We start from the raw sequence: 60948 nt of genomic DNA on the forward strand, positions 1-60948 counted from the left end.
GTCTTTCTGTGCCATCCACGTGTGGCAAAAAGCCCCATCCATATGTGGATAAATTCTGTCCAGGGAGGTCATGGGCAAGGCCTGTTTTTGATGTCTTCAGCTGCCATTGCAGCTAATTTGTGAGAGATCAGTCAGAGAGGGTTGTGCTGATGAAGGACAAACCTTGGTGAAGGTTTTTATCGTGGCAGAGATACATGTGTGAACATGTGGTTTTATTTGTTTGGGATTTTTTTCATGGAGTAGCTGCTACAAGAAGCCCCTCAGAGCAGGAGCTGCTCAAGTGTAGAGGCAGAAAGGCTGGTGGTTTCTCGGGGGCACCCCCACAATTGCAATGGTGTGCACATTTCAGGAATTTTTAAAAAGATGAATGAGATGTGGCAAACTTCAGTGCAGACACACAGTGTTGATTGCCCAGCCTAGTATTTTTTCTCCCATAAATGATCTAGTTTTTGCATTATTGCTCAAGTATGCGGCACGATCATCTAATTACATAGTGAGATGCCAATTAGAAACAGTGCTACAGCAGGCCATTACAAGTCAATTTGATGTGCCTTTTTGCACTGTAAACATTAATTGTTGGCATTGTTTTTCTCACTCCCACCTCCACTGTCTGAGTGACAGCAGGATGACTCACCAGTTGAGATTTCTCTTGTGTAGATATAAAATATATGCTTCCCATATATATTTTATATTTCCGGTGTAAGTTCTTTACCACTCAAAAGACGGTCAAAATGCTGATTGGCAGTGCTTCTCCACTTGCATCTCAGGGATAAAAGCTCATTTCCTCCCCCTGTTTTAGTCACCCTCTTTAATGCCAGATAGGCTCAGGATGCTTGGATGGCAGCAGTGTAATGATACTGAATTTATTAGGTCACTGTGAGGTTTCCTTGCAGTCAGTATCACGCTGCATTAAGAAAATTCCTGTGACCTTAATAAGAAATCACTAAATTGTTTATTTGCTCTGGCTTTCCTTTCATTCCTCTGATTAGAAAATATTGTGCATAGAAACAAGTTCTTCATGTTCCTTTCCAGTCTTCTGCATTCTTGTTTAAAAAAAAACCAAAACAAACAAAACCCCCCCAAAACCCAAAAACCCCAAAACCCCAACAACAAGGAAAGAAAACAGGAAAACCTCCCAAAACATGAAAACTCAAACAAAACCGAAAAAACACCACCAACAACATAAATCCAAGGATGGTGTAATTCTGATTTATTTAAGAGAAAAGCGGCAAAGTAATTTCCGAGTTGTCTGTGCTGCTCTGTGTACATCGCGTGGGGGCAAACCCAGTTATCTAAAATATGTGGTGTTTCATAATTACCCTTTCTGCCACAGCACCAGCTCTGACCCCTGCAGGCTTAGCATGGTTTGGTTTATCTTCCCAAGTGTTTTCTCTTTGGAATAAAGCATGGCCAGTAGATTATTTGCTCTGAACTGACCACCAGAAGATGCTTTTGCCAAGTCTTGACACTGTGTTGCTCTTTTCAGTCCTATGGCTTTGCCCGAGTGCTCGCTGGATGTGGGAGGAGTTCTGAAAGGTGGCTAAAACTCAGGTGGAACCATTCCATTTAATCCTTTATGGAATAATATTACTCATGAAAATAATAAATGATACTCATATAAATATATTTACAATAGAAATATATATATATACACACTAATAAAAAAATTATTTATATGATTAATAATTTAAGGAAATATATTAATTATCCTTCTCCAAAAACCTTCTGTGAAAAAAATACTTCAATGATGAATTTAATTCTCAAAAAACACAGCCCGTAGGGCTGTCACTGTTAGGGACATGAGAGAACCACACTCACTCAGGTTCCGAGGTGAGCAGAGAAAAGGAAATTCATTATCATTTGGGATTTAAATAGGTTTTGGAGTTTGGCCAAGGATTGATAGATGAGAGGAACACCTTTCTGACCCTAGTGGTCAGTTCAGCAGTCCATCACAGACTGGTATGAAAACAATCTACTTGTTTATGTTACATTCGTGAGAGACTCCACTAGAAATATGTGAACAGTCATCAGAAGGCTAAAGAATCAGGGCGACATCTCACCCTTTCTGCATTAGGAAAAAAAGAAATAGGAAGGAAGAAAAATCTTTCTTTTTGAAGGACCATTGGAGTGAACACTCGCGTCGTCTGCATCTGAGTCACCACTCCATAGTTCATGCACTCCGCTTTTCATTTGGTCATGGTCTCCATCTTTCAACATCACAGGGTTATTACAATTCTGTGGGACCATAAGGTGCTCGATGGCACACAAAGCTTTGCCAATCCACTGTGTGCAGGGTGAAACCTGCATTCCCCCTTGTTTTTTGTTGGTTTTTTTTTTTTTTTTTTTTGCCTCAGTGGCACACAACACAGTAACACAGGGTCTTCAGCAAATGAAACAAAAATGAAACAAGGCAGCATTGCTGACTTCCTTCAAAATTTGATGGCCCAAGTGCTGTGCTATGTCGACCACAAATGAAAAAGCCGTGACTTAATTGGAAGGCTGAAAGCGAGCAATTAGCTCAGATTATGTACTTGCCGTCTACTGCGGCTGATGGGGCAGGAAGACCCAGTCCAAACTGTGCCAGGGATAGGACCATTCATCTCCATCGGCCAGTGATACCTGTAGGATACAAAAGTATCACAAGAAAGCAATCGTTCATAGTCACAATGAGGATCAGCCAATCTGAGGGAAGCAGGGTGGGCAACAGCGTACCAGCCTGCAACATGCCCATGCTGTCCACCACAGCGTTAACTTTTCAGAGGTCTTGTAACAACCTCCATTTCCCAGACTTCTTTTCGATGCAGAGAGCAGGAGTGTCCCAAGACTGGTAAAACGTTCCAGATGATCCTGGTCCAACAGCTCCTGTACCAAGTTCTGAAGGGCGACAATTGTGTCTTGAGAGACAGTTCATTCCAGAGGTCAAGGGGCAAGGGAAAGAAACGTGATGTCTATCTAAGGGACAGACAGGGTACAAATCGTTTCAGGGCAGTCTCTGGCCATAACAACAGTCCAGTGAACTTGAGCCAGCCCGGGAGCTTCAGAACAGCTGTCTTCTCACCACCGGCTCTCTGTCTTGTGAACAGAAAACTCAAAAAACGCAAATTGACCAATCGTGGTCACTCCAAGGAGGCGCTGACCTCCTGGTGGCCATGTCCCTGCCTGCGCTAAAAGCGCATCTCACAGGACCGGCCCCTGCCGCTGCCCCGGGTTCTGTGGAAGGCGGCAGGGCTGGGCTCACGGGCCCCGAAGAGCCCGTGCCTGTCGGCAGGGCAGGAGCGCCGGCCGCATGGCCCGGACGAGGGACCTCGGTACAGCCACGGGTCCAGCCGGGACATGTGGACCCAGCGTGGGACAGATGGAGCCCATCACATGACCCCTCGGATCCAGGGCAGGGGGGGAACGGGACGCCGGGAGGGGCGCGGTTTGCGGAGCCGCGACCCCGGCCCGCCCCGCCGCCCGAGACTCGCCCGTCTGTGGAGGAGCGGGCGGCGCTGGCGGGGGAAGGGCCGTGGGGGGGCAGGAGGCGGCATGGGGCCGCTCGGCCCGGGCCCCCCCGCAAGCCGTGTCACCCACAGCACCAGGCGGCACCGGCGCAGGGGAGGAGGGGCCCGGCCCTACGGCCAGCAACGCCCCGCCCGCGCCGCGGAGAACCATCGGGGGCACCGCCAGCCCCGCGGGGGGCGGGACGGACCGCCCGTCCCTCGGGTCCACCGCGACCTGCGCAGGCACAGCGGCTGGCACCGAGCCGGGCACGGCCGCCCGTGGCGGGGACTCCGCTTCAGCCTCGCTTGTCCTTCTCCTTGGCGCTGGGACGGGTGGACTCAGTCCCGCCCCCTCCCTCAGCGCCAGAAGAGCACCGGGAGGGGCAGAAACCCCCCCCTCTTCAGCCTCCTGGGCGCGGGGACGGGCGGGATCGGTGGGGCCGCCACGGCCGGCTCCCCGGATCCCTGCGAGACCCCGCCTGGCTAGCCGGGAGCTGCGTCCTCCCCCCAGTCCAACTCGGAACCTGTCTCAGCCTCGGAGAGGGATGCTTCTTCTTTCCCCCCAGCCTCGGCATCCGAGATGGAAACGTTTCCAGGGGAGACCCCGGCTCCCTCGGGAGCTTCCCACCTCATAAAACTACTTATGACATCAACGCATTGCTTCCAGAGCTCCAGTAACTCCACCAAGTCTGCATCGTCACGTGCAGACATGGCCTGGATGATGTGGACACCGAATCAGCCCCACTCTTCCCGTGAAAGGGCTCTCCAGTCTTCTGGGAAAAACCCATTGCATTTGCCATAATAATATAAACGCTTAAAATCATCACTAGAAACAGCAACCTTCTGCCGCTGCAGGGAGGCTTGCAAATGGTGCGAGATCTAAGCCTCAAACCTGAAGATAAAGAATACCATTTTTGCAAAAGCCTGTTACCAACCAGCTCTATTACCTTATAGCTGACTCCACACACTGCAATCGCCACAGTCGGAGGTCACCAGATGTCGCCGGTAGGGACATGATAGAACCACACTCACTCAGGTTCCGAGGTGAGCAGAGAAAAGGAAGTTCATTATCATTTGGGATTTAAATAGGTTTTGGAGTTTGGTCAAGGATTGGGAGATGAGAGGAACACCTTTCTGACCCCAGTGGTCAGTTCAGCAGTCCATCACAGACTGGTATGAAAACAATCTACTTGTTTATGTTACATTCAAGAGAGACTCCACTAGAAATATGTAAACAGTCATCAGAAGGCTAAAGAATCAGGGCGACACAGGGCCATAGCAGACTTTAGTCTAAAGGTAGCCCTGTGACAATTATGTTCAAAAATATGACATTTTCCATTGTTGAACACCACATCCCCTTGCCAAAATCAGGTTTTCTCCGATTCTGCTCTCAACTTGCACATCTAGATCAAGATTACGTGTCAGTTCTTAAAAATATTCAGGCACCTCAGTCACTTTTCTGATCAAAACCCACGAGCAGCTGTGGGCTGACCGTGGTGTTACTTTTACTCAGCCTTGCTATCTCTTTGTATGCTTGGATGATAAAAATAGACGTTGGTACTTGAGGGGATTCTGTGCTTATTTGTGTGTGTATGGCATCTGATTCTCGCGGTCTAAGGACTCTCTGCTACTACAGTATTATAAGGGGCTTTTGTAAATTACTACTTCATTTTGATGGATTGACATAGGCTTGGCCTGTTTCAGACGCAGTTTTCCATTGTTGCCAAACTGATTTTTGCCTTTTTTCTTTTATGTATTCTCTGTACTCTTGACATATGTATTTGTAGTGTATTCGTAGTCCCAGTACTTTTCCTTACCTTTTCTCCCCAGGCAGAAAGACAAAACACATTCCAGAGCACCAAGACTCAGGTATTACAGGGCCACTTCCTATCTTGGTCTCCCTAGGAACCCAGGTCAAACCCAGCTCTTTGAGACACGTTTTCATCAAGAACATTTAGTCCCTAAAAAGGGGAGGTGGGATTCAGAAAAGGGTTGAACGGGGGGGAAACTGCCTCACCAGTTATGTCTCTAATTGGTGATTTTTGTCAATTATGCTAATTTGCTCAACTTAGAAAATTGTATTCACCCTGGGGGTGGGGGGTGTGCGTGTTTTTGGACGTTCTCCATATCTGCCCCTGGAGGCCTCCAATAAACACCAGCCTTTATATTACCTCCTCTACCAATCTTATCTTGAAAGTGTGTGTTGTTTCATTTATAGGTTCTTTAAGGCATCACCATGGGTAGAAGAAGCTGCGACGCACCCTTAACCATGAAGCTCTGCACCTGTTCATTGCCATCTGATTTCCAAAGGCTTTCCAGCCCTAATGGGCTAAGTGGGATTATTCATTGTCACTGGTGTCTCCCTGTATAGCAGCATGTGTCCTGTTGCTGGAAGGGCCAGTGTGGCCCTTAGCGAATGTGGTACGAAGGGACATGTAGCAGCTTGAAATTAACTGATGGGAGAAGGACACTTAGAATGTAGTATGAGATCTCTAAGGTGTTGCACAAACACGGATTATTCTTTGCATTTACTGAAAAGAGAAAGAACAGCTGCTATTACCAAGCCAACATGGGCTAAAGAGCCACGATACAGTTATTGCTGGTTTTCTAGCTCTTCCAAATCATAGGATCCTAAAATGGTTTTCATGGGAAGGGACCTTAAAGATCATCCCTCTGCCATGGGCTTCTCACTAGACACAGTTGCTCAGGGCCCCATCCAGCCTGGCCTTCAACGCTTGCAGGGATGGGCATCCACAACCTCTGGATGGCTCATCTAATAGCTAGATCAGAAAATTGTGCTCCACACACTCCAGGAGTGCCCTTGGTTTCTTGCAGCCAGCTGTGTTCCTTTCCCAGCAGATGTTGGTGAGGCAGGTGTTAAACGATCTATTCAGTGCAGGTAAATGGGGATGCAGCTGCAGCACAAAATGCAGGCTGAGCTCTCTGGGAGCAGGAGCCCCAGCCCAGGGCAAGAGGCCGTGAGCTCCCCTTTGCATTCCAAAGGGCACAGGGACCTGTGGGGCAGCCAGGGGACCAGACACTCAGAGACACAGCAGGAGCTGATGAGCCCCAGGGCTTCATGACCTTAGACAGTGAGGGGATAAAAGCACAGGGGTTCCTTTATTCCAGGTCCCTCCTTGGAGGCACCAGCTTGAGGTGTTATTTTGTTATTTAGCTACTGCATCGTGATTAATCTGTTCTGAGGATCTGGACATCTGTGACTCTGCTACGGGAAACCCAGGGTTAAGGAAACCTGGTCTGACTGTGTGAGTGTGGAGGGTATAGTCGTGAAGGCCCACGTTGTGTTGGGTCCCACATGAGGTGATGTGAGAGTGACTCCAGAGTGGCTCTTGGGTGCTTGCACAGGGAAGTTTCCTTAAGATTGAATCCCTCCCTTCCTAGCCTCTTGCTTCTGAAAAGCCCATAGCCCATAGGCTCCAAATCGAAGTTTCCAGGGTTCCAACACCATAGCCCTCAGCTACAGTGGGGAAGTGGTCCCCTTGGAGGAGCATCCCAGCATGCTTCCATGATGACAATTTGACCATAGTTAGGTTTGGAAGGGACCTAAAAGCTCATCTGGTTCCAACTTCCCTGCCATAGGCAGGAACACCTTCTACCAGACCAGGTAGCTCAAAGCCCCATCCAGCCTGGCCTTCAACAGCTCCGGGGATGGGGTGGGCAACCTGTGCCTCACCACTCTTGTAGTCCAGCATTTCTTCCCAATATCCTATAAGAAACAGCATAAGGCTGTTACCCTTTTCCCTGCCTGCCCTTGGGAAGCCACCTTTTGGCCTACTTGTAGGCCCCCAGCAGGTACTGGGGAGGGGTTTTCGAGGTTCCAAAACGTCAACGGCCAAAAAGAACCGTTGGTCATGTGTCACGACCCCTGGCAGTCATGACCTCAACATTCTAGGGTTTGGGAGTTGGAGGGATGGACCAATCAGCAGGCTCTGCTCCAGGTAACATAGCAACGGGTGAAGAGCACCCGTGGCAGTTGGGAGCAGAGCAGCACAAGGGCGCTGCAGCGTGAGCTGTCCTGTCCTGCCTCTCTCTCGGCCTCCTTTGGGTACTGGTGTGCCACTCTGTGGAATCAACCCAGGACCTTCCTGAGCTAGAAGAAGAATGTCTGAAGCAATGGGTGGGATAGGTAATTTCACAGACCTTCCTACCTGTGAGCTCCCCAGGCTTGCGGAGCTTGCAGAGCTGGTGACCTCCGTCCGCCTCTCACGCAGCCAGTCGGCCACGCTGGCACTGGCCTTGGAGAGCAAAGGCTTTATCCCAAAGCTCCTAGAGCTTTTCCAGATCTGTGAGAGAGAGAAGAACACCGAAGCCTTGCACCTCCTGTTCCATACTGTCAGAGGAATTGTGTACCTAGACCAAGCCATCCTGTTTGAGGTGCTGTTTTCTGACAAGTGTATTCAGGGTGTTGCCGGATGCCTGGAGTACGATCCCTGTTTGCCTCAGCCAGCACAGCACAGGGAATCCTTAGCCAAAACAGCAAAGCTTCATGAGGTTATTCCTATCCAAGACCCTCACCTCAAGAAAAGAATCAGCCAGGCGTTCAGGGCACAGTACATTCTGGCCATCATCACGCCTAAGCCATCCGATTTTGAAGGTGGTCGTCTTTCTACCCTCAAGTCCTTCATCAGCTCCAGCAAAGAGAAGATTTTATGTGGGTTGCAAGTAAGTGGTTTTTTTTTTAATGCGGCTTAGATGGGAGCTGTAGAGATCCCGCTGGCTGTAGTTTGGAATTGGTTTACAGCTGGTGAACAGTGTTGAAGTTAATCACAGGCACTTTCATTTGCACAATGTTTTGAATGCTTTCCCTTCTTCCGGATCCCTTGGATTTTGTATTTTCAAACTGATAAATTTTGGTTGAGTATCTTAATACTTTTTATGGGCTGTAACAAGATCAAGTGCTTCTCTTTGGTTGCCAAGCAAACCTTTGGATCTGCTTTTAAGTATTTCAGGAACATGCAACTTCCAGGGACATTTATTACAATTTTTTCTATGTAAAGGGGTGCAAATATGGCAGAAAGCGCCAAACCCCTTCCTGGAGCTGCTGTAAACTGGAAATGATTCTGGTGGATGTGTACTCTAGCATTTGCCTTCTTTGTGACAAAAGCAATGGCAGTGTGGGAAGTTTGGCTTTGTGCAGGGTGGGGTCCTAAAAGGACCATGTTTTTCACTTTCCAGGATCACTGCCTAATTTGTGTTCTTTTTGTGTGCTCCACAGAAAGATGAGGCCTTTTTGCCTGAAGTTTTAGCACAACTAGCAAATGAAGCTACACCTGCTGAGCAACGATGTCAATTGGTAAGTCAACAGGCTTTAAATAAATGAGGGGCAAAAAGTAGAAAGAGAAACTGTTCTGAGAGTTCTGCAGTCTTAGAAGTATTTCTAGAGAATCAGCCAGTACACCCCCCTGGTAAAAATTGTAACTGCTTCATCCTTTCAGAGAGCTTTCTGACTCGAACACACAATAATTTATTTTTTTTTCCTGTGCACCAGATGAAGATTTTCAATGAATTCTGTGCCTTTTCTTTGTCACTACGTGAGAGAAGAAAGGAATTTCTTCAAACTTTGTTAAAGTTGCAAATTCTTCCAATTCTTGAAAAGTTAATGGTAAGTGAAAACTTAGAACTGCCTTTAACAAAACTAGAAAAGCCCACAGCCATTTGCCTTTTTTTTTTCGTTTTTTTTTTTAAAACTGCCGAGCATTTTTTTTGTAAGTCTGATTGGAGAGCTTTGCTCTGCTGAGAGTGGAGATTTCTGGTGATGTCCAGAATGCAGAAGCTTCCCACAGTTCTGCTCTGGAGAAGCCTGGCTTGACTGCTCTTGCTATTTTTTACTTTTCATGAGGGAGAAGTCTGAGGGCAGTGAAACCCTCGTGTCCAGGCAGTTAAAAGGTGAAAGAGACTTTTTGATGTGGAAGCTTGATTGCTGGATTTTTATCAGAGAAAATCACATCCCTTAAGGGAAGGTCTGAATTCTTGTTGCCTGTAAATGGGCACAGAAACTGTTGTACAACTTGATTTGTTCAGTTGGTCCTTTAGTACAAAATGAATAAATTGTGAATAGCAGGTACAGAATATCAAGAAAGTCTTAGATATTCAAGCAAGTTGGATGTTGTGAATGTTTCCGGCCTATGTTAGGGCTCTCAAATTCACAAAAAGTCTTGTGCCCTTTCTAAAGGAGGAAAGCAGTAGGGAAAGAAAAATATTTGCCTGGTTCCTTATTGTTTTTCTGTGACCATATTATCATGTTTCTCGTGAAAATTTTTGAAACAAAATGTTCTCCACTTTTGAACTGCCTCTTCCTTGCAGCTGAACATGTTTTGTTTTTTTCTTTTCTTTTTTTTGGTAAGGCAATGGACGATCTGCAAGTTAGATCTGCTGCTACAGATATATTGTCTTATCTTGTACAATTTAGTCCAGCCAAAGTCCAAGATTTTGTACTGCAAGAGGCCCGGCAGAGTGAGAATGTAAGTAACAAGTGGTTTGGAGATTTTGAATACACCACTTTTAGGGAAAACAGGAAAACAACCAGCAAAATAAAATCTCAGTTTCTGGGTTTTAATTTTTATTTTAAAATCATTGCAGAAAGTGGGGAACTCATATCATTCCTGTGAGTAATTATTTTTTGACTTCTTTCTCTGGTTTTTGTTTGTTTGTTTTGTATTTTTTGGATTTTTTTAGCATACCCATCTCATCACTAAGGTCATAGAGCAGATGATCTGTACTACCGACACTCAATTTGGAGGAAAGCATCAGTTAATGAAGATACTTTGTGCTCTGATCAACACAGACAAAATGATGGCCAGAATTAGTGTAAGTGAACGTGAATGGCAGAAGACATGACACTGTCTTGGCAAACTTAAAAGCCTGATACACTCTATTGCTGTTATTGCGGGCAAAGGAGACAAAATTATAGGGTTTTTTTTTTTAATTGAGTGGAGTGTGGTCTGATAGTGACTTTAAATAAGCAAAAGATAAGCTAATTTTGCTAATGGAAGGCATGTGTGTAGGGCACTGTGCCAATATTAAATGGTTAAATAATTAAGCATTAGTTAACCATTATTTCAATTGTTAAATTAATAGGTGTCAGTGCCATAGCCCTGTCTGACCATAGCTCTCTCCATCTGGATGATAAATCCTGAAAGATTTCAATACATTGTAACGTAGCAGAATACCTGTAAAATGGTTTACAGATATTTGTTCTGGGCAAAACTATTTTCAGAATTTCAGAATGGTTTAAAGACACTTTGTCAAGCACTTTGAGTCATTGATGGGCTTTTTTCAGTATATATTTGCGTCCATGCTGGGGATTCTTTTAATGATAGCTAGCTTGCTTGCACGTCTCACACATTTGCCCCAAAAGAAAGAAATTGATCCTGTGTGAAGACAGTGCTGCAGACCCAAAGAACTCAGCAGAATCCTTTGTAGGCTGTTTCTTCTGTTATTACTCTTTTTATATTTAAAAGATTAAATGTGAATGCCAGTGTTTAATGAAGTTATTGCTGTTTCAGCATTTGGAAGTATTTGAATTTCTGGATATCTTCTACGACCGTTACATTCAACTTCTTACTGCGCCGCTGCTGGCTGCCACATCAGAACCATACCAGGAAATAGGTAATGACAATTTTAACTTTTCTTTCCCCTTTGAAGGGCCTCACAGTCCTGGTAAACAGCAATAGACCTGTGATGCCTTCTGGGAACACGCTTACTGCTGTTCCTGCCGCAGTCTTCCTTTCCCGAAGCTGTGAATGCTGACATAGCTTGATGGTGTGCTTTGTAAAGACGCACTTCCCTCATGTATATTGAGAATAATGTCATAGTTTTATTAGTCTAATTTTAAAGAATATTGACTGCAAAGGCAAAAAAAAAAAAAGCTGTAGCTGTGTTTATTGTTTTGTTCTGACCCAATGTCCTGCTTCCCAAAGCAATCCAGTAAAACAAAAATCCACTACAAATATGCCAGGAACTGGAATAGCAACTGAGCTCAGTGTATGCTGACAGTACGTTATTGAATTTTTTGTATAACCCAAGGCATTAATTTTTCTTGTAGATAATTATCAAAAAGCAAAAATACTTGCCTCAGTTTTGGCGATGCTGTCTTATTGTGTGCAACGACACCAGTATCACATGAAGATGTACGTTACCAAGAAAGATCTGCTAAGACCAGCACTGGTCCTGATGAAGTCCAAACACAAATTTCTGGCCTTGAGTGAGTATTGGAACTGTTGAGATTGCCTTCTTCAGGCGTTGTGCGTCCTGTGTGGAAGGTGTACCAATGTACACCTGAACTCAGAATTCCTGTTCGTTTGCTGTGTTTTACTGGTTTCAATTAAGTAATTTTGAAAAAAAAGAGGTTTATCTTCTTTTTTCTTTTTTTTTTTTGTAAAAGAGCAGCTGTCTGTAAGCACAGAGCAATGCAGTTTCTGGTGGGAGGAGGATTGTTGTCTCTTTTGAAGTCTGCAGGGATCCTTTGAAATCTTCATGACAGGATCCTTTGTGATCAGGTTTCTCGCCTCATTTCCGTGGAAATTGTGTCCTTTCTTAATAATGTTCTAAATCTGGTACTCCCTGTGGAGAGTGAATGAAATTCTGTGACCCAGGATCTTTAAAGACTCAGGGCTGGTTCTGGGAGGGGAACAAGGGGGAAAAAAGCACAGGAGGGAGTTAATAGTTGAACTGCATGCATGCTGGCATGCATTGCTGCTGGACTGGAGGAAGAAATCCATGGTTCCTGATGACCTTCAAATACCAGGGAAAAGTCCCAGAAGGAAAGAAATGCCAACAAATGCTGCTTTTTGCACTTTGGGGGTGCATCTTCCTCTCAGGATAACATCAAGTTTTTCAATTTTTTCACAGCAAGGTGAGAGCCCCAGCATCTGGTTGTTGAATACTTGAATGTCTTTTCTTCACACAGGTGCTCTTCGCTTTATGAGGAAGATCATTGGCCTGAAGGATGACCTTTACAACCGTTACATCACCCTGGGGAACCTGTTTGAGCCAGTTTTAAACGCTGTGCTGTACAACAAGGATAAGCGCAACCTGCTGAAATCTGCCTCGATGGAAATGTTTGAATTCATCCAAAGGGTGAGTTCAGCAGCAGCCTCAGCACTGACATGTCCATGGCATTGCCAGAGGCCAAAGGCGGATCTCCAAGATAGCAAATGTCCTGTTTTAATGGAAGGTTCACAAATGGAGCTGGGACTTTGCTGAGTCTATTGTTCATTTCTAAGGGAAGTTGAATCTTTCTAGATCTCAGCTCTTTCCCTAAGAATAAATCTGATTGCTTCCCGTTTGTTCTTGACAAGAATATTTTGGCACTGGACAAGGAATCAGTTACTTTCCAAAAAGCTTTCTGACTTTCTGCCTGTGAACATTTGAGACTGAAACCTTGTTTTTGTTCTTATTCAGGAGAATATTCAGTTGCTTATTGCACATTTAGTTGAGAACTTCTCTGATGCACTGGAATCTGTCAAACCCACTCAGGCATTCCAGGGCCTGAAGACAAAACAGGACCCAGCGAAAGAGGAGGAAAGAAAGAAAGTGGACAGGTATGGCCCAGTTTCTGTCTCATGAGGCTGCCAGTGGCTGGCATTCTGCAGGCCTGCCTGGTTGGTTTTTAACTTTCCAGAGAGCAGCAGAAGCAGGTGGCTGGGATTGGGGTTGCATTTCATGCTTGCTGAAAACTTTTTGCAGTAAACCCCCACCTAGCTTTCTTTGAGTAGAGCTGATGTGGCCAGTAGATTAAATGTCCTGTTCAGAAAACTGCCAGCTTAGGAAGAGCAGAATCTTGCTCTGCTCTTCTGAGTTAGGATTGAGTCTGCCTCATTATCACCTGGGTATTTGTGAAGCTTACGGTGAGGGTGGAAGCAGGGATGGAGCTGGATTGCTTTCTCCAAGTCACTTCCTTCATTCTAATTCTTTGGAAGCCCATTGATGACCTGGCTGAGTCTGAAACATCAGGAAAAGCTTCAATCACTTGTCCTGTGTCTCTTGCAGTGTCCCCTCCGCATTGCCTGTTGAGACACGTGCCAAAGAACCAACAGTCTCCCCAGTGCGTGAAGATCTGAAGTTCAGTGCAGGTGAAGGGAAGGCAGCTGCAACATCTAAACCAAGCTGCAGTGACTCCTCGACAACCTACAGAAGGCTGACCACAGCGCTGGAATTCCCCAAGGTGGGAGAGAAGTTTCATGGAGGCTCCTGTCCTCACACAGGACCGCAGAGCAGCCTCGGAGCTTCTCTGGGTGTGATGTGGCACAGTCAGCAATAGCCTTGTACAGGGTATCTCGGGGATAAATACACACAAATCCCTGACTAATTCCACCAAGAGTGAAACCCTGACTGGTCTGGGGTAAGGTTTGATGAGGATAAGGTGGGACTGGAGTCAGTTGTTAATCTGGTGGGCACAATTTTGCCTCTTCCGCATCACTCAACTGTTGCTACTCCTTGGCTTTCTACCCTGCCCAGCTGGTGTGATACACAGATGGAATTTCCTTTTTTGGTATCTGTTCCCCATCAGGGGATTAAGAAGTGGTTTTAAGCAGACAAAATGCAGGGAATGATACCTTTTTTGTGCCTTTTACAGCTGAGCATTATTCAAATCTTAGCTTCTGAGCAGCTACAGAGAACTGGCAAGAATTTTATTGCTCACCTCTAAGACTTGGGGGCAAAACAGATGTGCGGGGTGCATTTTTTCAATGTGGGAATTTCATTTTTTTTTTAACCTTTTTCTAATTTGCAGAGAGGTCTGTTTGAAATATTTGGTTTTCACGATGATGAAGATGATGAGACACCACCAAAGAAAAGAGCTCGCCGGGATCCCTAAAGGAGACTGACATTTTATAGAAGAACTTTTAGGATGAGTTTTCCAGTGCTGCAGCTGTTTAATGTCAAAATACGGGACCAGCTGCAATCCATCACATAGATCTATCTTGTAATATACGTTATTATTCAATAAAAATGTAATATAATTTACTGGTTATATATGGATATGTTATAATACAAAATAATATAAAATAAAATAATATAATATATAACTAATAGAACATATTATATAGGTAATAGAATATATTATATAGGTAATAGAATATATAAGTAATTGTATATAATATGTGCTAATGTGTTATATTAATCAATATACTAGTAATATATAGTAAGATATGTTAGGTCTGTTTCTCCTGGAATAGTTTAATGTGAAGCCATTTCTATGTTTTGGAGATATAGTTAGTAGTTAGTTTACGGTACTAGCTAGTTTTAATTGTAACTCTTGTTTGGAAAATGGCTTTCCATATAGATATGTTAGATGGTTTGTTGCATCACAGAAGTTTCCTTTGTATTAAAGTTCCCAATGTACTTGTTTTACACTGTTTGTTGGTATGTGTAAGCTGTAAAATTCAGGAATTAAAATTTCCCTTTCATTTCTTCAGATGTGTTTTTTGTTAGTACTGTTTTAATAAAACGTTACACAAAAACTGACTGTGTGTTTGCTTCTTTTCCTGTGAGTTATTGCTGCACTCAGTGATGTCATGCCCTGTGCAAAGGGTAAGCCCACCCTTGGCTTCGCTTTCAATCTGTCAGGGCCAAGCCGGGACAGGGTTTTGAAACGATTTCTACTCTTTTGAAACTGAATTGTAGGGGACATCTCAAAATTTGCAACTAAAGCAAGTATTCCATATCTTACAATCCACTGTATTTCAGTGGTGCAGTTCCTGTGCTTGGGTCTGGTTCTGCAAGGTGTTTTAAGGACTGGATTTGAAATTTTATTTTTCAGTGCAGGGCATAAGGATGGTTTTCATGCATTTGTCAAAAGTGGAATCTCTCCAAATTAGACGTGGAAGTCAAGAGGAAAAACATCCTTTCCAGCGTAGCAAATGGCTTCAAACTTCTCAAGATGAGTCCTCTGCTCCTTCGGTTTCGCAAAACCAGGACTCGGTGCCCTCTGCAAAATTTGCCCTGAAGGCTGCCTTAACTCCTGAGTTAATTACATCAGAGATCATGAACTCAGAGTTAATTTACACGCCAAACGCATGCTACCATTGCTGTTCAGCTACAGAGATCCTACCATAACCTGGGTGTATTTACTTCCACTATGCCACTGTGGACACATCCAGTAAATTTATCACTTAACCCTCTCTTTTAGATGCTAAATTGATTCAGTTTCCCCTGTTTCACTCTGTAAATCTCTCTGGGGTCTGGAGACCCTTTCTTAACTTCCTTCTGAAACCTCCCCAAGGCTGCAGTGGCATGAACACTGGGCCTGTGGTTTACACACAGGTGATAATTCCCTGTTGCAATCCTGACAGTCACCTTCTTATACTAAAGGATTGATAATGGGAACAGGTTAATGAGGAGAAACAGTGAGAACTATTGTCATAATTGCTTTCTACATTATTGCAAAAATTTTTAGAAGGGGGAAAAGACAGGTTTTTATTTTCTTGATCTAAAATTCTGTTAAGATGAGTACTGCTGTGAAACTTTTGGCTTATTTGAGAAGCTTAATTATTCCTGAATGCCTTGATGGTAAGTTTTCAGTCAGCTCTGACTACTGATCAAATGGCTGAAAGCCAAGAGATATTTCCTCCCCAAGTTTCACTCAGGCAGACAACCAAGGGCATTATCCCAATCACACAATGATTATTTTGGAAGGGGAATTGTGGCAGTGCATGTCCTCCCACGCTCGGCTAGCCCCAACAGGCCCCACAGGATCTAGGTAAAAGTGGGATCTTGGCTGCCGACCTGCCCTGCCACGTTGCGAAGGTGGAGGAAGAAAGACGGGACTCTCGGAGGCTCAGCTGATACTTGGGTTTATTGGAGGGAAGGAGGGCGGCCTCACCCTAAGATCAATGCCTCAGAGAGAGACCCTGAATCTCAGGAGGGAGGGGGTTTTCTACAGTGGGTGGAAACTCAGGGTGGGAACACATACAACCAATGGGGCATAACTGGGGAGTGTCTGCTGGCACAGCAGGCATTAACACTAACCACTGAGCAGAAGGAAGGAGGGGAAAGCCTCCCATCCAGCCAGTCACCAGAGAGCTCCCTTCGAAGCTCCCGGACCTGGGGGACAGGCCCTGGGTGACTGGCAGGGTGGGAGGGTTTCCCGACAAATGATGGACAGGTAACCAAGGCGGGAAAGGTGAACCAAACAGGGGTTGGATCTGGGGGAGGCTGAGGGAGGAGCTTTCAACTGGAAACAGAGGGATGTAAAAGCAGAACAGCGCTGAACAGGGGTACAGAGAACAGCTGTCTTACATTAAAACTTGTTATAAAAATCATACCACCACAGAGAATGTACCATTTGAATCCATAAATAATGCACTTCACCATCTTAGCCTTGTGAATGGGGGCACTGGCGCTTGGTAGCTGCAGACTTCTGAGAAATTGCTTTGTGGAGATTTTTCAAGGATGCCATCATGGCGGCAGGTGTCTGGAGGCAGGTGCCTGCATTTCTGCATTTTTGTTAAAAAAAAAAAAAAGAAAAAAAAACCCCAACAACCCAAAAACCCAAAAACCCCAACAACAAGGAAAGAAAACATGGAAACCTCCCAAAACGTGAAAACTCAAACAAAACCAAAAAAAACCACCAACAACAACATAAATCCAAGGATGGTGTAATTCTGATTTATTTAAGAGAAAAGGGGCAAAGTAATTACCGAGTTGTCTGTGCTGCTCTGTGTACATCGCGTGGGGGCAAACCCAGTTATCTAAAATATGTGGTGTTTCATAATTACCCTTTCTGCCACAGGACCAGCTCTGACCCCTGCAGGCTTAGCATGGTTTGGTTTATCTTCCCAAGTGTTTTCTCTTTGGAATAAAGCATGGCCAGTAGATTATTTGCTCTGAACTGACCACCAGAAGATTCTTTTGCCAAGTCTTGACACTGTGTTGCTCTTTTCAGTCCTATGGCTTTGCCCGAGTGCTCGCTGGATGTGGGAGGAGTTCTGAAAGCTGGCTAAAACTCAGGTGTAACCTTTCCATTTAATCCTTTATGGAATAATATTACTCATGAAAATAATAAATGATACTCATATAAATATATTTACAATATAAATATATATATATATACACACTAATAAAAATAAATTATTTATATGATTAATAATTTAAGGAAATATATTAATTATCCTTCTCCAAAAAGCTTCTGTGAAAAAAATACTTCAATGATGAATTTAATTCTCAAAAAACACAGCCCGTAGGGCTGTCACTGTTAGGGACATGAGAGAACCACACTCACTCAGGTTCCGAGGTGAGCAGAGAAAAGGAAGTTCATTATCATTTGGGATTTAAATAGGTTTTGGAGTTTGGCCAAGGATTGATAGATGAGAGGAACACCTTTCTGACCCCAGTGGTCAGTTCAGCAGTCCATCACAGACTGGTATGAAAACAATCTACTTGTTTATGTTACATTCGTGACAGTCTCCACTAGAAATATGTAAACAGTCATCAGAAGGCTAAAGAATCAGGGCGACATCTCACCCTTTTTGCATTAGGAAAAAAAGAAATAGGAAGGAAGAAAAATCTTTCTTTTTGAAGGACCATTGGAGTGAACACTCGCGTCGTCTGCATCTGAGTCACCACTCCATAGTTCATGCACTTCGCTTTTCATTTGGTCATGGTCTCCATCTTTCAACATCACAGGGTTATTACAATTCTGTGGGACCATAAGGTGCTCGATGGCACACAAAGCTTTGCCAATCCACTGTGTGCAGGGTGAAACCTGCATTCCACGTTTTTTTTTTTTTTGTGGTTTTTTTTTTTTTTTTTTTTTTGCCTCAGTGGCACACAACACAGTAACACAGGGTCTTCAGCAAATGAAACAAAAATGAAACAAGGCAACATTGCTGACTTCCTTCAAAATTTGATGGCCCAAGTGCTGTGCTATGTCGACCACAAACGAAAAAGCTGTGACTTAATTGGAAGGCTGAAAGCGAGCAATTAGCTCAGATTATGTACTTGCCGTCTACTGCGGCTGATGGGGCAGGAAGACCCAGTCCAAACTGTGCCAGGGATAGAACCATTCATCTCCATCGGCCAGTGATACCTGTAGGATACAAAAGTATCACAAGAAAGCAATCGTTCATAGTCACAATGAGGATCAGCCAATCTGAGGGAAGCAGGGTGGGCAACAGCGTACCAGCCTGCAACATGCCCATGCTGTCCACCACAGCGTTAACTTTTCAGAGGTCTTGTAACAACCTCCATTTCCCAGACTTCTTTTCGATGCAGAGAGCAGGAGTGTCCCAAGACTGGTAAAACGTTCCAGATGATCCTGGTCCAACAGCTCCTGTACCAAGTTCTGAAGGGCGACGATTGTGTCTTGAGAGACAGTTCATTCCAGAGGTCAAGGGGCAAGGGAAAGAAACGTGATGTCTATCTAAGGGACAGACAGGGTACAAATCGTTTCAGGACAGTCTCTGGCCATAACAACAGTCCAGTGAACTTGAGCCAGCCCGGGAGCTTCAGAACAGCTGTCTTCTCACCACCGGCTCTCTGTCTTGTGAACAGAAAACTCAAAAAACACAAATTGACCAATCGTGGTCACTCCAAGGAGGCGCTGACCTCCTGGTGGCCATGTCCCTGCCTGCGCTAAAAGCGCATCTCACGGGACCGGCCCCTGCCGCTGCCCCGGGTTCTGTGGGAGGCGGCAGGGCCGGGCTCACGGGCCCCGAAGAGCCCGTGCCTGTCGGCAGGGCAGGAGCGCCGGCCGCATGGCCCGAACGAGGGACCTCGGTACAGCCACGGGTCCAGCCGGGACATGTGGACCCAGCGTGGGACAGATGGAGCCCATCACATGACCCCTCGGATCCAGGGCAGGGGGGGAACGGGACGCCGGGAGGGGCGCGGTTTGCGGAGCCGCGACCCCGGCCCGCCCCGCCGCCCGAGACTCGCCCGTCTGTGGAGGAGCGGGCGGCGCTGGCGGGGGAAGGGCCGTGGGGGGGCAGGAGGCGGCATGGGGCCGCTCGGCCCGGGGCCCCCCGCAAGCCGTGTCACCCACAGCACCAGGCGGCACCAGCGCAGGGGAGGAGGGGCCCGGCCCTACGGCCAGCAACGCCCCGCCCGCGCCGCGGAGAACCATCGGGGGCACCGCCAGCCCCGCGGGGGGCGGGACGGACCGCCCGTCCCTCGGGTCCACCGCGACCTGCGCAGGCACAGCGGCTGGCACCGAGCCGGGCACGGCCGCCCGTGGCGGGGACTCCGCTTCAGCCTCGCTTGTCCTTCTCCTTGGCGCTGGGACGGGTGGACTCAGTCCCGCCCTCTCCCTCAGCGCCAGAAGAGCACCGGGAGGGGCAGAAACCCCCCCCTCTTCAGCCTCCTGGGCGCGGGGACGGGCGGGATCGGTGGGGCCGCCACGGCCGGCTCCCCGGATCCCTGCGAGACCCCGCCTGGCTAGCCGGGAGCTGCGTCCTCCCCCCAGTCCAACTCGGAACCTGTCTCAGCCTCGGAGAGGGATGATGCTTCTTTCCCCCCAGCCTCGGCATCCGAGATGGAAACGTTTCCAGGGGAGACCCCGGCTCCCTCGGGAGCTTCCCACCTCATAAAACTGCTTATGACATCAACACATTGCTTCCAGAGCTCCAGTAACTCCACCAAGTCTGCATCGTCACGTGCAGACATGGCCTGGATGATGTGGACACCGAATCAGCCCCACTCTTCCCGTGAAAGGGCTCTCCAGTCTTCTGGGAAAAACCCATTGCATTTGCCATAATAATATAAACGCTTAAAATCATCACTAGAAACAGCAACCTTCTGCCGCTGCAGGAAGGCTCGCAAATGGTGCGAGATCCAAGCCTCAAACCTGAAGATAAAGAATACCATTTTTGCAAAAGCCTGTTACCAACCAGCTCTATTACCTAAAAGCTGACTCCACACACTGCAATCGCCACAGTCGGAGGTCACCAGATGTCGCCGGTAGGGACATGATAGAACCACACTCACTCAGGTTCCGAGGTAAGCAGAGAAAAGGAAGTTCATTATCATTTGGGATTTAAATAGGTTTTGGAGTTTGGTCAAGGATTGGGAGATGAGAGGAACACCTTTCTGACCCCAGTGGTCAGTTCAGCAGTCCATCACAGACTGGTATGAAAACCATCTACTTGTTTATGTTACATTCAAGAGAGACTCCACTAGAAATATGTAAACAGTCATCAGAAGGCTAAAGAATCAGGGCGACACAGGGCCATAGCAGACTTTAGTCTAAAGGTAGCCCTGTGACAATTATGTTCAAAAATATGACATTTTCCATTGTTGAACACCACATCCCCTTGCCAAAATCAGGTTTTCTCCGATTCTGCTCTCAACTTGCACATCTAGATCAAGATTACGTGTCAGTTCTTAAAAATATTCAGGCACCTCAGTCACTTTTCTGATCAAAACCCACGAGCAGCTGTGGGCTGACCGTGGTGTTACTTTTACTCAGCCTTGCTATCTCTTTGTATGCTTGGATGATAAAAATAGACGTTGGTACTTGAGGGGATTCTGTGCTTATTTGTGTGTGTATGGCATCTGATTCTCGCGCTCTAAGGACTCTCTGCTACTACAGTATTATAAGGGGCTTTTGTAAATTACTACTTCATTTTGATGGATTGACATAGGCTTGGCCTGTTTCAGACGCAGTTTTCCATTGTTGCCAAACTGATTTTTGCCTTTTTTCTTTTATGTATTCTCTGTACTCTTGACATATGTATTTGTAGTGTATTCGTAGTCCCAGTACTTTTCCTTACCTTTTCTCCCCAGGCAGAAAGACAAAACACATTCCAGAGCACCAAGACTCAGGTATTACAGGGCCACTTCCTATCTTGGTCTCCCTAGGAACCAAGGTCAAAACCAGCTCTTTGAGACACGTTTTCATCAAGAACATTTAGTCCCTAAAAAGGGGGAGGTGGGATTCAGAAAAGGGTTGAACGGGGGGGAAACTGCCTCACCAGTTATGTCTCTAATTGGTGATTTTTGTCAATTATGCTAATTTGCTCAACTTAGAAAATTGTATTCACCCTGGGGGTGGGGGGTGTGCGTGTTTTTGGACGTTCTCCATATCTGCCCCTGGAGGCCTCCAATAAACACCAGCCTTTATATTACCTCCTCTACCAATCTTATCTTGAAAGTGTGTGTTGTTTCATTTATAGGTTCTTTAAGGCATCACCATGGGTAGAAGAAGCTGCGACGCACCCTTAACCGTGAAGCTCTGCACCTGTTCATTGCCATCTGATTTCCAAAGGCTTTCCAGCCCTAATGGGCTAAGTGGGATTATTCATTGTCACTGGTGTCTCCCTGTATAGCAGCATGTGTCCTGTTGCTGGAAGGGCCAGTGTGGCCCTTAGCGAATGTGGTACGAAGGGACATGTAGCAGCTTGAAATTAACTGATGGGAGAAGGACACTTAGAATGTAGTATGAGATCTCTAAGGTGTTGCACAAACACGGATTATTCTTTGCATTTACTGAAAAGAGAAAGAACAGCTGCTATTACCAAGCCAACATGGGCTAAAGAGCCACGATACAGTTATTGCTGGTTTTCTAGCTCTTCCAAATCATAGGATCCTAAAATGGTTTTCATGGGAAGGGACCTTAAAGATCATCCCTCTGCCATGGGCTTCTCACTAGACACAGTTGCTCAGGGCCCCATCCAGCCTGGCCTTCAACGCTTGCAGGGATGGGCATCCACAACCTCTGGATGGCTCATCTAATAGCTAGATCAGAAAATTGTGCTCCACACACTCCAGGAGTGCCCTTGGTTTCTTGCAGCCAGCTGTGTTCCTTTCCCAGCAGATGTTGGTGAGGCAGGTGTTAAACGATCTATTCAGTGCAGGTAAATGGGGATGCAGCTGCAGCACAAAATGCAGGCTGAGCTCTCTGGGAGCAGGAGCCCCAGCCCAGGGCAAGAGGCCGTGAGCTCCCCTTTGCATTCCAAAGGGCACAGGGAGCTGTGGGGCAGCCAGGGGACCAGACACTCAGAGACACAGCAGGAGCTGATGAGCCCCAGGGCTTCATGACCTTAGACAGTGAGGGGATAAAAGCACAGGGGTTCCTTTATTCCAGGTCCCTCCTTGGAGGCACCAGCTTGAGGTGTTATTTTGTTATTTAGCTACTGCATCGTGATTAATCTGTTCTGAGGATCTGGACATCTGTGACTCTGGTACGGGAAACCCAGGGTTAAGGAAACCTGGTCTGACTGTGTGAGTGTGGAGGGTATAGTCGTGAAGGCCCACGTTGTGTTGGGTCCCACATGAGGTGATGTGAGAGTGACTCCAGAGTGGCTCTTGGGTGCTTGCACAGGGAAGTTTCCTTAAGATTGAATCCCTCCCTTCCTAGCCTCTTGCTTCTGAAAAGCCCATAGCCCATAGGCTTCAAATCGAAGTTTCCAGGGTTCCAACACCATAGCCCTCAGCTACAGTGGGGAAGTGGTCCCCTTGGAGGAGCATCCCAGCATGCTTCCATGATGGCAATTTGACCATAGTTAGGTTTGGAAGGGACCTAAAAGCTCATCTGGTTCCAACTTCTACTTCTACCAGACCAGGTAGTTCAAAGCCCCATCCAGCCTGGCCTTCAACAGCTCCGGGGATGGGGTGGGCAAGCTGTGCCTCACCACTCTTGTAGTCCAGCATTTCTTCCTAATATCCTATAAGAAACAGCTTAAGGCTGTTACCCTTTTCCCTGCCTGCCCTTGGGAAGCCACCTTTTGGCCTACTTGTAGGGCCCCAGCAGGTACTGGGGAGGGGTTTTAGAGGTTCCAAAACGTCAACGGCCAAAAAGAACCGTTGGTCATGTGTCACGACCCCTGGCAGTCATGACCTCAACATTCTAGGGTTTGGGAGTTGGAGGGATGGACCAATCAGCAGGCTCTGCTCCAGGTAACATAGCAACGGGTGAAGAGCACCCGTGGCAGTTGGGAGCAGAGCAGCACAAGGGTGCTGCAGCGTGAGCTGTCCTGTCCTGCCTCTCTCTCGGCCTCCTTTGGGTACTGGTGTGCCATTCTGTGGAAGCCACCCAGGACCTTCCTGAATTCAAAGAAGAATGTCTGAAGCAATGGGTGGGATAGGTAATTTCACAGACCTTCCTACCTGTGAGCTCCCCAGGCTTGCGGAGCTTGCAGAGCTGGTGACCTCCGTCCACACGTCATGCAGCCAGTCGGCCACGCTGGCACTGGCCTTGAAGAGTGAAGGCTATATCCCAAAGCTCCTAGAGCTTTTCCAAATCTGTGAGAGACAGAAGAACACCGAAGCCTTGCACCTCCTGTTCCATACTGTCAGAGGAATTGTGTACCTAGACCAAGCCATCCTGTTTGAGGTGCTGTTTTCTGACCAGTGTATTCAGGGTGTTGCCGGATGCCTGGAGTACGATCCCTGTTTGCCTCAGCCAGCACAGCACAGGGAATCCTTAGCCAAAACAGCAAAGCTTCATGAGGTTATTCCAATCAAAGACCCTCACCTCAAGGAAAGAATCAGCCAGGCGTTCAGGGCACAGTACATTCTGGCCATCATCACGCCTAAGCCATCCGATTTTGAAGGTGGTCGTCTTTCTACCCTCAAGTCCTTCATCAGCTCCAGCAAAGAGAAGATTTTATGTGGGTTGCAAGTAAGTGGTTTTTTTTTTAATGCAGCTTAGATGGGAGCTGTAGAGATCCCGCTGGCTGTAGTTTGGAATTGGTTTACAGCTGGTGAACAGTGTTGAAGTTAATCACAGGCACTTTCATTTGCACAATGTTTTGAATGCTTTCCCTTCTTCCTGATCCCTTGGATTTTGTATTTTCAAACTGATAAATTTTGGTTGAGTATCTTAATACTTTTTATGGGCTGTAACAAGATCAAGTGCTTCTCTTTGGTTGCCAAGCAAACCTTTGGATCTGCTTTTGTTTAAGTATTTCAGGAACATGCAACTTCCAGGGACATTTATTACAATGTTTTCTCTGTAAAGGGGTGCAAATATGGCAGAAAGCGCCAAACCCCTTCCTGGAGCTGCTGTAAACTGGAAATGATTCTGGTGGATGTGTACTCTAGCATTTGCCTTCTTTGTGACAAAAGCAATGGCAGTGTGGGAAGTTTGGCTTTGTGCAGGGTGGGGTCCTAAAAGGACCATGTTTTTCACTTTCCAGGATCACTGCCTAATTTGTGTTCTTTTTGTGTGCTCCACAGAAAGATGAGGCGTTTTTGCCTGCAGTTTTAGCACAACTAACAAATGAAGCTACACCTGCTGAGCAACGATGTCGATTGGTAAGTCAGCAGGCTTGGTGGCTCCTCAAAGGCTTTAAATAAATGAGAGGCAAAAAGTAGAAAGAGAAACTGTTCCGAGAGTTCTGCAGTCTTAGAAGTATTTCTAGAGAATCAGCCAGTACACCCCCCTGGTAAAAATTGTAACTGTTTCATCCTTTCAGAGAGCTTTCTGACTCGAACACACAATAATTTATTTTTTTTTCCTGTGCACCAGATGAAGATTTTCAATGAATTATGTGCCTTTTTTTTCTCATTACGTGAGAGAAGAAATGGAACAAAGGAATTTCTTCAAACTTTGTTAAAGTTGCAAATTCTTCCAATTCTTGAAAAGTTAATGGTAAGTGAAAACTTAGAACTGCCTTTAATAAAACTAGAAAAGTCCACAGCCATTTGCCTGTTTTTTTGTTGTTTTTTTTTTTTTTTTTTTTTAAATCTGCCGAGCATTTTTTTTTGTAAGTCTGATTGGAGAGCTTTGCTCTGCTGAGAGTGGAGATTTCTGGTGATGTCCAGAATGCAGAAGCTTCCCACAGTTCTGCTCTGGAGAAGCCTGGCTTGACTGCTCTTGCTATTTTTTACTTTTCATGAGGGAGAAGTCTGAGGGCAGTGAAACCCTCGTGTCCAGGCAGTCAAAAGGTGAAAGAGACTTTTTGATGTGGAAGCTTGATTGCTGGATTTTTATCAGAGAAAATCACATCCCTTAAGGGAAGGTCTGAATTCTTGTTGCCTGTAAATGGGCACAGAAACTGTTGTACAACTTGATTTGTTCAGTTGGTCCTTTAGTACAAAATGAATAAATTGTGAATAGCAGGTCCAGAATATCAAGAAAGTCTTAGATATTCAAGCAAGTTGGATGTTGTGAATGTTTCCAGCCTATGTTAGGGCTGTCAAATTCACAAAAAGTCTTGTGCCCTTTCTAAAGGAGGAAAACATTGGGAAAGAAAAATATTTGCCTGGTTCCTTGTTGTTTTTCTGTGACCATATTATCATGTTTCTCATGAAAATTTTTGAAACAAAATGTTCTCCACTTTTGAACTGCCTCTTCCTTGCAACTGAACATGTTTTGTTTTTTTTTTCTTTTTTTTGGTAAGGCAATGGACGATCTGCAAGTTAGATCTTTTGCTACAGATATATTGTCTTATCTAGTGCAATTTTGTCCAGCCAAAGTCCAAGATTTTGTACTGCAAGAGGCCCGGCAGAGTGAGAATGTAAGTAACAAGTGGTTTGGAGATTTTGAATACACCACTTTTAGGGAAAACAGGAAAACAACCAGCAAAATAAAATCTCAGTTTCTGAGTTTTAATTTTATTTTGGAATCATTGCAAAAAGTTGGGGAACTCGTTCCATTCTTGTGAGCAATTATTTTATGACTTCTTTCTTTGTGTTTTTTTTTTTGTTTGTTTGTTTTGTATTTTTTGGGATTTTTTAGCATACCCAACTCATCACGAAGGTCATAGAGCAGATGATCTGTACTACCGACCCTCAGTTTGGAGGAAATCATCAGTTAATGAAGATATTTTGTGCTCTGATCAACACAGACAAAATGATGGCCAGAATTAGTGTAAGTGAACATGAATGGCAGAAGACATGACACTGTCTTGGCAAACTTAAAAGCCTGATACTCTCTATTGCTGTTATTGCGGGCAAAGGAGACAAAATTATAGGTTTTTTTTTTTAATTGAGTGGGGTGTGGTCTGATAGTGACTTTAAATAAGCAAAAGATAAGCTAATTTTGCTAATGGAAGGCATGTGTGTAGGGCACTGTGCCAAAATTAAATGGTTAATTAATTGAGCATTAATTAACCATTATTTAAATTGTTAAATTAATAGGTGTCAGTGCCATAGCCCTGTCTGACCATAGCTCTCTCCATCTGGATGATAAATCCTGAAAGATTTCAATACATTGTAACGTAGCAGAATACCTGTAAAATGGTTTACAGATATTTGTTCTGGGCAAAACTATTTTCAGAATTTCAGAATGGTTTAAAGACACTTTGTCAAGCACTTTGAGTCATTGCTGGGCTTTTTTCAGTATATATTTGCGTCCATGCTGGGGATTCTTTTAATGATAGCCAGCTTGCTTGCATGTCTCACAAGTTTGCCCCAAAAGAAAGAAATTGATCCTGTATGAAGACAGTGCTGCAGACCCAAAGAACTCAGCAGAATCCTTTGTCGGCTGTTTCTTCTTTTATTATTCTTTTTATATTTAAAAGTTAAATGTGAATGCCAGTGTTTAATGAAGTTATTGCTGTTTCAGTGTTTGGACGTATTTGAATTTCTCGAAATCTTCTACGACCGTTACATTCAACTTCTTACTGCGCCGCTGCTGGCTGCCACATCAGAACCATACCAGGAAATAGGTAATGACAATTTTAATTTTTCTTTCCCCTTTGAAGGGCCTCACAGTCCTGGTAAACAGCAATAGACCTGTGATGCCTTCTGGGAACACGCTTACTGCTGTTCCTGCCTCAGTCTTCCTTTCCTGAAGCTGTGAATGCTGACATAGCTTGATGGTGTGCTTTGTAAAGACGCACTTCCCTCATGTATATTGAGAATAATGTCATAGTTTTACTAGTCTAATTTTAAAGAATATTGACAGCAAAGGTAAAGAAAAAAAAAAAAAGCTGTAGCTGTGTTTGCTGTTTTGTTCTGACCCAATGTTCTGCTTCCCAAAGCAATCCAGTAAAACAAAAATCCACTACAAATATGCCAGGAACTGGAATAGCAACTGAACTCAGTGTATGCTGACAGTACGTTATTGAATTTTTTGTATAACCCAAGGCATTAATTTTTCTTGTAGATAATTATCAAAAAGCAGAAACACTTGCCTCAATTTTGGCGATGCTGTCTTATTGTGTGCAACAGCACAAGCATCACATGAAGATTTACGTTTTGAAGAAAGATCTCCTAAGACCAGCACTGGTCCTGATGAAGTCCAAACACAAATTTCTGGCCTTGAGTGAGTATTGGAACTGTTGTGATTTCCTTCTTCAGGCTTTGTGTGTCCTGTGTGGAAGGTGTACCAATGTACACCTGAACTCAGAATTCCTGTTCGTTTGCTGTGTTTCACTGGTGTCAATTAAGTAATTTGGAAAAAAAGAGGTTTGACTTCTTTTTTCTTTTTTTTTTGTAAAAGAGCAGCTGTCTGTAAGCACAGAGCAATGCAGTTTCTGGTGGGAGGAGGATTGTTGTCTCTTTTGAAGTCTGCAGGGATCCTTTCAGATCTTCATGACAGGATCCTTTGTGATCAGGTTTCTCTCCTCATTTCAGTGGAAGTTGTGTCCTTTCTTAATAATGTTCTCAATCTGGTACTCCCTGTGGAGAGTGAATGAAATTCTGTGACCCAGGATCTTTAAAGACTCAGGGCTGGTTCTGGGAGGGGAACAAGGGGAAAAAAAACACAGGAGGGAGTTAATAGTTGAACTACATGCATGCTGGCATGCATTGCTGCTGGATTGGAGGAAGAAATCCATGGTTCCTGATGACCTTCAAATACCAGGGAAAAGTCCAAGAAGGAAAGAAATGCCAACAAATGCTGCTTTTTGCACTTTGGGGGTGCATCTTCCTCTCAGATGGAACACCAGATTTTTCAGTTTTTTCACAGCAAGGTGAGAGCCCCAGCATCTGGTTGTTGAATACTTGAATGTCTTTTCTTCACACAGGTGCTCTTCGCTTTATGAGGAAGATAATTGGCCTGAAGGATGACCTTTACAACCGTTACATCACCCTGGGGAACCTGTTTGAGCCAGTTGTAAACGCTGTGCTGGACAATAAGGATAAGTGCAACCTGCTGAAATCTGCCTCGATGGAAATGTTTGAATTCATCCAAAGGGTGAGTTCAGCAGCAGCCTCAGCACTGACATGTCCATGGCATTGCCAGAGGCCAAAGGCGGATCTCCAAGATAGCAAATGTCCTGTTTTAATGGAAGGTTCACAAATGGAGCTGGGACTTTGCTGAGTCTATTGTTCATTTCTAAGGGAAATTGAATCTTTCTAGATCTCAGCTCTTTCCCTAAGAATAAATCTGATTGCTTCCCGTTTGTTCTTGACAAGAACACTTTGGCTCTGGACAAGGAATCAGTTACTTTCCAAAAAGCTTTCTGACTTTCTGCCTGTGAACATTTGAGACTGAAACCTTGTTCTTGTTCTTATTCAGGAGAATATTCAGTTGCTTATTGCACATTTAGTTGAGAACTTCTCTGATGCACTGGAATCTGTCAAACCCACTCAGGCATTCCAGGGACTGAAGAGAAAACACGACCAAGCAAAAGAGGAGGAAAGAAAGAAAGTGGACAGGTATGGCCCAGTTTCTGTCTCATGAGGCTGCCAGTGGCTGGCATTCTGCAGGCCTGCCCGGTTGGTTTTTAACTTTCCAGAGAGCAGCAGAAGCAGGTGGCTGGGATTGGGGTTGAATTTCATTCTTGCTGAAAACTTTTTGCAGTAAACCCCCACCTAGCTTTCTTTGAGTAGAGCTGATGTGGCCAGTAGATTAAATGTCCTGTTCAGAAAACTGCCAGCTCTGGAAGAGCAGAATCTTGCTCTGCTCTTCTGAGTTAGGATTGAGTCTGCCTCATTATCACCTGGGTATTTGTGAAGCTTACGGTGAGGGTGGAAGCAGGGATGGAGCTGGATTGCTTTCTCCAAGTCACTTCCTTCATTCTAATTCTTTGGAAGCCCATTGATGACCTGGCTGAGTCTGAAACATCAGGAAAAGCTTCAATCACTTGTCCTGTGTCTCTTGCAGTGTCCCCTCCGCATTGCCTGTTGAGACACGTGCCAAAGAACCAACAGTCTCCCCAGTGCGTGAAGATCTGAAGTTCAGTGCAGGTGAAGGGAAGGCAGCTGCAACATCTAAACCAAGCTGCAGTGACTCCTCCACAACCTACAGAAGCCTGACCACAGCGCTGGAATTCCCCAAGGTGGGAGAGAAGTTTCATGGAGGCTCCTGTCCTCACACAGGACCGCAGAGCAGCCTCAGAGCTTCTCTGGGTGTGATGTGGCACAGTCAGCAATAGCCTTGTACAGGGTATCTCGGGGATAAATACACACAAATCCCTGACTAATTCCACCAAGAGTGAAACCCTGACTGGTCTGCGGTAAGGTTTGATGAGGATAAGGTGGGACTGGAGTCAGTTGTTAATCTGGTGGGCACAATTTTGCCTCTTCCGCATCACTCAACTGTTGCTACTCCTTGGCTTTCTACCCTGCCCAGCTGGTGTGATACACAGATGGAATTTCCTTTTTTGGTATCTGTTCCCCATCAGGGGATTAAGAAGTGGGTTTAAGCAGACAAAATGCAGGGAGTGATACCTCTTTTGTGCCTTTTACAGCTGAGCATTATTCAAATCTTAGCTTCTGAGCAGCTACAGAGAACTGGCAAGAATTTTATTGCTCACCTCTAAGACTTGGGGGCAAAACAGATGTGCGGGGTGCATTTTTTCAATGTGGGAATTTCATTTTTTTTTTAACCTTTTTCTAATTTGCAGAGAGGTCTGTTTGAAATATTTGGTTTTCACGATGATGAAGATGATGAGACACCACCAAAGAAAAGAGCTCGCCGGGATCCCTAAAGGAGACTGACATTTTATAGAAGAACTTTTATGATGAGTTTTCCAGTGCTGCAGCTGTTTAATGTCAAAATACGGGACCAGCTGCAATCCATCACATAGATCTGACTTGTAATATACGTTATTATTCAATAAAAATGTAATATAATTTACTGGTTATATATGGATATGTTATAATACAAAATAATATAAAATAAAATAATATATAAGTAATAGAGCATATTATATAGGTAATAGAATATATTATATAGGTAATAGAATAGTCAAGTAATAGAATATAATATGTTATAATGTGTTATATTAATCAATATACTAGTAATATATAGTAAGATATGTTAGGTCTGTTTCTCCTGGAATAGTTTAATGTGAAGCCATTTCTATGTTTTGGAGATAGAGTTAGTAGTTAGTTTACGGTACTTGCTAGTTTTAATTGTAACCCTTGTTTGAAAAATTTCTTTCCACATAGATATGTTAGACGGTGCGTTGCACCACAGAAGTTTCCTTTGTATTAAAGTTCCCAATGTACTTGTTTTACAGTGTTTGTTAGCATGTGTAAGCTGTAAAATTCAGGAATTAAAATTTCCCTGTCATTTCTTCAGATGTGTTTTTTGTTAGTACTGTTTTAATAAAACGTTACACGAAAACTGACTGTGTGTTTGCTTCTTTTCCTGTGAGTTATTGTCGCACTCAGTGATGTCATGCCCTGTGCAAAGGGTAAGCCCACCCTTGGCTTCGCTTTCAATCTGTCAGGGCCAAGCCGGGACAGGGTTTTGAAATGATTTCTACTCTTTTGAAACTGAATTGCAGGGGACATCTCAAAATTTGCAACTAAAGCAAGTATTCCATATCTTACAATCCACTGTATTTCAGTGGTGCAGTTCCTGTGCTTGGGTCTGGTTCTGCAAGGTGTTTTAAGGACTGGATTTGAAATTTTATTTTTCAATGCAGGGCAGAAGGATGGTTTTCATACATTTGTCAAAAGTGGAATCTCTCCAAATTAGACGTGGAAGTCAAGAGGAAAAACATCCTTTCCAGCGTAGCAAATGGCTTCAAACTTCTCAAGATGAGTCCTCTGCTCCCTCGGTTTCGCAAAACCAGGACTCGGTGCCCTCTGCAAAATTTGCCCTGAAAGCTGCCTTAACTCCTGAGTTAATTAACGCAGAGATCATGAACTCAGAGTAAATTAACACGCCAAACGCATGCTACTGTGGCTGTTCAGCTACAGAGATCCTACCATAACCTGGGTGTATTTACTTCCACTATGCCACTGTGGACACATCCAGTAAATTTATCACCTAACCCTCTCTTTTAGATGCTAAATTGATTCAGTTTCCCCTGTTTCACTCTGTAAATCTCTCTGGGGTCTGGAGACCCTTTCTTAACTTCCTTCTGAAACCTCCCCAAGGCTGCAGTGGCATGAACACTGGGCCTATTGTTTACACACAGGTGATAATTCCCTGTTGCAATCTTGACAGTCACCTACTTATACTAAAGGATTGATAATGGGAACAGGTTAATGAGGAGAAACAGTGGGAACTATTGTCATAATTGCTTTCTACATTATTGCAAAAATTTTTAGAAGGGGGAAAAGACAGGTTTTTATTTTCTTGATCTAAAATTCTTTTAAGATGAGTACTGCTGTGAAACTTTTGGCTTATTTGAGAAGCTTAATTATTCCTGAATGCCTTGATGGTAAGTTTTCAGTCAGCTCTGACTACTGATCAAATGGCTGAAAGCCAAGACATATTTCCTCCCCAAGTTTCACTCAGGCAGACAACCAAGGGCATTATCCCAATCACACAATGATTATTTTGGAAGGGGAATTGTGGCAGTGCATGTCCTCCCACGCTCGGCTAGCCCCAACAGGCCCCACAGGATCTAGGTAAAAGTGGGATCTTGGCTGCCGACCTGCCCTGCCACGTTGCGAAGGTGGAGGAAGAAAGACGGGACTCTCGGAGGCTCAGCTGATACTTGGGTTTATTGGAGGGAAGGAGGGAGGCCTCACCCTAAGATCAATGCCTCAGAGAGAGACCCTGAATCTCAGGAGGGAGGGGGTTTTCCACAGTGGGTGGAAACTCAGGGTGGGAACACATACAACCAATGGGGCATAACTGGGGAGTGTCTGCTGGCACAGCAGGCATTAACACTAACCACTGAGCAGAAGGAAGGAGGGGAAAGCCTCCCATCCAGCCAGTCACCAGAGAGCTCCCTTCGAAGCTCCCGGACCTGGGGGACAGGCCCTGGGTGACTGGCAGGGTGGGAGGGTTTCCCGACAAATGATGGACAGGTAACCAAGGCGGGAAAGGTGAACCAAACAGGGGTTGGATCTGGGGGAGGCTGAGGGAGGAGCTTTCAACTGGAAACAGAGGGATGTAAAAGCAGAACAGCGCTGAACAGGGGTACAGAGAACAGCTGTCTTACATTAAAACTTATTATAAAAATCGTACCACCACAGAGAATGTACCATTTGAATCCATAAATAATGCACTTCACCATCTTAGCCTTGTGAAGGGGGGCACTGGCGCTTGGTAACTGCAGACTTCTGAGAAATTGCTTTGTGGAGATTTTTCATGGATGCCATCATGGCGGCAGGTGTCTGGGGGCAGGTGTCTGGCTCCTTGAAGTCAGAGGGCAAATGGATTTTATTAATGTCTTCTGGATTGCTGCTTTTTTTAAAAAAAAACAAAACCATGAAACAAAAACAACAAACAAAGAAACAAACAAAAACCACCAAAAAAAAACCCCAAAACCACCTGTACTTTGGGGCAAAATGGGTTGAGAGTCAGAGCTGCTGCCAGCTCCTCTCTTGGCACACTCATCTCTGTCCTCCTGGTGCAAAGTAGCTCAGTGTAATGCTGGAGAGGCCAGTTATCCCTCTGGATAGTCACTCACACCATGTTCTCACAGACAGACCTGAGGTTTTCGTCTTGGATCGTCCACTTCTGGGCTTGATGACTTCCCCCAGGAATTGCTGGAGTAATGCATGGAGTGCCAACAGGGAAAATTTTAGTACTGTATTCACCTTAGTCAAATCGTTTAGTCTGGAGTCCATTGGTATTCAGTGAGAAGAGTGAAGTACCCAGCAAGGACTGATGAAAAGTTATTAAATAAAGCAGTGTCCTGTCATGTTTTAAAAGGCTTTGTCTTAATGCCCAGGACTATAAATCACATTGGCATATCCTGATTTCCTTTTTCTTTTTTTTACTTGTCATTTTCAATAACTGAAGTCACAAAACACTGATACCTCCACCAGTGATACTATGTAGGAAATAAATATTACAGCTGTTCTAAGTGTTAGAAACAGTGTACGGAGTTTGTAAATTTTCATCTGGCTTAGCTTTATATTGATAAATTAATCCTTGCTTTTGATGATATCCAGCTAGAAAGAAGAGAAAATATAGTTAGTGTAGATTAAGATGAAGCCCTTCTGTTTATAGACATGAAGAAAAAAATTCAAATATAAGACCCCATGAGAGACTTGATTTCCTGAAGGTCTCTCAACCCCACTGAAATTAGTGGGAACAGAGTCAAGACACTTTACTCTTCCATGTATTCCAAAGTTTCAAAGAAGGTTCAGGCATTCTTTGGAAAAATGGAGACAAATGCTGCTGATTTACCATTCTACACCTGTTCATTGGCCATGTGACAATAACTGTATATGGTATTCATAGGCTGAGTTACTACCCATCTCTAACTAAGATATTCATGGAGCATCTTTGAACAGTTTCAGGAGTCATCCATTATAGATTCAGCTCATGGTTTGCAGCCTGTGTTCACACTTGTTTTAATGCAGAGCAGCAAAACCTCTGCTTTGAATCTTAAGAGAGTAAATAAACCCAGATGCCACAAACACAGTGGGAGGAGAAGGATAGGATTCCATGCCATGTGGAAAAGCCTGACTCTTTGCTCTATTCCTGTCCTTTTCCATCCATTTTGTGTAGGATCCTCCTCATATGGCCAGGCATGAACCTAAGGAAACAATGAAGTCTTATAGGGCATGAAAGTGAGAAAAGTAAAAAAACACTAAGGGGAAAAACAACTGACAGCAGGGGACAACAAATGACAATAATTAACAGGATACAGAACAGCCTACCTCCATATTCACAATTAGAGGGAGAATACTGACCTCTGCAAACCTTTGGTTTGACACATTTTACCTTCTTGCCATTATCCTCTGCTCTGGTGGTGGTCAGAAGGAAAGTGTGCATGTATGCAAAAAAATCTTCTCCCTAAGAAAAGTCTTCTACTAACTTCCGGAGGTGGGAATTTGGTTATGCTTCAAAGTGAGAGAATTTCCATTTCTCTCTAAGCAAAATGCACTACTTCACTGATGATTTCCTCTTTCTTGAATATTGACAAAAGGGGTGTGTCTTTTAAGAGTGGATGAAATGAAGAGTAGAGGAGGCAAATGAAGACTGTGCTTTCCGGCATGGAAGGACTGGCTAGGAGGAGGGAGCACAGCTCCCCTTCACTGCAGGGAGACATTGCTGCTTCTCATTCCGGCATTGTCACTTGTTGAACCCATCCCAGGACTTTTCCTCTAATGAGAAAAATCTGAAAAGCCAAGTGCTGTATGCTGTGGAGCAAATGTTATTCCTGTGCAGCTCTCTGCCTTAGGCCACCTGTCATGAAATTCGACATCGTTCAGTTTCGATTGAAGTTTCCAATGGGTTTATCATTTGGGGGGATAAGAACTTGATTTGTGATGGATAATTATGACCAAAAATACAATTGCTGTCTGTCAGTCTGCAGAGGGGTGTAGAGCTCAAGCATGCTTTCTCCATTTGTACCTTTTTCTCTACTACTGATATTGCCCTCTACTCCTCCAAAGCCAGGATCCCTCTTCTGTCTGGCTTATTATGGAAAGTTTTGTGTACTTCATCCCTCTGACAGAAAACAAACAAGTTTGTGGAAAGAAACTTGTAAAATACACTGTCTGTATCCATTGTCCAGTGACAGAAATTTTTTCTCAGATTAAAGTAGCTCACAGCAGGACATTCTCATCCTAAATAAACTAATGTCATAAACAAAACATGCAAACATAATACACTCTGCAAAAGAAGTGGATTTTCTAGCCAGCTGTCTATTTAAAGGCCCAAGAGGTGTGGGAAACCTCTACACACATCTGGCTGATTTTGGGATGTGAGTTTTGCTGGAAGAGGGGAAATAAGCACTGGGACTGATTGCACATGAACAGTGCAGTTCTATAGGCTCCACGGCTGAGTTGCGTCATGCCAGAACGTGACTCCTCAAAGTTTTTGTCAGAATTTTATTTCATGAGAACAGCTTCTAATTTTTTTTCCAAATCGAATATTTACGTGGTTTTATTTTTTTCCTTAAATTTTGAAAGAATGCAATAAAAAGAGTAACTTATCTGAGCACTTTGATGATGTCACCATTCACAGTGTCAGCATTTTGCCCTGAGATGAATGTCAAAACTGGTGTTCCACCTTCTGATTTAAGCTAAAAGAAAAAAGCAGTTGAAATTATTTAAATTTAATTAATTTAATTTAAAACAGTTCACACAGGAAAACTCCTGCAGGTTTTCAAGTTTAGTAGAACATCAGGACGAGTTAAGTGCTTCTCTTTGTTTTAAGTGGCTAATGAAATGTGGGTGCAAATGCAGATCCAGGGAACCCTACTCTTCTAAGAAAGTCTTTCTGTGCCATCCACGTGTGGCAAAAAGCCCCATCCATATGTGGATAAATTCTGTCCAGGGAGGTCATGGGCAAGGCCTGTTTTTGATGTCTTCAGCTGCCATTGCAGCTAATTTGTGAGAGATCAGTCAGAGAGGGTTGTGCTGATGAAGGACAAACCTTGGTGAAGGTTTTTATTGTGGCAGAGATACATGTGTGCACATGTGGTTTTATTTGTTTGGGATTTTTTTCATGGAGTAGCTGCTACAAGAAGCCCCTCAGAGCAGGAGCTGCTCAAGTGTAGAGGCAGAAAGGCTGGTGGTTTCTGGGGGGCACCAACATAATTGCAATGGTGTGCACATTTCAGGAATTTTTAAAAAGATGAATGAGATGTGGCAAACTTCAGTGCAGACACACAGTGTTGATTGCCCAGCCTAGTATTTTTTCTCCCACAAATGATCTAGTTTTTGCATTATTGCTCAAGTATGCGGCACGATCATCTAATTACATAGTGAGATGCCAATTAGAAACAGTGCTACAGCAGGACATTACAAGTCAATTTGATGTGCCTTTTTGCACTGTAAACATTAATTGTTGGCATTGTTTTTCTCACTCCCACCTCCACTGTCTGAGTGACAGCAGGACGACTCACCAGTCTGAGATTCCTCTTGTGTAGATATAAAATATATGCTTCCAATATATGTTTTATAACTTCCAGTGTAAGTTCTTTACCACTCAAAAGACGGTCAAAATGGAGATTGGCAGTGCTTCTCCACTTGCATCTCAGGGATAAAAGCTCATTTCCTCCCCCTGTTTTAGTCACCCTCCTTAATGCCCGATAGGCTCAGGATGCTTGGATGGCAGCAGTGTAATGATACTGAATTTATTAGGTCACTGTGAGGTTTCCTGGCAGTCAGTATCACGCTGCATTAAGAAAATTCCTGTGACCTTAATAAGAATTCACTAAATTGTTTATTTGCTCTGGCTTTCCTTTCATTCCTCTGATTAGAACATATTGTGCATAGAAACAAGTTCTTCATGTTCCTTCCCAGTCTTCTGCATTCTTGTTTAAAAAACAAACAAACAAAACCCCCCAAAAACCCCAAAACCCCAACAACAAGGAAAGAAAACAGGAAAACCTCCCAAAACATGAAAACTCAAACAAAACCGAAAAAACACCACCAACAACATAAATCCAAGGATGGTGTAATTCTGATTTATTTAAGAGAAAAGGGGCAAAGTAATTTCCGAGTTGTCTGTGCTGCTCTGTGTACATCGCGTGGGGGCAAACCCAGTTATCTAAAATATGTGGTGTTTCATAATTACCCTTTCTGCCACAGCACCAGCTCTGACCCCTGCAGGCTTAGCATGGTTTGGTTGATCTTCCCAAGTGTTTTCTCTTTGGAATAAAGCATGGCCAGTAGATTATTTGCTCTGAACCGACCACCAGAAGATGCTTTTGCCAAGTCTTGACACTGTGTTGCTCTTTTCAGTCCTATGGCTTTGCGCGAGTGCTCGCTGGATGTGGGAGGAGTTCTGAAAGCTGGCTAAAACTCAGGTGGAACCATTCCATTTAATCCTTTATGGAATAATATTACTCATGAAAATAATAAATGATACTCATATAAATATATTTACAATATATACAAATATATATATACACACTGATATAAATAAATTATTGATATGATTAATAATTTAAGGAAATATATTAATTATCCTTCTTCAAAAAGCTTCTGTGAAAAACAATACTTCAATGATGAACTTAATTCTCAAAAAACACAGCCTGTAGGGCTGTCACCTTTAGGGACATGAGAGAACCACACTCACTCAGGTTCCGAGGTGAGCAGAGAAAAGGAAGTTCATTATCATTTGGGATTTAAATAGGTTTTGGAGTTTGATCAAGGATTGATAGATGAGAGGAACACCTTTCTGACCCCAGTGGTCAGTTCAGCAGTCCATCACAGACTGGTATGAAAACAATCTACTTGTTTATGTTACATTCGTGAGACTCTCCACTAGAAATATGTGAACAGTCATCAGAAGGCTAAAGAATCAGGGCGACATCTCACCCTTTTTGCATTAGGAAAAAAAGAAATAGGAAGGAAGAAAAATCTTTCTTTTTGAAGGACCATTGGAGTGAACACTCGCGTCGTCTGCATCTGAGTCACCACTTCATAGTTCATGCACTTCGCTTTTCATTTGGTCATGGTCTCCATCTTTCAACATCACACGGTTATTACAATTCTGTGGGACCATAAGGTGCTCGATGGCACACAAAGCTTTGCCAATCCACTGTGTGCAGGGTGAAACCTGCATTCCCCGTTGTTTTTTTTTTTGTTTTTTTTTTTTTTTTCCTCAGTGGCACACAACACAGTAACACAGGGTCTTCAGCAAATGAAACAAAAATGAAACAAGGCAGCATTGCTGACTTCCTTCAAAATTTGATGGCCCAAGTGCTGTGCTATGTCGACCACAAACGAAAAAGCCGTGACTAAATTGGAAGGCTGAAAGCGAGCAATTAGCTCAGATTATGTACTTGCCGTCTACTGCGGCTGATGGGGCAGGAAGACCCAGTCCAAACTGTGCCAGGGATAGGACCATTCATCTCCATCGGCCAGTGATACCTGTAGGATACAAAAGTATCACAAGAAAGCAATCGTTCATAGTCACAATGAGGATCAGCCAATCTGAGGGAAGCAGGGTGGGCAACAGCGTACCAGCCTGCAACATGCCCATGCTGTCCACCACAGCATTAACTTTTCAGAGGTCTTGTAACAACCTCCATTTCCCAGACTTCTTTTCGATGCAGAGAGCAGGAGTGTCCCAAGACTGGTAAAACGTTCCAGATGATCCTGGTCCAACAGCTCCTGTACCAAGTTCTGAAGGGCGACGATTGTGTCTTGAGAGACAGTTCATTCCAGAGGTCAAGGGGCAAGGGAAAGAAACGTGATGTCTATCTAAGGGACAGACAGGGTACAAATCGTTTCAGGGCAGTCTCTGGCCATAACAACAGTCCAGTGAACTTGAGCCAGCCCGGGAGCTTCAGAACAGCTGTCTTCTCACCACCGGCTCTCTGTCTTGTGAACAGAAAACTCAAAAAACACAAATTGACCAATCGTGGTCACTCCAAGGAGGCGCTGACCTCCTGGTGGCCATGTCCCTGCCTGCGCTAAAAGCGCATCTCACGGGACCGGCCCCTGCCGCTGCCCCGGGTTCTGTGGGAGGCGGCAGGGCCGGGCTCACGGGCCCCGAAGAGCCCGTGCCTGTCGGCAGGGCAGGAGCGCCGGCCGCATGGCCCGGACGAGGGACCTCGGTACAGCCACGGGTCCAGCCGGGACATGTGAACCCAGCGTGGGACAGATGGAGCCCATCACATGACCCCTCGGATCCAGGGCAGGGGGGGAACGGGACGCCGGGAGGGGCGCGGTTTGCGGAGCCGCGACCCCGGCCCGCCCCGCCGCCCGAGACTCGCCCGTCTGTGGAGGAGCGGGCGGCGCTGGCGGGGGAAGGGCCGTGGGGGGGCAGGAGGCGGCATGGGGCCGCTCGGCCCGGGCCCCCCCGCAAGCCGTGTCACCCACAGCACCAGGCGGCACCGGCGCAGGGGAGGAGGGGCCCGGCCCTACGGCCAGCAACGCCCCGCCCGCGCCGCGGAGAACCATCGGGGGCACCGCCAGCCCCGCGGGGGGCGGGACGGACCGCCCGTCCCTCGGGTCCACCGCGACCTGCGCAGGCACAGCGGCTGGCACCGAGCCAGGCACGGCTGCCCGTGGCGGGGACTCCGCTTCAGCCTCGCTTGTCCTTCTCCTTGGCGCTGGGACGGGTGGACTCAGTCCCGCCCCCTCTCTCAGCACCAGAAGAGCACCGGGAGGGGCAGAAACCCCCCCGCTCTTCAGCCTCCTGGGCACGGAGACGGGCGGGATCGGTGGGGCCGCCACGGCCGGCTCCCCGGATCCCTGCGAGACCCCGCCTGGCTAGCCGGGAGCTGCGTCCTCCCCCCAGTCCAACTCGGAACCTGTCTCAGCCTCGGAGAGGGATGCTTCTTCTTTCCCCCCAGCCTCGGCATCCGAGATGGAAACGTTTCCAGGGGAGACCCCGGCTCCCTCGGGAGCTTCCCACCTCATAAAACTGCTTATGACATCAACACATTGCTTCCAGAGCTCCAGTAACTCCACCAAGTCTGCATCGTCACGTGCAGACATGGCCTGGATGATGTGGACACCGAATCAGCCCCACTCTTCCCGTGAAAGGGCTCTCCAGTCTTCTGGGAAAAACCCATTGCATTTGCCATAATAATATAAACGCTTAAAATCATCACTAGAAACAGCAACCTTCTGCCGCTGCAGGAAGGCTCGCAAATGGTGCGAGATCCAAGCCTCAAACCTGGAGATAAAGAATACCATTTTTGCAAAAGCCTGTTACCAACCAGCTCTATTACCTTATAGCTGACTCCACACACTGCAATCGCCACAGTCGGAGGTCACCAGATGTCGCCGGTAGGGACATGATAGAACCACACTCACTCAGGTTCCGAGGTGAGCAGAGAAAAGGAAGTTCATTATCATTTGGGATTTAAATAGGTTTTGGAGTTTGGTCAAGGATTGGGAGATGAGAGGAACACCTTTCTGACCCCAGTGGTCAGTTCAGCAGTCCATCACAGACTGGTATGAAAACAATCTACTTGTTTATGTTACATTCAAGAGAGACTCCACTAGAAATACGTAAACAGTCATCAGAAGGCTAAAGAATCAGGGCGACACAGGGCCATAGCAGACTTTAGTCTAAAGGTAGCCCTGTGACAATTATGTTCAAAAATATGACATTTTCCATTGTTGAACACCACATCCCCTTGCCAAAATCAGGTTTTCTCCGATTCTGCTCTCAACTTGCACATCTAGATCAAGATTACGTGTCAGTTCTTAAAAATATTCAGGCACCTCAGTCACTTTTCTGATCAAAACCCACGAGCAGCTGTGGGCTGACTGTGGTGTTACTTTTACTCAGCCTTGCTATCTCTTTGTATGCTTGGATGATAAAAATAGACGTTGGTACTTGAGGGGATTCTGTGCTTATTTGTGTGTGTATGACATCTGATTCTCGCGCTCTAAGGACTCTCTGCTACTATAGTATTATAAGGGGCTTTTGTAAATTACTACTTCATTTTGATGGATTGACATAGGCTTGGCCTGTTTCAGACGCAGTTTTCCATTGTTGCCAAACTGATTTTTGCCTTTTTTCTTTTATGTATTCTCTGTACTCTTGACATATGTATTTGTAGTGTATTCGTAGTCCCAGTACTTTTCCTTACCTTTTCTCCCCAGGCAGAAAGACAAAACACATTCCAGAGCTCCAAGACTCAGGTATTACAGGGCCACTTCCTATCTTGGTCTCCCTAGGAACCAAGGTCAAAACCAGCTCTTTGAGACACGTTTTCATCAAGAACATTTAGTCCCTAAAAAGGGGAGGTGGGATTCAGAAAAGGGTTGAACGGGGGGGAAACCGCCTCACCAGTTATGTCTCTAATTGGTGATTTTTGTCAATTATGCTAATTTGCTCAACTTAGAAAATTGTATTCACCCTGGGGGTGGGGGGTGTGCGTGTTTTTGGACGTTCTCCATATCTGCCCCTGGAGGCCTCCAATAAACACCAGCCTTTATATCACCTCCTCTACCAATCTTATCTTGAAAGTGTGTGTTGTTTCATTTATAGGTTCTTTAAGGCATCACCATGGGTAGAAGAAGCTGCGACGCACCCTTAACCGTGAAGCTCTGCACCTGTTCATTGCCATCTGATTTCCAAAGGCTTTCCAGCCATAATGGGCTAAGTGGGATTATTCATTGTCACTGGTGTCTCCCTGTATAGCAGCATGTGTCCTATTGCTGGAATGGCCAGTGTGGCCCTTAGCGAATGTGGTATGAAGGGACATGTAGCAGCTTGAAATTAGCTGATGGGAGAAGGACACTTAGAATGTAGTATGAGATCTCTAAGGTGTTGCACAAACACGGATTATTCTTTGCATTTACTGAAAAGAGAAAGAACAGCTGCTATTACCAAGCCAACATGGGCTAAAGAGCCACGATACAGTTATTGCTGGTTTTCTAGCTCTTCCAAATCATAGGATCCTAAAATGGTTTTCATGGGAAGGGACCTTAAAGATCATCCCTCTGCCATGGGCTTCTCACTAGACACAGTTGCTCAGGGCCCCATCCAGGCTGGCCTTCAACGCTTGCAGGGATGGGCATCCACAACCTCTGGATGGCTCATCTAATAGCTAGATCAGAAAATTGTGCTCCACACACTCCAGGAGTGCCCTTGGTTTCTTGAAGCCAGCTGTGTTCCTTTCCCAGCAGATGTTGGTGAGGCAGGTGTTAAACGATCTATTCAGTGCAGGTAAATGGGGATGCAGCTGCAGCACAAAATGCAGGCTGAGCTCTCTGGGAGCAGGAGCCCCAGCCCAGGGCAAGAGGCCATGAGCTCCCCTTTGCATTCCAAAGGGCACAGGGAGCTGTGGGGCAGCCAGGGGACCAGACACTCAGAGACACAGCAGGAGCTGATGAGCCCCAGGGCTTCATGACCTTAGACAGTGAGGGGATAAAAGCACAGGGGTTCCTTTATTCCAGGTCCCTCCTTGGAGGCACCAGCTTGAGGTGTTATTGTGTTATTTAGCTACTGCATCGTGATTTATCTGTTCTGAGGATCTGGACATCTGTGACTCTGCTATGGGAAACCCAGGGTTAAGGAAACCTGGTCTGACAGTGTGAGTGTGGAGGGTATAGTCGTGAAGGCCCACGTTGTGTTGGGTCCCACATGAGGTGATGTGAGAGTGACTCCAGAGTGGCTCTTGGGTGCTTGCACAGGGAAGTTTCCTTAAGATTGAATCCCTCCCTTCCTAGCCTCTTGCTTCTGAAAAGCCCATAGCCCATAGGCTTCAAATCGAAGTTTCCAGGGTTCCAACACCATAGCCCTCAGCTACAGTGGGGAAGTGGTCCCCTTGGAGGAGCATCCCAGCATGCTTCCATGATGACAATTTGACCATAGTTAGGTTTGGAAGGGACCTAAAAGCTCAGCTGGTTCCAACTTCTACCAGACCAGGTAGCTCAAAGCCCCATCCAGCCTGGCCTTCAACAGCTCCGGGGATGGGGTGGGCAAGCTGGGCCTCACCACTCTTGTAGTCCAGCATTTCTTCCTAATATCCTATAAGAAACAGCTTAAGGCTGTTACCCTTTTCCCTGCCTGCCCTTGGGAAGCCACCTTTTGGCCTACTTGTAGGCCCCCAGCAGGTACTGGGGAGGGGTTTTAGAGGTTCCAAAACGTCAACGGCCAAAAAGAACCGTTGGTCATGTGTCACGACCCCTGGCAGTCATGACCTCCCTCGGGTTTGGGAGTTGGAGGGATGGACCAATCAGCAGGCTCTGCTCCAGGTAACAGCAACGGGTGAAGAGCACCCGTGGCAGTTGGGAGCAGAGCAGCACAAGGGCGCTGCAGCGTGAGCTGTCCTGTCCTGCCTCTCTCTCGGCCTCCTTTGGGTACTGGTGTGCCACTCTGTGGAATCAACCCAGGACCTTCCTGAATTCAAAGAAGAATGTCTGAAGCAATGGGTGGGATAGGTAATTTCACAGACCTTCCTACCTGTGAGCTTTCCTGGCTTGCGGAGCTTGCAGAGCTGGTGACCTCCATCCGCCTCTCACGCAGCCAGTCGGCCACGCTGGCACTGGCCTTGGAGAGCAAAGGCTATATCCCAAAGCTCCTAGAGCTTTTCCAGATCTGTGAGAGAGAGAAGAACACCGAAGCCTTGCACCTCCTGTTCCATACTGTCAGAGGAATTGTGTACCTAGACCAAGCCATCCTGTTTGAGGTGCTGTTTTCTGACCAGTGTATTCAGGGTGTTGCCGGATGCCTGGAGTACGATCCCTGTTTGCCTCAGCCAGCACAGCACAGGGAATCCTTAGCCAAAACAGCAAAGCTTCATGAGGTTATTCCAATCAAAGACCCTCACCTCAAGGAAAGAATCAGCCAGGCGTTCAGGGCACAGTACATTCTGGCCATCATCACGCCTAAGCCATCCGATTTTGAAGGTGGTCGTCTTTCTACCCTCAAGTCCTTCATCAGCTCCAGCAAAGAGAAGATTTTATGTGGGTTGCAAGTAAGTGGTTTTTTTTTTTTTTAATGCAGCTTAGATGGGAGCTGTAGAGATCCCGCTGGCTGTAGTTTGGAATTGGTTTACAGCTGGTGAACAGTGTTGAAGTTAATCACAGGCACTTTCATTTGCACAATGTTTTGAATGCTTTCCCTTCTTCCTGATCCCTTGGATTTTGTATTTTCAAACTGATAAATTTTGGTTGAGTATCTTAATACTTTTTATGGGCTGTAACAAGATCAAGTGCTTCTCTTTGGTTGCCAAGCAAACCTTTGGATCTGCTTTTGTTTAAGTATTTCAGGAACATGCAACTTCCAGGGACATTTATTACAATGTTTTCTCTGTAAAGGGGTGCAAATATGGCAGAAAGCGCCAAACCCTTTCCTGGAGCTGCTGTAAACTGGAAATGATTCTGGTGGATGTGTACTCTAGCATTTGCCTTCTTTGTGACAAAAGCAATGGCAGTGTGGGAAGTTTGGCTTTGTGCAGGGTGGGGTCCTAAAAGGACCATGTTTTTCACTTTCCAGGATCACTGCCTAATTTGTGTTCTTTTTGTGTGCTCCACAGAAAGATGAGGCGTTTTTGCCTGAAGTTTTAGCACAACTAACAAATGAAGCTACACCTGCTGAGCAACAATGTCAATTGGTAAGTCAGCAGGCTTGGTGGCTTCTCAAAGGCTTTAAATAAATGACAGGCAAAAAGTAGAAAGAGAAACTGTTCTGAGAGTTCTGCAGTCTTAGAAGTATTTCTAGAGAATCAGCCAGTACACCTCCCCGGTAAAAATTGTAACTGTTTCATCCTTTCAGGGAGCTTTCTGACTTGAATACACAATAATTTATTTTTTTTTTCCTGCGCACCAGATGAAGATTTTCAATGAATTCTGTGCCTTTTCTTTGTCATTTCGTGAGAGAAGAAAGGAATTCCTTCAAACTTTGTTAAAGTTGCAAATTCTTCCAATTCTTGAAAAGTTAATGGTAAGTGAAAACTTAGAACTGCCTTTAACAAAACTAGAAAAGCCCACAGCCATTTGCGGGTTTTTTTTATTCCTTTTATTTTTTTTTTTAAATCTGCCGAGCATTTCTTTTGTAAGTCTGATTGGAGCGCTTTGCTCTGCTGAGAGTGGAGATTTCTGGTGATGTCCAGAATGCAGAAGCTTCCGACAGTTCTGCTCTGGAGAAGCCTGGCTTGACTGCTCTTGCTATTTTTTACTTTTCATGAGGGAGAAGTCTGAGGGCAGTGAAACCCTCGTGTCCAGGCAGTCAAAAGGTGAAAGGGACTTTTTGATGTGGAAGCTTGATTGCTGGATTTTTATCAGAGAAAATCACATCCCTTAAGGGAAGGTCTGAATTCTTGTTGCCTGTAAATGGGCACAGAAACTGTTGTACAACTTGATTTGTTCAGTTGGTCCTTTAGTACAAAATGAATAAATTGTGAATAGCAGGTACAGAATATCAAGAAAGTCTTAGATATTCAAGCAAGTTGGATGTTGTGAATGTTTCCAGCCTATGTTAGGGCTGTCAAATTCACAAAAAGTCTTGTGCCCTTTCTAAAGGAGGAAAACAGTAGGGAAAGAAAAATATTTGCCTGGTTCCTTGTTGTTTTTCTGTGACCATATTATCATGTTTCTCATGAAAATTTTTGAAACAAAATGTTCTCCACTTTTGAACTGCCTCTTCCTTGCAGCTGCACGTGATAATAAATACCAAATGTGATTCTCTCTAACAAGTGAACCTCTTTTGGTTTTTTTTTCTTATTTTTGGTAAGGCAATGGACAATCTGCAAGTTAGATCTGCTGCTACAGATATATTGTCTTATCTAGTACAATTTAGTCCAGCCACAGCCCAAGATTTTGTACTGCAAGAGGCCCGGCAGAGTGAGAATGTAAGTAACAAGTGGTTTGGAGATTTTGAATACACCACTTTTAGGGAAAACAGGAAAACAACCAGCAAAATAAAATCTCAGTTTCTGGGTTTTAATTTTTATTTTAAAATTACTGCAGAAAGTTGGGGAACTCATATCATTCCTGTGAGTAATTATTTTTTGACTTCTCTCTCTGATTTTTGTTTGTTTTGTATTTTTTGGTTTTTTTTAGGATACCCATCTCATCACTAAGGTCATAGAGCAGATGATCTGTACCACCGACCCTCAATTTGGAGGAAAACATCAGTTAATGAAGATACTTTGTGCTCTGATCAACACAGACAAAATGATGGCCAGAATTAGTGTAAGTGAACATGAATGGCAGAAGACATGACACTGTCTTGGCAAACTTAAAAGCCTGATACACTCTATTGCTGTTATTGCGGGCAAAGGAGACAAAATTATAGGGTTTTTTTTTTAATTGAGTGAAGTGTGGTCTGATAGTGACTTTAAATAAGCAAAAGATAAGCTAATTTTGCTAATGGAAGGCATGTGTGTAGGGCACTGGGCCAATATTAAATGGTTAAATAATTAAGCATTAGTTAACCATTATTTCAATTGTTAAATTCATAGGTGTCAGTGCCATAGCCCTGTCTGACCATAGCTCTCTCCATCTGGAGGATTAATCCTGAAAGATTTCAATACATTGTAACGTAGCAGAATACCTGTAAAATGGTTTACAGATATTTGTTCTGGGCAAAACTATTTTCAGAATTTCAGAATGCTTTAAAGACACTTTGTCAAGCACTTTGAGTCATTGATGGGCTTTTTTCAGTATATATTTGCGTCCATGCTGGGGATTCTTTTAATGATAGCTAGCTTGCTTGCATGTCTCACACGTTTGCCCCAAAAGAAAGAAATTGATCCTATGTGAAGACAGTGCTGCAGACCCAAAGAACTCAGCAGAATCCTTTGTAGGCTGTTTCTTCTGTTATTACTCTTTTTATATTTAAAAGATTAAATGTGAATGCCAGTGTTTAATGAAGTTATTGCTGTTTCAGCATTTGGAAGTATTTGAATTTCTGGATATCTTCTACGACCGTTACATTCAACTTCTTACTGCGCCGCTGCTGGCTGCCACATCAGAACCATACCAGGAAATAGGTAATGACAATTTTAATTTTTCTTTCCCCTTTGAAGGGCCTCACAGTCCTGGTAAACAGCAATAGACCTGTGATGCCTTCTGGGAACATGCTTACTGCTGCTCCTGCCTCAGTCTTCCTTTCCTGAAGCTGTGAATGCTGACATAGCTTGATGGTGTGCTTTGTAAAGACGCACTTCCCTCATGTATATTGAGAATAACGTCATAGTTTTATTAGTCTAATTTTAAAGAATATTGACTGCAAAGGCAAAAAAAAAAGCTGTAGCTGTGTTTATTGTTTTGTTCTGACCCAATGTGCTGCTTCCCAAAGCAATCCAGTAAAACAAAAATCCACTACAAATATGCCAGGAACTGGAAAAACAACTGAGCTCAGTGTATGCTGACAGGACGTTATTGAATTTTTTGTATAACCCAAGGCATTAATTTTTCTTGTAGATAATTATCAAAAAGCAAAAATACTTGCCTCAGTTTTGGCGATGCTCTCTTATTGTGTGCAACGACACCAGTATCACATGAAGATGTACATTACCAAGAAAGATCTGCTAAGACCAGCACTGGTCCTGATGAAGTCCAAACACAAATTTCTGGCCTTGAGTGAGTATTGGAACTGTTGAGATTGCCTTCTTCAGGCTTTGTGTGTCCTGTGTGGAAGGTGTACCAATGTACACCTGAACTCAGAATTCCTGTTCGTTTGCTGTGTTTCACTGGTGTCAATTAAGTAATTTGGGAAAAAAGAGGTTTGTCTTCTTTTTTTTTTTTTTTGTAAAAGAGCAGCTGTCTGTAAGCACAGACCAATGCAGTTTCTGGTGGGAGGAGGATTGTTGTCTCTTTTGAAGTCTGCAGGGATCCTTTCAGATCTTCATGACAGGATCCTTTGTGATCAGGTTTCTCTCCTCATTTCAGTGGAAGTTGTGTCCTTTCTTAATAATGTTCTCAATCTGGTACTCCCTGTGGAGAGTGAATGAAATTCTGTGACCCAGGATCTTTAAAGACTCAGGGCTGGTTCTGGGAGGGGAACAAGGGGAAAAAAAGCACAGGAAGGCGTTAATAGTTGAACTGCATGCATGCTGGCATGCATTGCTGCTGGACTGGAGGAAGAAATCCATGGTTCCTGATGACCTTCAAATACCAGAGAAAAGTCCAAGAAGGAAAGAAATGCCAACAAATGCTGCTTTTTGCACTTTGGGGGTGCATCTTCCTCTCAGGATAACACCAAGTTTTTCAGTTTTTTTCACAGCAAGGTGAGAGCCCCAGCATCTGGTTGTTGAATACTTGAATGTCTTTTCTTCACACAGGTGCTCTTCGCTTTATGAGGAAGATAATTGGCCTGAAGGATGACCTTTACAACCGTTACATCACCCTGGGGAACCTGTTTGAGCCAGTTTTAAACGCTGTGCTGTACAACAAGGATAAGCGCAACCTGCTGAAATCTACCTCGATGGAAATGTTTAAATTCATCCAAAGGGTGAGTTCAGCAGCAGCCTCAGCACTGACATGTCCATGGCATTGCCAGAGGCCAAAGGCGGATCTCCAAGATAGCAAATGTCCTGTTTTAATGGAAGGTTCACAAATGGAGCTGGGACTTTGCTGAGTCTATTGTTCATTTCTAAGGGAAGTTGAATCTTTCTAGATCTCAGCTCTTTCCCTAAGAATAAATCTGATTGCTTCCCGTTTGTTCTTGACAAGAATATTTTGGCTCTGGACAAGGAATCAGTTACTTTCCAAAAAGCTTTCTGACTTTCTGCCTGTGAACATTTGAGACTGAAACCTTGTTTTTGTTCTTATTCAGGAGAATATTCAGTTGCTTATTGCACATTTAGTTGAGAACTTCTCTGATGCACTGGAATCTGTCAAACCCACTCAGGCATTCCAGGGCCTGAAGACAAAACAGGACCCAGCGAAAGAGGAGGAAAGAAAGAAAGTGGACAGGTATGGCCCAGTTTCTGTCTCATGAGGCTGCCAGTGGCTGGCATTCTGCAGGCCTGCCTGGTTGGTTTTTAACTTTCCAGAGAGCAGCAGAAGCAGGTGGCTGGGATTGGGGTTGGATTTCATTCTTGCTGAAAACTTTTTGCAGTAAACCCCCACCTAGCTTTCTTTGAGTAGAGCTGATGTGGCCAGTAGATTAAATGTCCTGTTCAGAAAACTGCCAGCTCTGGAAGAGCAGAATCTTGCTCTGCTCTTCTGAGTTAGGATTGAGTCTGCCTCATTATCACCTGGGTATTTGTGAAGCTTACGGTGAGGGTGGAAGCAGGGATGGAGCTGGATTGCTTTCTCCAAGTCACTTCCTTCATTCTAATTCTTTGGAAGCCCATTGATGACCTGGCTGAGTCTGAAACATCAGGAAAAGCTTCAATCACTTGTCCTGTGTCTCTTGCAGTGTCCCCTCCGCATTGCCTGTTGAGACACGTGCCAAAGAACCAAGAGTCTCCCCAGTGCGTGAAGATCTGAAGTTCAGTGCAGGTGAAGGGAAGGCAGCTGCAACATCTAAACCAAGCTGCAGTGACTCCTCCACAACCTACAGAAGCCTGACCACAGCGCTGGAATTCCCCAAGGTGGGAGAGAAGTTTCATGGAGGCTCCTGTCCTCACACAGGACCGCAGAGCAGCCTCGGAGCTTCTCTGGGTGTGATGTGGCACAGTCAGCAATAGCCTTGTACAGGGTATCTCGGGGATAAATACACACAAATCCCTGACTAATTCCACCAAGAGTGAAACCCTGACTGGTCTGGGGTAAGGTTTGATGAGGATAAGGTGGGACTGGAGTCAGTTGTTAATCTGGTGGGCACAATTTTGCCTCTTCCGCATGACTCAACTGTTGCTACTCCTTGGCTTTCTACCCTGCCCAGCTGGTGTGATACACAGATGGAATTTCCTTTTTTGGTATCTGTTCCCCATCAGGGGATTAAGAAGTGGTTTTAAGCAGACAAAATGCAGGGAGTGATACCTCTTTTGTGCCTTTTACAGCTGAGCATTATTCAAATCTTAGCTTCTGAGCAGCTACAGAGAACTGGCAAGAATTTTATTGCTCACCTCTAAGACTTGGGGGCAAAACAGATGTGCGGGGTGCATTTTTTCAATGTGGGAATTTCATTTTTCATTTTAACCATTTTCTAATTTGCAGAGAGGTCTGTTTGAAATATTTGGTTTTCACGATGACGAAGATGATGAGACACCACCAAAGAAAAGAGCTCGCCGGGATCCCTAAAGGTGACTGACATTTTATAGAAGAACTTTTAGGATGAGTTTTCCAGTGCTGCAGCTGTTTAATGTCAAAATACGGGACCAGCTGCAATCCATCACATAGACCTGTCTTGTAATATAGGTTATTATTCAATAAAAATATAATATAATTTACTGGTTATATATGGATATGTTGTAATACAAAATAATATAAAATAATATAAGTAATAGAGCATATTATATAGGTAATAGAATATATTATATAGGTAATAGAATATTCAAGTAAAAGAATATAATATGTGCTAATGTGTTATATTATTCAATATACTAGTAATATATAGTAACATAAAATAGGTCTGTTTCTCCTGGAATAGTTTAATGCGAAGCCATTTCTATGTTTTGGAGATATAGTTAGTAGTTAGTTTACGGTACTAGCTAGTTTTAATTATAACTCTTGTTTGAAAAATTTCTTTCCATACAGGAATGTAAGACAGTTTGTTGCATCACAGAAGTTTCCTTTGTATTAAAGTTCGAATGTACTTGTTTTACACTGTTTGTTGGTATGTTTAAACTGTAAAATTCAGGAATTAAAATTTCCCTTTCATTTCTTCAGATGTGTTTTTTGTTAGTACTGTTTTAATAAAACGTTACACGAAAACTGACTGTGTGTTTGCTTCTTTTCCTGTGAGTTATTGCTGCACTCAGTGATGTCATGCCCTGTGCAAAGGGTAAGCCCACCCTTGGCTTCCCTTTCAATCTGTCAGGGCCAAGCCAGGACAGGGTTTTGAAACGATTTCTGCTCTTTTGAAACTGAATTGCAGGGGACATCTCAAAATCTGCAACTAAAGCAAGTATTCCATATCTTACAATCCACTGTATTTCAGTGATGCAGTTCCTGTGCTTGGGTCTGGTTCTGCAAGGTGTTTTAAGGACTGGATTTGAAAATTTATTTTTCAATGCAGGGCAGAAGGATGGTTTTCATACACTTGTCAAAAGTGGAATCTCTCCAAATTAGCCGTGGAAGTCAAGAGGCAAAACATCCTTTCCAGTGTGTCAAATGGCTTCAAACTTCTCAAGATGAGTCCTCTGCTCCCTTGGTTTCGCAAAACCAGGACTCGGTGCCCTCTGCAAAATTTGCCCTGAAAGCTGCCTTAACTCCTGAGTTAATTAACGCAGAGATCATGAACTCAGAGTTAATTAACACGCCAAACGCATGCTACTGTGACTGTTCAGCTACAGAGATCCTACCATAACCTGGGTGTATTTGCTTCCACTATGCCACTGTGGACACATCCAGTAAATTTATCACTTAACTCTCTCTTTTAGATGCTAAATTGATTCAGTTTCCCCTGTTTCACTCTGTAAATCTCTCTGGGGTCTGGAGACCCTTTCTTAACTTCCTTCTGAAACCTCCCCAAGGCTGCAGTGGCATGAACACTGGGCCTATGGTTTACACACAGGTGATAATTCCCTGTTGCAATCTTGACAGTCACCTACTTATACAAAAGGATTGATAATGGGAACAGGTTAATGAGGAGAAACAGTGGGAACTATTGTCATAATTGCTTTCTACATTATTGCAAAAATTTTTAGAAGGGGGAAAAGACAGGTTTTTATTTTCTTGATCTAAAATTCTGTTAAGATGAGTACTGCTGTGAAACTTTTTTGCTTATTTGAGAAGCTTAATTATTCCTGAATGCCTTGATGGTAAGTTTTCAGTCAGCTCTGACTACTGATCAAATGGCTGAAAGCCAAGACATATTTTCTCCCCAAGTTTCACTCAGGCAGACAACCAAGGGCATTATCCCAATCACACAATGATTATTTTGGAAGGGGAATTGTGGCAGTGCATGTCCTCCCACGCTCGGCTAGCCCCAACAGGCCCCACAGGATCTAGGTAAAAGTGGGATCTTGGCTGCCGACCTGCCCTGCCACGTTGCGAAGGTGGAGGAAGAAAGACGGGACTCTCGGAGGCTCAGCTGATACTTGGGTTTATTGGAGGGAAGGAGGGAGGCCTCACCCTAAGATCAATGCCTCAGAGAGAGACCCTGAATCTCAGGAGGGAGGGGGTTTTCTACAGTGGGTGGAAACTCAGGGTGGGAACACATACAACCAATGGGGCATAACTGGGGAGTGTCTGCTGGCACAGCAGGCATTAACACTAACCACTGAGCAGAAGGAAGGAGGGGAAAGCCTCCCATCCAGCCAGTCACCAGAGAGCTCCCTTCGAAGCTCCCGGACCTGGGGGACAGGCCCTGCGTGACTGGCAGGGTGGGAGGGTTTCCCGACAAATGATGGACAGGTAACCAAGGCGGGAAAGGTGAACCAAACAGGGGTTGGATCTGGGGGAGGCTGAGGGAGGAGCTTTCAACTGGAAACAGAGGGATGTAAAAGCAGAACAGCACTGAACAGGGGTACAGAGAACAGCTGTCTTACATTAAAACTTGTTATAAAAATCATACCACCACAGAGAATGTACCATTTGAATCCATAAATAATGCACTTCACCATCTTAGCCTTGTGAAGGGGGGGCACTGGCGCTTGGTAGCTGCAGACTTCTGAGAAATTGCTTTGTGGAGATTTTTCATGGATGCCATCATGGCGGCAGGTGTCTGGGGGCAGGTGTCTGGCTCCTTGAAGTCAGAGGGCAAATGGATTTTATTAATGTCTTCTGGATTGCTGCTTTTTAAGAAAAAACCCAAAACAATGAAACAAAAACAACAAACAAACAAACAAACAAACAGAAACCACCAAAAAAAACCCTCAAAACCACCTGTACTTTGGGACAAAATGGGTTGAGAATCAGAGCTGCTGCCAGCTCCTCTCTTGGCACACTCATCTCTGTCCTCCTGGTGCAAAGTAGCTCAGTGTAATGCTGGAGAGGCCAGTTATCCCTCTGGATAGTCACTCACACCATGTTCTCACAGACAGACCTGAGGTTTTCGTCTTGGATCGTCCACTTCTGGGCTTGATGACTTCCCCCAGGAATTGCTGGAGTAATGCATGGAGTGCCAACAGCGAAAATTTTAGTACTGTATTCACCTTAGTCAAATCGTTTAGTCTGGAGTCCATTGGTATTCAGTGAGAAGAGTGAAGTACCCAGCAAGGACTGATGAAAAGTTATTAAATAAAGCAGTGTCCTGTCATGTTTTAAAAAGCTTTGTCTTAATGCCCAGGAATATAAATCACATTGGCATATCCTGATTTCTTTTTTCTTATTTTTACTTGTCATTTTCAATAACTGAAGTCACAAAACACTGATACCTCCACCAGTGATACTATGTAGGAAATAAATATTACACCTGTTCTAAGTGCTAAAAACAGTGTACATAGTTTATAGATTTTCATCTGGCTTAGCTTTATATTGATAAATTAATCCTTGCTTTTGATGATATCCAGCTAGAAAGAAGAGAAAATATAGTTAGTGTAGATTAAGATGAAGCCCTTCTGTTTATAGACATGAAGAAAAAAATTCAAATATAAGACCCCATGAGAGACTTGATTTCCTGAAGGTCTCTCAACCCCACTGAAATTAGTGGGAACAGAGTCAAGACACTTTACTCTTCCATGTATTCCAAAGTTTCAAAGAAGGTTCAGGCATTCTTTGGAAAAATGGAGACAAATGCTGCTGATTTACCATTCTACACCTGTTCATTGGCCATGTGACAATAACTGTATATGGTATTCATGGGCTGAGTTACTACCCATCTCTAACTAAGATATTCATGGAGCATCTCTGAACAGTTTCAGGAGTCATCCATTATAGATTCAGCTCATGGTTTTCAGCCTGTGTTCACACTTGTTTTGATGCAGAGCAGCAAAACCTCTGCTTTGAATCTTAAGAGAGTAAATAAACGCAGATGCCACAAACACAATGGGAGGAGAAGGATAGGATTCCATGCCATGTGGAAAAGCCTGACTCTTTGCTCTTCTCCTGTCCTTTTCCATCCATTTCATGTAGGATTCTCCTCATATGGCCAGGCATGAACCTAAGGAAACAATGAAGTCTTATAGGGCATGAAAGTGAGAAAAGTAAAAAAAACACTAAGGGGAAAAACAACTGACAGCAGGGGACAACAAATAACAATAATTAACAGGATACAGAACAGCCTGCCTCCATATTCACAATTAGAGGGAGAATATTGACCTCTGCAAACCTTTGGTTTGACACATTTTACCTTCTTGCTATTTATCCTCTGCTCTGGTGGTGGTCAGAAGGAAAGTGTGCATGTATGCAAAAAAAATCTGCTCCCTAAGAAAAGTCTTCTACTAACTTCCGGAGGTGGGAATTTGGTTATGCTTCAAAGTGAGAGAATTTCCATTTCTCTCTAAGCAAAATGCACTACTTCACTGATGATTTCCTCTTTCTTGAATATTGACAAAAGGGGTGTGTCTTTTAAGAGTGGATGAAATGAAGAGTAGAGGAGGCAAATGAAGACTGTGCTTTCCGGCATGGAAGGACTGGCTAGGAGGAGGGAGCACAGCTCCCCTTCACTGCAGGGAGACATTGCTGCTTCTCATTCCTGCATTGTCACTTGTTGAACCCATCCCAGGACTTTTCCTCTAATGAGAAAAATATGAAAAGCCAAGTGCTGTATGCTGTGGAGCAAATGTTATTCCTGTGCAGCTCTCTGCCTTAGGCCACCTGTCATGAAATTCGACATCGATCAGTTTCGATTGAAGTTTCCAATGGGTTTATCATTTGGGGGGATAAGAACTTGATTTGTGATGGATAATTATGACCAAAAATACATTGCTATCTGTCAGTCTGCCGAGGGGTGTAGAGCTCAAGCGTGCTTTCTCCATTTGTACCTTTTTCTCTACTACTGATATTGCCCTCTACTCCTCCAAAGCCAGGATCCCTCTTCTGTCTGGCTTATTATGGAAAGTTTTGTGTACTTCATCCCTCTGACAGAAAACAAACAAGTTTGTGGAAAGAAACTTGTAAAATACACTGTCTGTATCCACTGTCCAGTGACAGAAATTTTTTCTCAGATTAAAGTAGCTCACAGCAGGACATTCTCACCCTAAATAAACTAATGCCATAAACAAAACATGCAAACATAATACACTCCGCAAAAGAAGTGGATTTTCTAGCCAGCTGTCTATTTACAGTCACAAGAGGTGTGGGAAAACTCTACCCACATCTGGCTGCTTTTGGGATGTGAGTTTTGCTGGAAGAGGGGAAATGAGCACTCGGACTGATTGCACATGAACAGTGCAGTTCTATAGGCTCCACTGCTGAGTTGCGTCATGCCAGAACATGACTCCTCAAAGTTTTTGTCAGAATTTTATTTCATGAGAACCGCTTCTAATTTTTTTTCCAAATCGAATATTTAAGTGGTTCGATTTTTTTCCTTAAATTTTGAAAGAATGCAATAAAAAGAGTAACTTATCTGAGCACTTTGATGGTGTCACCATTCACAGTGTCAGCATTTTGCCCTGAGATGAATGTCAGACCTGGTGTTCCACCTTCTGATTTAAGCTAAAAGAAAAAAGCAGTTGAAATTATTTAAATTTAATTAATTTAATTTAAAACAGTTCACACAGGAAAACTCCTGCAGGTTTTCAAGTTTAGTAAAACATCAGGACGAGTTAAGTGCTTCTCTTTGTTTGAAATGGCTAATGAAATGTGGGTGCAAATGCAGATCCAGGGAACCCTACTCTTCTAAGAAAGTCTTTCTGTGCCATCCACATGTGGCAAAAAGCCCCATCCATATGTGGATAAATTCTGTCCAGGGAGGTCATGGGCAAGGCCTGTTTTTGATGTCTTCAGCTGCCATTGCAGCTAATTTGTGAGAGATCAGTCAGAGAGGGTTGTGCTGATGAAGGACAAACCTTGGTGAAGGTTTTTATTGTGGCAGAGATACATGTGTGCACATGTGGTTTTATTTGTTTGGGATTTTTTTCATGGAGTAGCTGCTACAAGAAGCCCCTCAGAGCAGGAGCTGCTCAAGCGTAGAGGCAGAAAGGCTGGTGGTTTCTGGGGGGCACCGCCATAATTGCAATGGTGTGCACATTTCAGGAATTTTTAAAAAGATGAATGAGATGTGGCAAACTTCAGTGCAGATACACAGTGTTGATTACCCAGCCGAGTATTTTTTCTCCCACAAATGATCTAGTTTTTGCATTATTGCTCAAGTATGCGGCACGATCATCTAATTACATAGTGATATGCCAATTAGAAACAGTGCTACAGCCGGCCATTACAAGTCAATTTGATGTGCCTTTTTGCACTGTAAACATTAATTGTTGGCATTGTTTTTCTCACTCCCACCTCCACTCTCTGAGTGACAGCAGTACGACTCACCGGTTTGAGATTTCTCTTGTGTAGATATAAAATATATGCTTCCAATATATGTTTTATATTTATACTTCCAGTGTAAGTTCTTTACCACTCAAAAGACGGTCAAAATGCAGATTGGCAGTGCTTCTCCACTTGCATCTCAGAGGTAAAAGCTCATTTCCTCCCCCTGTTTTAGTCACCCTCCCTAATGCCAGATAGGCTCAGGATGCTTGGATGGCAGCAGTGTAATGATACTGAATTTATTAGGTCACTGTGAGGTTTCCTGGCAGTCAGTATCACGCTGCATTAAGAAAATTCCTGTGACCTTAATAAGAAATCACTAAATTGTTTATTTGCTCTGGCTTTCCTTTCATTCCTCTGATTAGAAAATATTGTGCATGGAAGCAAGTTCTTCATGTTCCATCCCAATCTTCTGCATTCTTGTTTAAAAAAAAACCAAAACAAACAAAACCCCCCCAAAACCCAAAAACCCCAAAACCCCAACAACAAGGAAAGAAAACAGGAAAACCTCCCAAAACGTGAAAACTCAAACAAAACCCAAAAAAAACACCACCAGCAGCAACATAAATCCAAGGATGGTGTAATTCTGATTTATTTAAGAGAAAAGGGGCAAAGTAATTACCGAGTTGTCTGTGCTGCTCTGTGTACATCGCGTGGGGGCAAACCCAGTTATCTAAAATATGTGGTGTTTCATAATTACCCTTTCTGCCACAGCACCAGCTCTGACCCCTGCAGGCTTAGCATGGTTTGGTTTATCTTCCCAAGTGTTTTCTCTTTGGAATAAAGCATGGCCAGTAGATTATTGGCTCTGAACCTACCACCAGAAGATTCTTTTGCCAAGTCTTGACACTGTGTTGCTCTTTTCAGTCCTATGGCTTTGCCCGAGTGCTTGCTGGATGTGGGAGGAGTTCTGAAAGCTGGCTAAAACTCAGGTGGAACCATTCCATTTAATCCTTTATGGAATAATATTACTCATGAAAATATTAAATGATACTCATATAAATATATTTACAATATAAAAATATATATATATATATATACACACTAATAAAAATAAATTATTTATATGATTAATAATTTAAGGAAATATATTAATTATCCTTCTTCAAAAAGCTTCTGTGAAAACAATACTTCAATGATGAATTTAATTCTCAAAAAACACAGCCTGTAGGGCTGTCACTGTTAGGGACATGAGAGAACCACACTCATACAGGTTCCGAGGTGAGCAGAGAAAAGGAAGTTCATTATCATTTGGGATTTAAATAGGTTTTGGAGTTTGGCCAAGGATTGATAGATGAGAGGAACACCTTTCTGACCCTAGTGGTCAGTTCAGCAGTCCATCACAGACTGGTATGAAAACAATCTACTTGTTTATGTTACATTCGTGAGAGACTCCACTAGAAATATGTAAACAGTCATCAGAAGGCTAAAGAATCAGGGCGACATCTCACCCTTTTTGCATTAGGAAAAAAAAGAAATAGGAAGGAAGAAAAATCTTTCTTTTTGAAGGACCATTGGAGTGAACACTCGCGTCGTCTGCATCTGAGTCACCACTCCATAGTTCATGCACTTCGCTTTTGATTTGGTCATGGTCTCCATCTTTCAACATCACAGGGTTATTACAATTCTGTGGGACCATAAGGTGCTCGATGGCACACAAAGCTTTGCCAATCCACTGTGTGCAGGGTGAAACCTGCATTCCCCGTTGTTTTTTGTTGTTTTTTTGTTTTTTTTTTTTTTTTTTTTGCCTCAGTGGCACACAACACAGTAACACAGGGTCTTCAGCAAATGAAACAAAAATGAAACAAGGCAGCATTGCTGACTTCCTTCAAAATTTGATGGCCCAAGTGCTGTGCTATGTCGACCACAAACGAAAAACCGTGACTAAATTGGAAGGCTGAAAGCGAGCAATTAGCTCAGATTATGTACTTGCCGTCTACTGCGGCTGATGGGGCAGGAAGACCCAGTCCAAACTGTGCCAGGGATAGGACCATTCATCTCCATCGGCCAGTGATACCTGTAGGATACAAAAGTATCACAAGAAAGCAATCGTTCATAGTCACAATGAGGATCAGCCAATCTGAGGGAAGCAGGGTGGGCAACAGCGTACCAGCCTGCAACATGCCCATGCTGTCCACCACAGCATTAACTTTTCAGAGGTCTTGTAACAACCTCCATTTCCCAGACTTCTTTTCGATGCAGAGAGCAGGAGTGTCCCAAGACTGGTAAAACGTTCCAGATGATCCTGGTCCAACAGCTCCTGTACCAAGTTCTGAAGGGCGACGATTGTGTCTTGAGAGACAGTTCATTCCAGAGGTCAAGGGGCAAGGGAAAGAAACGTGATGTCTATCTAAGGGACAGACAGGGTACAAATCGTTTCAGGGCAGTCTCTGGCCATAACAACAGTCCAGTGAACTTGAGCCAGCCCGGGAGCTTCAGAACAGCTGTCTTCTCACCACCGGCTCTCTGTCTTGTGAACAGAAAACTCAAAAAACACAAATTGACCAATCGTGGTCACTCCAAGGAGGCGCTGACCTCCTGGTGGCCATGTCCCTGCCTGCGCTAAAAGCGCATCTCACGGGACCGGCCCCTGCCGCTGCCCCGGGTTCTGTGGGAGGCGGCAGGGCCGGGCTCACGGGCCCCGAAGAGCCCGTGCCTGTCGGCAGGGCAGGAGCGCCGGCCGCATGGCCCGGACGAGGGACCTCGGTACAGCCACGGGTCCAGCCGGGACATGTGGACCCAGCGTGGGACAGATGGAGCCCATCACATGACCCCTCGGATCCAGGGCAGGGGGGGAACGGGACGCCGGGAGGGGCGCGGTTTGCGGAGCCGCGACCCCGGCCCGCCCCGCCGCCCGAGACTCGCCCGTCTGTGGAGGAGCGGGCGGCGCTGGCGGGGGAAGGGCCGTGGGGGGGCAGGAGGCGGCATGGGGCCGCTCGGCCCGGGCCCCCCCGCAAGCCGTGTCACCCACAGCACCAGGCGGCACCGGCGCAGGGGAGGAGGGGCCCGGCCCTACGGCCAGCAACGCCCCGCCCGCGCCGCGGAGAACCATCGGGGGCACCGCCAGCCCCGCGGGGGGCGGGACGGACCGCCCGTCCCTCGGGTCCACCGCGACCTGCGCAGGCACAGCGGCTGGCACCGAGCCGGGCACGGCCGCCCGTGGCGGGGACTCCGCTTCAGCCTCGCTTGTCCTTCTCCTTGGCGCTGGGACGGGTGGACTCAGTCCCGCCCCCTCCCTCAGCGCCAGAAGAGCACCGGGAGGGGCAGAAACCCCCCCCTCTTCAGCCTCCTGGGCTCGGGGACGGGCGGGATCGGTGGGGCCGCCACGGCCGGCTCCCCGGATCCCTGCGAGACCCCGCCTGGCTAGCCGGGAGCTGCGTCCTCCCCCCAGTCCAACTCGGAACCTGTCTCAGCCTCGGAGAGGGATGCTTCTTCTTTCCCCCCAGCCTCGGCATCCGAGATGGAAACGTTTCCAGGGGAGACCCCGGCTCCCTCGGGAGCTTCCCAACTCATAAAACTGCTTATGACATCAACACATTGCTTCCAGAGCTCCAGTAACTCCACCAAGTCTGCATCGTCACGTGCAGACATGGCCTGGATGATGTGGACACCGAATCAGCCCCACTCTTCCCGTGAAAGGGCTCTCCAGTCTTCTGGGAAAAACCCATTGCATTTGCCATAATAATATAAACGCTTAAAATCATCACTAGAAACAGCAACCTTCTGCCGCTGCAGGGAGGCTTGCAAATGGTGCAAGATCCAAGCCTCAAACCTGGAGATAAAGAATACCATTTTTGAAAAGCCAGTTACCAACCAGCTCTATTACCTTATAGCTGACTCCACACACTGCAATCGCCACAGTCGGAGGTCACCAGATGTCGCCGGTAGGGACATGATAGAACCACACTCACTCAGGTTCCGAGGTGAGCAGAGAAAAGGAAGTTCATTATCATTTGGGATTTAAATAGGTTTTGGAGTTTGGTCAAGGATTAGGAGATGAGAGGAACACCTTTCTGACCCCAGTGGTCAGTTCAGCAGTCCATCACAGACTGGTATGAAAACAATCTACTTGTTTATGTTACATTCAAGAGAGACTCCACTAGAAATACATAAACAGTCATCAGAAGGCTAAAGAATCAGGGCGACACAGGGCCATAGCAGACTTTAGTCTAAAGGTAGCCCTGTGACAATTATGTTCAAAAATATGACATTTTCCATTGTTGAACACCACATCCCCTTGTCAAAATCAGGTTTTCTCCGATTCTGCTCTCAACTTGCACATCTAGATCAAGATTACGTGTCAGTTCTTAAAAATATTCAGGCACCTCAGTCACTTTTCTGATCAAAACCCACGAGCAGCTGTGGGCTGACCGTGGTTTTACTTTTACTCAGCCTTGCTATCTCTTTG

General features: G+C 44.8%; 3 protein-coding genes across 3 annotated transcripts; all 3 read left to right on the forward strand.

Moving 5' to 3' along the window:
- Nucleotides 1-7616: 7616 nt before the first annotated feature.
- On the forward strand, nucleotides 7617-14357 carry LOC136287924 (serine/threonine-protein phosphatase 4 regulatory subunit 3B-like). The gene is made up of 11 exons (XM_066180611.1): nucleotides 7617-8165; nucleotides 8719-8796; nucleotides 8992-9105; nucleotides 9848-9964; nucleotides 10179-10310; nucleotides 11009-11111; nucleotides 11548-11706; nucleotides 12412-12581; nucleotides 12906-13045; nucleotides 13494-13668; nucleotides 14236-14357. Exons 1-11 carry the CDS (start codon nucleotides 7617-7619, stop codon nucleotides 14317-14319), a joined length of 1821 nt encoding a protein of 606 aa, XP_066036708.1. The 3' UTR covers nucleotides 14320-14357.
- Nucleotides 14358-23511: 9154 nt separating this feature from the next.
- On the forward strand, nucleotides 23512-30346 carry LOC136287572 (serine/threonine-protein phosphatase 4 regulatory subunit 3B-like). The gene is made up of 11 exons (XM_066180354.1): nucleotides 23512-24060; nucleotides 24618-24695; nucleotides 24910-25032; nucleotides 25784-25900; nucleotides 26122-26253; nucleotides 26950-27052; nucleotides 27493-27651; nucleotides 28355-28524; nucleotides 28849-28988; nucleotides 29437-29611; nucleotides 30179-30346. Exons 1-11 carry the CDS (start codon nucleotides 23512-23514, stop codon nucleotides 30260-30262), a joined length of 1830 nt encoding a protein of 609 aa, XP_066036451.1. The 3' UTR covers nucleotides 30263-30346.
- Nucleotides 30347-43489: 13143 nt separating this feature from the next.
- LOC136287573 (serine/threonine-protein phosphatase 4 regulatory subunit 3B-like) lies at nucleotides 43490-50400 on the forward strand. Its single transcript, XM_066180356.1, has 11 exons — nucleotides 43490-44038; nucleotides 44600-44677; nucleotides 44893-45006; nucleotides 45797-45913; nucleotides 46125-46256; nucleotides 46954-47056; nucleotides 47490-47648; nucleotides 48350-48519; nucleotides 48844-48983; nucleotides 49432-49606; nucleotides 50175-50400. Exons 1-11 carry the CDS (start codon nucleotides 43490-43492, stop codon nucleotides 50256-50258), a joined length of 1821 nt encoding a protein of 606 aa, XP_066036453.1. The 3' UTR covers nucleotides 50259-50400.
- The last annotated feature ends 10548 nt before the right edge of the window (nucleotides 50401-60948 follow it).

The sequence above is a fragment of the Chamaea fasciata genome, unplaced genomic scaffold, assembly GCF_029207755.1.
Source record: "Chamaea fasciata isolate MVZ Bird 193981 ecotype frontalis unplaced genomic scaffold, bChaFas1.0.hap1 SCAF_3, whole genome shotgun sequence".
NCBI lineage: Eukaryota > Metazoa > Chordata > Aves > Passeriformes > Sylviidae > Chamaea > Chamaea fasciata.

Coding starts and splice junctions, on each gene's coding strand:
- LOC136287924 (XM_066180611.1), top strand. CDS start 7,617: ATGGGTGGGATAGGTAATTTCACAGACCTTCCTACCTGTGAGCTCCCC. Junction 11,112..11,547: donor AGAACCATACCAGGAAATAG/GTAATGACAATT, acceptor TTTTTCTTGTAG/ATAATTATCAAAAAGCAAAA. Junction 12,582..12,905: donor TGTTTGAATTCATCCAAAGG/GTGAGTTCAGCA, acceptor GTTCTTATTCAG/GAGAATATTCAGTTGCTTAT.
- LOC136287572 (XM_066180354.1), top strand. CDS start 23,512: ATGGGTGGGATAGGTAATTTCACAGACCTTCCTACCTGTGAGCTCCCC. Junction 27,053..27,492: donor AGAACCATACCAGGAAATAG/GTAATGACAATT, acceptor TTTTTCTTGTAG/ATAATTATCAAAAAGCAGAA. Junction 28,525..28,848: donor TGTTTGAATTCATCCAAAGG/GTGAGTTCAGCA, acceptor GTTCTTATTCAG/GAGAATATTCAGTTGCTTAT.
- LOC136287573 (XM_066180356.1), top strand. CDS start 43,490: ATGGGTGGGATAGGTAATTTCACAGACCTTCCTACCTGTGAGCTTTCC. Junction 45,914..46,124: donor AGGCCCGGCAGAGTGAGAAT/GTAAGTAACAAG, acceptor GGTTTTTTTTAG/GATACCCATCTCATCACTAA. Junction 48,520..48,843: donor TGTTTAAATTCATCCAAAGG/GTGAGTTCAGCA, acceptor GTTCTTATTCAG/GAGAATATTCAGTTGCTTAT.